The sequence below is a fragment of the Crinia signifera genome, chromosome 1, assembly GCF_055691185.1.
Source record: "Crinia signifera chromosome 1, ASM5569118v1, whole genome shotgun sequence".
NCBI lineage: Eukaryota > Metazoa > Chordata > Amphibia > Anura > Myobatrachidae > Crinia > Crinia signifera.
Window position 1 is genome coordinate 450,179,826 of NC_139217.1, and position 72,089 is coordinate 450,251,914.

At 43.4% G+C, this 72,089-nt stretch overlaps 1 protein-coding gene across 1 annotated transcript; it reads left to right on the forward strand.

The window, feature by feature from the left end:
- Positions 1 to 21,961: 21,961 nt before the first annotated feature.
- On the forward strand, positions 21,962 to 54,701 carry GDNF (glial cell derived neurotrophic factor). The gene is made up of 3 exons (XM_083154573.1): positions 21,962 to 22,657; positions 34,547 to 34,777; positions 52,098 to 54,701. The coding sequence occupies exons 2-3, from the start codon at positions 34,573 to 34,575 to the stop codon at positions 52,574 to 52,576; spliced, it is 684 nt and encodes a 227-aa protein (XP_083010699.1). The 5' UTR covers positions 21,962 to 22,657; positions 34,547 to 34,572; the 3' UTR covers positions 52,577 to 54,701.
- The last annotated feature ends 17,388 nt before the right edge of the window (positions 54,702 to 72,089 follow it).

Below are 72,089 nucleotides of genomic sequence, written 5' to 3' on the forward strand. Positions count from 1 at the left end.
AACGTGATATTAAACATTCAAAACATTTAAACATTCAAAACACAGCACACAATGTAGTTATTGGGTGAAACACACATTAATTTAGTCCACAACTGCAAAAAGGGGACCACTGCTGCTTTGTGCGCTCTGTTGTAATGTCTGTGCGCATGCTTGGCGAGTTGTGTGCACGCGCACACGCGCACAGCTTAGAGGGAACACTGCTGCTGTGTCCAGCAGTGGTGTCCTGTGCTGTGCTGCTGTGTAAGTGCAGCGGTGCTGCCCTGTGTTGCTATAAAAGTCCAGCGGTGCTGTCATATAAGTCCAGAGGTGCTGCCATATAAGTCCAGCGGTGCTGCCATATAAGTCCAGCGGGGATGTCCTGTGCTGTGCTGCTATATAAGTGCAGGGGTACTGCCCGGTGCTGCCATATAAGTCCAACTTCCCTATACAACATAAGGGAGGGCCCAAGGACAAATCCATCTTGCGCCTCTTTTTTTTCTTAGAAACTTTCCCTGCATCCTTGCTGTATCTAACCCCCCCCCCCCCCTCCCCTTGCTGTCTTTATCCCCATCTCTGTCCTTGCATCCCCATCAGACCTTCTCCCTGAATTTTGGCTTAATTTGCGTGCCAAAATGTGAATTTTGACTCAGTCTATGTGGCATAAAGTGACTTTTGGCTCAATTCATGTGCCATAATGTGACTTTTGGCTCATTCTGTGTGGCATAATATGTAAAAGGCAATTATAAGGGGGTCTACTATTATGTTGCATAATGTGTATAAGGGGTATATGGTGTGGTACATTAACTAAAGGACATGACCCCTTTTGAGTGGCCACACCCTCTTTTCTTCTTTTATAGCCTTCGTTTTTCCATATCCCACGTCAAACTTTCCCCTTGACCACTGTATATACATACATTGTATATACATACATACATACATACATACAGTAACATACATAGACATTCACATACCTCCCAACTGTGGCCACAGGAGAAGGGGGACACTGCGTAATTTTGGACCCATGGCCTAGCGGCAAGGGGGCATGGCCTATACTCGTGATGCTCTCCCGAGGACTTGTGCCCATTTTTGCCACTGTTGTGGCATAGCCAGCGGCTCTGCGAGCTGCTGGGCATGCTCTCAGCCCCCTGGCTGCAGGAATAGAAACTGTGCACATATGCATTCTATTCACGAGTGACGGGGTGGACTCCCAACTGCCCCCCACCTCGGGACACATAGGTGTTGGGGTGTATGAATGTGTGGGGGGGGGCAGATGGGAGTCCACTCTGTCACCTGTGAAAAGAAGCTATGCGCATGCACACATTGTCTATTCCTGCAGCCAGGGTGGCTGGGAGCATGCACCGGCCCCGGGTGTGATAGTGTAATGGGGGGGGGGGCAAGAGGGGGTGTAGTGACTGGAGTGAGAGAGGTGATGGGGCAAGTTGAGAGGGGGGAGGTCTCCTTTTACCAGCATCAGTGAGCCTCCATCTCCTGGCTGGGTGCTGCTGCTCCTCCTCTCCCCGGCCATGCGCTGCTGCTGCTCCTTTCCGGCCAGGCGCCGCTCCTCCCCATCTAGTTGGCCGGGCGCAAGTTTTCCGCAAAGCCTCAGCCGGGCGCCGCTGCTTCCTCCCTAGCTGGCAGGGCGCTGCTGCTCCTCTACAGGGATGGCACCACAGCTCCTCTCCATCTAGCTGGCCGGGCGCCGCTGCTGCTCTATATCTCCGGCCCCGACATGATTCCACAGCTGCGGCTTTGCATAACCCTGCAATCATATATATGCAGCCAAGCCAGCGTGATTTCCCTGTGCAAGCCTGTGAAAATTTCAGAGCCCTGCTATTCCGTTACATGATGTCAGCACCGGACCCTTTTTGACCATCTGCAACGGTAATAGAAGTTAGTTCTGACTGACTTATTACCGATTGGGAGAGAAATAATTTGTCAAGCAACTTGCGTACGGCCAGTGATCAAAAAAAAAGTAGGCGAATTTTATACCGGGATAGCATCACGCGTGCGTACTATGAGACGTATACATGCGCAGTCTATCGATTATCACCCGGCCTGCGATCAGGTCTGAATAACCCCCAGATTGTCCTTTTTGGCACACTGTATACCACAGACAGTGAATAAACGATTATACTAGGCCTATATGATTCACTTGTAAGTGCTGGAACACATCTCCGTTACCTGTGAGCTTAGAACGTACATATTTCCCCACAGTCAGGACCTGTATAAGTCTCTGGGAGCCCTGTTTGCATCCCAGATCCTGTTCTGCGAGCGACTTCCAACGGTGTCACGCTGGGTTTACCCATTTCCGGCATCCCCTTCAAGTTTGATTAATGACACAGCATTTACTAATCAAACAAATTATCATTACCGCAGAGTATCACTTACTTAAGCAAACAATGGCCTCTCAATGGAGAATTCAACACGGTCATCAATTGAATGAACTAAAGTCCTGTGTTCTCATCTTCATTGTCTGCACAGGAAATAAAAACGGCATAATATAGAAATATATATACAAGCGGCTATTGTTTTATCTCGACAATGGAGAATTGTTGTGTGAGCCCTTGTGCTCTGACAATACCGTAATTAATCATTAATTACTTTAATAAGATCATTAAAATAAAAAATAAAATAAGAAAGGCATTTAGGGCCTTATTCAGGTCTCTTCCCCAGGGTGCCTGTAATCGCAGCCTAGCAAACAGGTAAACCCCTCCCACCGGCCAAACACCCGCCCTCTCCGATGCCGTCGTTAGCATGCCAGGGGATGTGTACGCGAACACATCCCCATGCATGCGGATGAAAGGAGGAGAAATCATTCGATGGTCGCTATAAATGTTGGCTACAAGGGCGAGATGTATCAAACGGAAAATGCGGTAAAACCCCGGTTTTTCTGCATTTTCCAATGTATCAAAAATCATACCACAAGCCTATGGGCTTCTTTTCGCCGCCCGCCGCCCGCCGACGCAAGCCCGCTGCCTCGCCGACCCTCCCTCTGGCTTACCTTCCTGAAGGGTCCTCCTGGACCCCGGAAGGTAAACCCCTCCTCCCCCTAGTGAAGCAGCCGGACATCCTTCCGGCTGCAGGGGGGAGGAGGAGGCGCCTGGGACAGCCTGCTTAGCTTTCCCCGGCGTGAGGGGAGAGCCAAGCAGCAGGGAGGTGACGGAGACCCCCCGCACACCAGAGAACAGGTATCGCGGGGGGGCTCCGTCACCGCATCGCGATGCCAGCCGTATATGTTAGTACATATGCGCTGGCATCGCGGCGGGGGGGGCGCGAAGGGCGGCAATGTATTTTAATACATCTCGCCCTAAATCACTTCTGTTGCCAATGCAACTTCTCAAGTGGGAAAATGCTGTGTAGCACAGGCAGGGGCGGATCTAGGAGAAAACGACAGGGGGGCACCATGATAGGGGAGGGGGGGGGTGATAGTGGTGCCAGTGTGCCCAGTCAGAGAGTTAGAGGAGGAGAGCAGAGAGATGGTGGGAATGGGATTATAAATAGGCCCTGGCCTTTTAAGTACACAGGCCCACCTTGGCATAAAACACGAAGGAAGCAGTTGTGTGCGCGCCATAGGCGCGTATGGTTTAAAAAAGGGGTCGTGGCCTCGTGAAAAGGGGGCGTGTCCTCAAGTGTAGTGTACCACACCAGATACCACTTCTACACATTATGCAACAAAATAGCATACGCAATTATAGGAAATGAGCCCAAGGGAATGAGCCCAAATTGGTGTAATGTACCACACCATATACCACTTCTACACATTGTTCTACACAAAATTCACATAATGCCACATGGATTGAGCCAAAATTCACATAATGCCACATGGATTGAGCCAAAATTCACATAATGCCACACAGATTACATGAAAATTCATAACATGCTCAACAAAGAGGGACAATGCGCGCCGTAGGCACTGCAAAAATTTGCACCATGATTCCCATTACACGTTAAGCCACGGACCATAATTTTCATTACGTATTATGCCAAACACCATAATGCCTATTACAAATTATGCTACATAAGTGCTGCTTACCTACATGCTTGCCAGGGGTTCCATGCTTGTTGCCAGGGGTTCCATGCTTGTTGCCATGTGGGATTCCATGCTTGTTGCCATGTGGGATTCCATGCTTGTTGCCATGTGGGATGTCTAGCTAATGTCTTTTATTAAGGGGACAGTGACACAGTGGTAATCGCCCCTGAGACTGCATGCAGCTCCTAAGCACACAGCCAGCTTCTGTCATTACCGAATGAGCCCCATAGAAGGGCGCCATCTTCAGGCTGGAGAACGTAAAGAGGGAGGCTGCTACTTCTGCCTTCATTACTGCACTTAAAACTGCAACTGCCTTATCCTATGGGCTGAAGATGGCGGCGCATGCATATGCTGCGGCTGAGCACAGCACAGAATACCGGAGGCTGGGAAGCTATGGTGCAGGCAGACTGCTATTCGTACTGGGGTTATTTTTGGGCAGCTTACCTGGAGAGTGTGTGGTGTATGGGAGGCTGGAGTTGCTTGGCCTTTGGAGTGCCGCCCGCCCTGGCCTGGACCCGGTTCTCCTCTGTTCCCGCCTGGATCCTTCTGTTCGCCGCCTTGTGGTCCGTCCTCCCTCCGCCCGTGGCCTGGATGTTCGCCCGGATGTCTCCCGTGGTCTGGCCCCCCCTCGCCCATCGCTGGATGGTGGTGGTCGGGGTGGATGTGTTCAGCCGCGGAGCCACGGAGATGCTTCGCGGCCACTTGATGATCTGGCGTCCCCTAGCCTGCGCGTCAGCGGCCCTGAGACTGGCGCACAGCCGATGATGCGGATGACGCGGAGTGTAGCCTCGGCAGCGGGTCTCCATGATGGAGTGGGGAACGCTGCCCCTACATCAGCAACCAACGCTAAGACGGCTGATCTCCATGATGGAATGGGGATCGCTGCTCCTGTGCCTAAAGCTGGAGGAGGCCCCGCTTGTTCTTCTGGTGATGGGCCAGCCCAGATGCCGGAGAATCGTGCAAGAGGAATGCCTGGAGGTATTGGAGGCACTGGGGACTCAGGAGGGTCGGGCTATTCACGACGGGGCCAGGAGTTTCGTGGGGACAGGGGGACTGGTCTCCAGTGGAGGATTCATTCCCCAGGTTGGGTCCGCAGACCAAGGAGAGATCGGAAGCAGAAAAGGGGGAAGAGGGCAGGTATTAGGGTACGGCTTAGTTTGTGCCCCTTACGACCGGCTCTACCCAGCCTATACACAGCAAATGTCAGATCGCTACCAAACAAACTGGATGAAATCCATGTGAGACTGGCCAGGCAGCAGCTTATTAGATCTTGCTCGCTTATAATTTTAACCGAGACCTGGCTAAGTGACTCTGTTCTGGACTCTGCTGTTCAGCTCCCAGATAGGTCACTGTTTAGAGCTGATAGGACGAGTAGTTCTGGGAAAACCAAGGGAGGTGGACTATGTGTATATGTTAATGATAAATGGTGTACTGATGCTAGCTTAATTAATCTATGCTGCTTACCCGATATAGAATATATGATTGTTAAATGTCGACCATTTTATCTACCGAGGGAATTTTCTATAGTAATCATTGTTGCTGTATATATCCCCCCGCAGGCACATGTGGAGTCTGCATTAGATAACCTTCATTCAGTTATTGTGAATTTGGAAACTAAATTTGCCAACGGTATATTCTTGATCACAGGAGATTTTAATCAGGCGCGGCTGAAGTCTGTTCTGCCTCGTTTTTTTCAATATGTAAAAAGCCCTACTCGTGGAGAGAATGTCCTCGACCATGTTTATTGTAATGTTAAAAATGCCTACCGCTCCTTTAAGGAGGCAAATATTGGCCATTCTGACCATGTGTCACTACTTTTAATCCCCATATACGTCTCCTGTGCTAAACGTGGTAAAGTGTCCAAATCCATTGTAACTACTTGGCCTGAGGGTGCCCTGGACAGGCTCCAGGACAGGTTGGAATTTACCGATTGGAATCTGTTTATTGAAGAGTCTGTTGACATGAACAATTTAGTCGATGTTGATAACCTGACATCTATGGTGTTAGGATATTTAAACTGCTGCATTGATAGCGTGACTGTTAAGAAGCAGGTGCGCTCTTTTCCAAACGATAAACCTTGGATAAATGGTGAGGTTCACTCCCTGTTGGCAGTGAGGGATAAGGCCTTTAAATCAGGTGATTTACTTGCTTTTAGGGCTGCCCGGCTGAATTTGAAAAAGAGGATTGTGAAGGCTAAAAAGTTGTATTCAACTAAATTAGAGCATATGGTTTCCCAGAGCAATGATGCAAAGTGTCTTTGGAGGGGGGTTCAGAATATTGTTGATTATAAGGCGAATAAAAAACCTAGCGTGGATACATCACTGGTAGAAGATCTGAATATTTTTTATGCCCGCTTTGACAAATCAATTTCATTTTCCCCTCCTTCTACAAGCCAGTGGGACACAGGGGCCTACCTTGAGGTAGATGAGGAGTCAGTAAGGAAATGTTTTCTCTGCACTAAGGTTGGGAAGGCTGCTGGTGCAGATGGCATACAAGGCAAGGTTTTGAAAAAGTGCGCTGCCCAGCTTGCAGGAATTTTCACATTTATTTTTAATTTATCCCTTAGAGCTTGTTATGTGCCCAAATGTTTTAAATTTACGACCATTGTACCTGTCTCTAAGAAAGGAAAAACCGAAAGTCTTAATGACTTTCGACCAATTGCCTTGACGTCATTGATTATGAAAAGTTTTGAGAGATTGGTTCTTGCTCACGTTAAGGAGTGCATTCCCCCTGGCTTCGACTCTTTTCAGTTTGCTTACAAAGCAAATAGATCTACAGATGATGCAATGCTCATGTTAGTTCATGAGCTTTCTGCCCACCTAGAATCCAAGGGTTCGTCTGCCCAGATTTTGTTTGTCGATTATAGTTCGGCGTTTAACACCGTGCCGCCATTATTATTAGTAAAAAAACTTTCTAGTATAGGTCTGAGTGGGTCCATCTGTGGTTGGATCCTGGATTTCCTGTCTGATAGGCCTCAGGTTGTCAAGATAGGTGACCAGGTCTCCACTACACTTGTAGTTAATACTGGAGTCCCTCAAGGGTGCGTTTTGAGTCCTTTATTGTATTCATTATTTACGTTTGATTGTTTCTCCAGCTCAGATTCTGTCCGTCTTATTAAATTTGCAGACGACATCGCCATTGTGGGTCTTATCACCAATGACGATGAGTCGGCTTATAGATCAGAAGTTTCGAAATTAGAGTCCTGGAGCGGTGGGAATTGTTTGGTCCTTAACGTGAGCAAGACAAAAGAAATGATTTTAGATTTTAGGAGGTACAAAAAGACTGTGTGTTGTCCGTTGGTTTTAAATGGTCAACCGGTGGAGATTGTTGATACTTTCAAGTTTTTGGGTATCAATATTGCTAATGACCTTTCATGGAATACCCATATTAACATCATTATTAAGAAGGCCAACCAGCGCATGTATTTCCTGAGGAAACTGCGACTGGCTGGTCTGAGTGAGAAGACCCTGATTAATTTTTATTCTTGTGTAATTGAGAGTATCCTCACTTATGGGTTATTGGCCTGGTTCGGTCCCTGCTCGGTTACGGATCGAAAGTCCCTTCAGAGGGTTGTGTCAACTGCGGGTAAGGCAGTGGGTGTCGTTCTGCCGAACCTGCATGACATCTTTCTGAGTCGACTTTCTTTAAAGACAAAATGTATTCTGAGTGATTTTACCCACCCATATAATGTTTTTTTCCCCTTACTACCATCTCATAGGCGTTATCGATCAGTTTTATGTAAGACAAAGAGATTTAGAGAGAGCTTTTTTCCAATAGCTGTACGGATTTTAAATAATTGTAAATCCTAGGGTTGAATAATGTAGGCATGTACGATTTGGCTGTCTGTTATCACTGTCTTTTTATGCTTTTGTTGTATATATGTGTTGTATGCTTTTTTATTTTCGTTTAATGTTCACTGCATGTGGCCATTTTATGACAAATAAAGATTCTGATTCTGATCCTGACATTTATTAAAAAAACCTTGAAAGGTGGAAGTATCCCTTCCTGGAGCCAATTAGAAATGTGTACTAATTGAGCTGCAAAGTAATAAGTGCATATATCCGAGAGGCATTGCCTCCATCTATCTTAGATTTAACAAAAACCCTTATAGCCGCTCTTGGAGTTCCACCTCCCTATATAAATGAGGACATAATGCTATTAATAGATGAGAACACCTTTTTGGGTATATATATGGGTGAATGCTGTAATAAATACAGATACTTAGGTTGAATAATCATCTTAATTAAGTTAATTCGACCAACCACTGATAATGGTAGTTTCTTCCATACATGTATCCTGGATTTAAACTTCTGCGTTACCGGGTCAATATTTTGAGAAACAGAGTCATTTGATTTGGGAGTGATCCAAACTCCTAGGAATTTAAATCTAAGAGTCCATTGTAAAGGACATAGCGAATCTATTTCCTTTGGAATAATTCCAGATATTGGAAGAATATTAGATTTAGACCAATTTATAGTCAGTCCTGAATATACCCCGAAGGAATCGATTCTCCTTAACATGGAAGGTAATGTTGCTTCTGCATCTTGAAGAAATATGATTATATCATCTGCATATAAGGATATAGTACCTAAAGTATCACCCATTGACAACCCCTTAATATTGGGGGTTTGTGAATATAACTAGCAAGTGGTTCAATTGCAAGAGCGAATAGGACAGGGGAAAGGGGACACCCCTGTCATGTTCCTCTTTTCAAAGGGAAGGGTTCAGATGTATGGCCGTTGACCCAGAGGTGGAACTACCATTGGTGTAGCAGGTGCATTGCATCGGGGCCCCTGAGGACTAAGGGGCCCACTACTGCCTAGACCAGCAGCTTGTACCTCTGTCACCCACTGTTGTGGGGCCCAAATTGTACTTTTGCACCTGGGCCCACCACTCACAAGTTCCGCCACTGCGTTGACCAGGAATCTTGCAGCTGGGGCTGAATATATCCAACACCTTCTACAGATAATCCCATTCCACGGAATCAAAGGCTTTGGTGGCATCTAAGGACACTGCCCTCGAACCAGCACTTTCCACACTCTGTAGATGACAAAACAGCCTCCTCAAGTTTTGTGTTGTGCATCTTCCTTGAATAAAACCCATCTGGTCTCTAGTGATACATCGGCCTGGACTTGGCCTATTAACTCGGTGACCCTGGTTTTGGATTTGGCAATAGCGTGAAGTATTTGTTGGATGGATTGCGTAGTACCCACACCGTTAGGATCCTCAGAAGAGGTAGAAGGAGGGGATAAGGATGATGACGTATCCTGCTGTGTCGATGTATTTATCTGTGAATTTCTGGCATATTTTGCCAGACGTTGAGTTGCACTAGATGGCTGTCCTGATTTCCCCAGATCTGTAGTTAATTGAAGAAATATTACACAGTTCAAGTTATATGGGTAACGGCTGTGTCAGTGTCCAGTTTACGCTCGTGCAAGATGATTATTAAGTATGCGCCAGTATATATCAGCCTAGGGCCAATATCATCTCAACGGCTGCTGCAATGCCACTGCTGCCAGGACAAATAGGACAATGGCACTAGGCAAGGTTTACACAGAGGGCCACCTGAAGGGGCACTTTACCCCAAGCAGGGAACCAGCGTCTTTTTGCTGAATCCACTTGTCAGAGGTTGTTTGGCAGTCAGGTAGGCAAGGGTACAACCCATTTTTTCAGGCCAGGATGGTATCAGTGTCTCACTTATATTGCCCTCAGGACTGCAGGAGAAGCATCCTCTCAGCGAGCTTCACTTCCCATTCAGCCAAGACCTGTCCAGGACCACTGCAGGAAATTGCCTATAAGGCCACCGCCAGCCAGAGACGAAGCAGGTGTCCCGCGTGCCGGGAATCGCCGGCTAGCATCCAGCAGAGACCGTACCTCTTCAGCGGGTCAGGAGGGTGCGGACATCAGCAGCCTGCGGCTGAGGGCAGAAGCTGACAGGACAGGAGCAGATGCCATCAGCCATCTGTGCCGGAGCACATGATGCACCTTTGGGCCAGGACGAGACCTGCCAACCAACGCAAGAGAAGACCTCGTGAGACCTCGTGGTCTCCGCTCCTCCACCTCAGCCCAGCAGCGCACACTCCAGCGGGGGGTTTTACTGAGAGACAGGAGACACATGCGGGGTAGAGTTTACCTCCATTATACGGTATTTAGGATGGGAGCGGGAGCTACAGGAGCATGCAACCTACTCCATCCTACGCCATGCCACTTCCCCCATCTGTGTACTTAGTTTAATCACAAATAGTATATAAATTAAACCAATCCCAGTGTAGTCTACAAATCCATAGCAAAATTAAGTTTTAACTGATCATCTCTCCATCGCCACCTGGTGGAAATATATGGATTTTTTAGCATTCTGTGGAAAATGGTTTATTCAGACCTGATAGCTGCTAATTTGCAATCAATTAAACGCCGCCCTGCAAGGGCAAAATCCTAGGCAGGAGAAGGAAGGAATAGGGACATTGGGGAATACTAGGAAAGACAGGAAAGAAATAGGGACAGTAGGGCATTGGGTGATACTAGGAAGGACAGGAAAGAAATAGGGACAGTAGGGCATTGGGTAATACTAGGGAGGACAGGAAAGGAATAGGGACAGAAGGACATTGGATAATACTGGGGAGGACAGGGAAGGAATAGGGACAGTAGGACATTGGATAATACTGGGGAGGACAGGGAAGGAATAGGGACAGTAGGGCATTGGATAATATTAAGGAGAACAGGGAAGGAATAGGGACAGTAGGACATTGGATAATACTAGGGAGGGCAGGGAAGGAATAGGGACAGTAGGGCATTGGGTAATACTAGGGAGGACAGGAAAGGAATAGGGACAGTAGGACATTGGATAATACTGGGGAGGACAGGGAAGGAATAGGGACAGTAGGGCATTGGGTAATACTAGGGAGGACAGGGAAGGAAAAGGGACAGTAGGACATTGGATAATACTAGGGAGGACAGGAAAGGAATAGGGACAGTAGGACATTGGGTAATACTAGGAAGGACAGGGAAGGAATAGGGACAGTAGGGCATTGGGTAATACTAGGGAGGACAGGAAAGAAATAGGGACAGTAGGACATTGGAAAATACTAGGGAGGGTAGGGAATAAATAGGGACAGTAGGGCATTGGATAATACTAGGGAGGACAGGGAAGGATTAGGGACAGTAGCGCATTGGATAATACTAGGGAGGACAGGGAAGGAATAGGGACAGTAGGGCATTGGGTAATACTAGGAAGGACAGGGAAGGAATAGGGACAGTAGGGCATTGGGTAATACTAGGAAGGACAGAGAAGGAATAGGGACAGTAGGGCATTGGATAATACTGAGAAGGAATAGGGACAGTAGGGCATTGGGTAATACTAGGGAGGACAGGAAAGGAATAGGGACAGTAGGACATTGGAAAATACTAGGGAGGACATGGAAGGAATAGGGACAGTAGGGCATTGGATAATACTAGGGAGGACAGGGAAGGATTAGGGACAGTAGGACATTGGATAATACTGGGGAGAACAGGGAAGGAATAGGGACAGTAGGGCATTGGATAATACTGGGTAGGACAGGGAAGGAATAGGGACAGTAGGGCATTGGGTAATACTAGGGAGGACAGGGAAGGAATAGGGACAGTAGGGCATTGGGTAATACTAGGGAGGACAGGGAAGGAATAGGGACAGTAGGGCATTGGATAATACTGGGGAGGACAGGGAAGGAATAGGGACAGTAGGGCATTGGATAATACTAGGGAGGACAGGGACGGAAGGAAAGAAGAAGAAAAAAGGGTTTGTATTGGATGCACTCCTTATAGTTGATCAGGCAATTTTTTCTGAATTCCTTTTAACTTAAAAAAGTGGGAGCTCCTTTTATCTTTATTTGGTATATGTTGGATAAGGAGACGGCCACATATAGCGAAAATGAGGGGTTAAAAAATACACATTACCACACAAACATTAATAGTGTTTATGAAAGAAAGGTTGGTGATTTTAAAGATTTAAAATGTAGGTAGAGAGGACTGTAGAATATTGGTGCTTAGATACATACAGGGGTATATTCCCCACCAGGGTGTATTTCTGACAATCTTATGATATCACACTTATAATCTTCACCAATTTACACTTTAGATAATTGCCTTTAATTGGCTTTCAATAGTGTAAAAGGCTCACTTTTGTGGGATAGACGATATTAATGAAATATACAATGTTTGATATTCAATTAAAGACACTAGATACATTAATTGTGTTTATTTGTACCACAATGGCACTGTGCCCAAAGGTTGAGACATAAATATCTCTTGTATAGTATCTCAAGAGATAGACAGGTAAGGATTAGGGACAGTAGGGCATTGGGTAATATTAGGGAATACAGGGAAAGAATAGGGACAGTAGGGCATTGGGTAATACTAGGGAGGACAGGTAAGGGTTAGGGACAGTAGGGCATTGGATAATACTAAGGAGGACAGGGAAGGAATAGGGACAGTAGGGCATTGGGTAATAATAGGGAGGACATGGAAGGAATAGGGACAGTAGGGCGATGGGTAATATTAGGGAGGACAGGGAAGGAATAGGGACAGTAGGGCATTGGGTAATACTGGGGAGGACAGGGAAGGATTAGGGACAGTAGGGCATTGGGTAATACTGGGGAGGACAGTGAAGGATTAGGGACAGTAGGGCATTGGGTAATACTAGGGAGGACATGGAAGGAATAGGGACAGTAGGGCATTGGGTAATACTGAGGAGGACAGGGAAGGATTAGGGACAGTAGGGCATTGGATAATACTAAGGAGGACAGGGAAGGAATAGGGACAGTAGGGCATTGGATAATACTGGGGAGGACAGGGAAGGAATAGGGACAGTAGGGCATTGGGTAATACTAGGGAGGGCAGGAAAGGAATAAGGACAGTAGGGCATCGGGTAATACTAAGGAGGACAGGGAAGGAATAGGGACAGTAGGGCATTGGGTAATACTGGGGAGGACAGGGAAGGATTAGGGACAGTAGGGCATTGGGTAATACTAGGGAGGACAGGGAAGAAATAGGGACAGTAGGGCATTGGGCAATACTGGGGAGGACAGGGAAGGATTAGTGATAGTAGGGCATTGGATAATACTAGGGAGGACAGGTAAGGATTAGGGACAGTAGGGCATTGGGTAATACTAGGGAGGACAGGTAAGGATTATGGACAGTAGGGCATTGGATAATACTAGGGAGGACAGGTAAGGATTAGGGACAGTAGGGCATTGGATAATACTAGGGAGGACAGGTAAGGATTAGGGACAGTAGGGCATTGGGTAATACTAGGGAGGGCTGGAAAGGAATAGGGACAGTAGGGCATTGGGTAATAATAGGGAAGACAGGGAAGGAATAGGGACAGTAGGGCATTGGGTAATACTGGGGAGGACATGGAAGGAATAGGGACAGTAGGGCATTGGATAATACTAGGGAGGGCTGGAAAGGAATAGGGACAGTAGGACATTGGGTAATACTAGGGAGGACAGGGAAGGAATAGGGATAGTAGGACATTGGGTAATACTGGGGAGGACAGGGAAGGATTAGGGACAGTAGGGCATTGGGTAATACTAGGGAGGACAGGGAAGGAATAGGGACAGTAGGGCATTGGGTAATACTGGGGAGGACAGGGAAGGATTAGGGACAGTAGGGCATTGGATAATACTAAGGAGGACAGGGAAGGAATAGGGACAGTAGGGCATTGGATAATACTGGGGAGGACATGGAAGGAATAGGGACAGTAGGGCATTGGATAATACTAGGGAGGGCTGGAAAGGAATAGGGACAGTAGGGCATTGGGTAATACTAGGGAGGACAGGGAAGGAATAGGGATAGTAGGACATTGGGTAATACTGGGGAGGACAGGGAAGGATTAGGGACAGTAGGGCATTGGGTAATACTAGGGAGGACAGGGAAGGAATAGGGACAGTAGGGCATTGGGTAATACTGGGGAGGACAGGGAAGGATTAGGGACAGTAGGGCATTGGATAATACTAAGGAGGACAGGGAAGGAATAGGGACAGTAGGGCATTGGATAATACTGGGGAGGACATGGAAGGAATAGGGACAGTAGGGCATTGGATAATACTAGGGAGGGCTGGAAAGGAATAGGGACAGTAGGGCATTGGGTAATACTAAGGAGGACAGGGAAGGAATAGGGACAGTAGGACATTGGGTAATACTAGGGAGGACAGGGAAGGAATAGGGACAGTAGGACATTGGGTAATACTAGGGAGGACATGGAAGGAATAGGACAGTGGTCGAGGAACTCTGTCCTCATTACCCCACACAGTGCATGTTTTGCTGGTAACCCAGCAGGTGCACAGGTGTACTAATTACTCACAGACACATTTTATAAGGTCCGCAGGTGGAGTTAATTATTTCACTTATGATTCTGTGAGTAGACCTGCAAAATATGCACTGCATGGGGTAATGAGGACCGAGTTCCCTAAACACTGGAATAGGAACAGTAGGGCATTGGATAATACTGGGGAGGACAGGGAAGGAATAGGGACAGTAGGGCATTGGGTAATACTAGGGAAGACAGGAAAGGAATAGGGACAGTAGGACATTGGGTAATACTAGGGAGGACAGGGAAGGAATAGGGACAGTAGGGCATTGGATAATACTGGGGAGGACAGGGAAGGAATAGGGACAGTAGGGCATTGAATAATATTAGGGAGGACAGGGAAGGAATAGGGACAGTAGGGCATTGGGAAATAATAGGGAGGACAGGGAAGGAATAGGGACAGTAGGGCATTTGGTAATACTAGGGAGGGCAGGAAAGGAATAGGGACAGTAGGACATTGGATAATACTAGGGAGGACAGGGAAGGAATAGGGACAGTAGGGCATTGGATAATACTAGGGAGGACAGGGAAGGAATAGGGACAGTAGGGCATTGGATAATACTAGGGAGGACAGGGAAGGAATAGGGACAGTAGGACATTGGATAATACTGGGGAGGACAGGAAAGGAATAGGGACAGTAGGACATTGGATAATACTAGGGAGGACAGGGAAGGAATAGGGACAGTAGGGCATTGGATAATACTAGGGAGGGCATGGAAGGAATAGGGACAGTAGGGCATTGGGTAATACTGGGGAGGACAGGGAAGGAATAGGGACAGTAGGACATTGGATAATATTAGGGAGGACAGGGAAGGAATAGGGACAGTAGGGCATTGGATAATACTAGGGAGGACAGGGAAGGAATAGGGACAGTAGGACATTGGATAATACTGGGGAGGACAGGAAAGGAATAGGGACAGTAGGACATTGGATAATACTAGGGAGGACAGGGAAGGAATAGGGACAGTAGGGCATTGGATAATACTAGGGAGGGCTGGAAAGGAATAGGGACAGTAGGACATTGGGTAATACTAAGGAGGACAGGGAAGGAATAGGGACAGTAGGACATTGGGTAATACTAGGGAGGACAGGGAAGGAATAGGGATAGTAGGACATTGGGTAATACTAGGGAGGACATGGAAGGAATAGGACAGTGGTCGAGGAACTCTGTCCTCATTACCCCACACAGTGCATGTTTTGCTGGTAACCCAGCAGGTGCACATGTGTACTAATTACTCACAGACACATTTTATAAGGTCCGCAGGTGGAGTTAATTATTTCACTTATGATTCTGTGAGTAGACCTGCAAAATATGCACTGCGTGGGGTAATGAGGACCGAGTTCCCTGACCACTGGAATAGGGACAGTAGGGCATTGGGTAATACTGGGGAGAACAGGGAAGGAATAGGGGCAGTAGGGCATTGGGTAATACTAGGGAGGGCAGGAAAGGAATCGGGACAGTAGGGCATTGGGTAATACTAGGGAGGACAGGGAAGGAATAGGGACAGTAGGACATTGGATAATACTGGGGAGGACAGGAAAGGAATAGGGACAGTAGGACATTGGATAATACTAGGGAGGACAGGGAAGGAATAGGGACAGTAGGGCATTGGATAATACTGGGGAGGACAGGGAAGAAATAGGGACAGTAGGGCATTGAATAATATTAGGGAGGACAGGGAAGGAATAGGGACAGTAGGGCATTTGGTAATACTAGGGAGGGCAGGAAAGGAATAGGGACAGTAGGACATTGGATAATTCTAGGGAGGACAGGGAAGGAATAGGGACAGTAGGGCATTGGATAATACTGGGGAGGACAGGGAAGGAATAGGAACAGTAGGGCATTGGGTAATACTGGGGAGGACAGGGAAGGAATAGGGACAGTAGGACATTGAATAATACTAGGGAGGACAGGGAAGGAATAGGGGCAGTAGGGCATTGGGTAATACTAGGGAGGACAGGGAAGGAATAGGGACAGTAGGACATTGGGTAATACTGGGGAGGACAGGGAAGGAATAGGGACAGTAGGGCATTGGGTAATACTAGGGAGGACAGGCAATGATGTCAATATCTGTCTGTCAGCCATCCAGTTCCCCAACAGAGGATAGCAGCCAGTTCTATCTCGCTGTGCTGCTGCTATGTGCATTTATCAGGGCAATTACAAATTCAGCCACAGTCTGGGTCCGGGGACCATGAAAATTCCACATGTTGAGAACCAGCAATATGACAATTTTAGTTGGCAAGTCTTGGATATTCTTTGGGAGCAGCATGGACAAAAGCTTGAGCTGTACCGTAATTGGTAACCATCAACAGAAAACCTACAAATGGTCTGAACTATCGATGGGCAGCTATAGGTGTGCAAAGCCCATTTTATTAGTGGGTGCACTTTCAAAGGGGTGTGTCTAGCACACCTATTGGGCGTGTCTAGCATTGCCCATTGGGCACAGCATTTGGGGGTGCCTGTGCACCCCTAACACTTAATGTGCACACACCTATGTGGGCAGCACAAATGCTGCCATGTGACTGTGATGGGCCAACCACAGTGAGTGGGGGTATAGGACAGTTGACTGGAGGATGGTTCCAAGTGGTGGGGCAGGGGAGAGACCAGTAAATGCATCACCATCAGAACTCAGCTATTGATAATGGTGAAACATCGGAATGTTCATATCAATGTAAATCCGTCCACCAACAGAAGCAAGCCATCGAAAGAATGAGCCTTTTCAGATCTGTAAAAATTTGTTCTCAAAATGGTCAAAACCATGTGCACTGCAGGTGGGGCAGAGGGAACATGTATAGAGAGAGTTAGATGTGTGTGACTTATTTTGTTTCTGTGCAGGGAAAATACTGGCTGCAGTTTTTCTACACTGCAATTTATATTTCAGTTTCAACACACCCCACCCAAATGTAACTCTCTCTGCACATGTTACATTTGCCCCACCTGCAGTGCACATGGTTTTGCCCATTATGAGAACAAATTTGTACTGCAATCAGATCTGAATAAGGCCCTATGGGGCAGGTGTATTAAGCCTGAAGAATAGATAAACTGGAGATAAAGTTAAAGGAGATAAAGCACCAGCCAATGAACTGTGGGGTAGATTTATTAAGCTCGGTGAAGTGATAAACTGTCTGGTTTTTATCACCTGCCAATCAGCCCTTACCTGTCATTTTTCAAACCAAGCCTGTAGCTTCACAGGTGGGAGCTGATTGGTCGGTGATAAAAACCAGACAGTTTATCACTTCTCCGAGCTTAATTAATCTGCCCCTGTGTTTGAAAATGACAGTTGGGAGTTGATTGGCTGGTGCTTTTTCTCCTTTCACTTTATCTCCAGTTTAGCGCTTATCCAGGCTTAATACATCTGCCCTTATGTTTGATAAACATTGGTTGTCGATGCCCACTAAAGATTGGGTAATGCCCACGTCTATTGGTTGCGATTTGTCTTCTATTGAGGACATTTTTATTAGGAATTGTAGGCGAAAAAGAAATAGCATCGTTCAGTATTGTTCTCATCCTTATTATCATATCGTCTCCTTTTTACCATCTAAAAAACGGCTAAGGTGTATCAGGTCAAGGACATCTCAAATAAAGAATAGCTTTTTCCCAGCGGCAATTGTCGATTTTAACCAAAATTGTTAAATTGCATTTCTTTGTGACCTAGACTGTAATTTCGTTGTTTTACAATTTTGTTGTTTTACAATGACAATAAACTATTATCGGTACTTGTTTAGTTTCACGGCGGCAGCACGAGCCCACTCTAGCTATGAATCTTGGCAGCTCGCCAGCTGCCTTACTTCTGTAATGTACTTTATCAGCGTCCTACGCTGACTCCTCCAAGGCAGCGCAGCGCTGCTACTCCTAGCTCCTGTGAAGCCTAGTGAGTGCCTCTCACACAGCGCTTGTGCCCGCATGATATCCTCTCTCCTGTGGAGAGGGGATTAGGTGGGCGCCGGCGGAGAGGCGCTCCATCTTTGTGATATGTAGAAGCGTCTCAGACGCTCCAGCAATGAGACTCCTGAGTCTGAGCAGTGCGTGCCTATCCTGTCCAAAGAGGTACATCTGTCAGAACAGACTTAGGTCTACAGTCATTAGGTCGACCCCGGAAGGTCGACTGTCCCCAAGGTCGACAGGGTTAAAGTTCGACATGGCTCAAGGTCGACATGACAGTCATTAGGTCGAGTTTTCACTGTTTTTTTACCCGAATGTCGACACAGTCGACATGGACACAGTTGGAGTTAAACCGCAGCCCCTCGCATCGCTCGCTTCGCTCACAATGGTCCGGGCACGGTGCCTCGCTGCGCTCGGCACACTATTTTATTCTCCCACCACGCCCTAGTGGATGGTAGGGCATGAAATACCGCCTGTCGCCACATGTCGGCTCAAAAAACAGTGAAAAACTCATGTCGACCTAATGACTGTCGACCTAAAACCATGTCGACCTTGGCCCATGTCGACCTTAAGTCATGTCGACCTTGAGCCATGTCGACATTTAACCCTTTCGATCTTGGGGACAGTCGACCTTCCGGGGTCGACCAAATGACTGTCGACCTAAGTTTGGTCTGACAGATGACCGTTTTCCCCAAAGAGAGGGTGCAGACGCAATTGTGTATCATGCACAATGAAGGAGGCATTTGCCAGTGCTCCATGTTATATACTGGAGTTGATTTTATATAGTGTGGCGAGCGCAGCGATCCCCAGCGAGGGGACGCGGGATACATGTGAAGATATCCACGTAGCAATAGCTACTCCGAGGTAAGAGGCAGGAGGGTATCACTGCATTGCTGCTGAGGCGTCCGAGGCGCTCCTACGTATCGCACAGATGGAGCGCCTCTTCATTCAAACAGTCGCTACGCTGATAGCGCAGCTTAAGGCAGTTTGGCAAGCTGCCAATATTCATAGCTTCAGCGTCCTCGTGCTGCCACCGTGAAACTAAACAAGTACCGTATTATCTTATCTATCTTAGATGGACATCGGAAGTCACCATCAAATGATGGCTGGCATTCGCCTTTGAATCTTTTGATTAATGGCGGAGCTTGTGCTTTGTGGGCGCTGGTGCAAAAATATCATTTAGGCCCCTATCGTCTACCCCAATTCAATATGCAACACAGCAGTGGGTGACAGGGAAAGGCAGAGGGTGACAGGAAGAGGCAGGGGGATGCAGAGTGTGACAGGGAGAAAGAGTGGGTGACAGGGAGAGGCAGACGGTGACAGTGTAAGGCAGAGGGAGGCAGAGTGTGACAGGGAGAAAGAGTGGGTGACAGGAAGAGGCAGAGGGTGACAGTGTAAGGAAGGGAGAGGCAGAGTGTGACAGAGACAATAAGTGGGGCACAGGGAGAGGCAGAGGGTGACAGTGTAAGGCAGGGGGAGGCAGAGTGTGACAGGGAGAGAGTGACAGGGGAAGACAGTAGGTGATAGGTACAAGCACAGTGTCCTGCATGGTGCAGAGAACAAGGGGCATGTACCATGGTGGCTGTAGGAACACAGTGGCCTCTGCTCTGTCTGTGACAAGCCTCCAACCCCTTGGCGTTGCTCAGTTTGGCACTCGGTCAGACATACTCTGACAGTGACAGTTACACCGGGTGTGAGCTGCCTTTAAGTCGCAGACAGAAATGAATCAGAAACAATGTACAGCTGTCTGATAATTAGATGCAGCATGTGACTGTGATCATCAGCGCTGATAGGTGGCAGCCCCTGTCAGTCTGGAACACAAGGTCAGCCCCGCCTCTCTAAGGTAAGGGCCAGGTCCCTGGGGCAGTGGGAACCACCCTGCACTGGGCCATTCATCCAACAGTGCACCAAAAGGTCTGCAAGAGGGCCAAGGGATAACTCATTGTTTGGTTTGGATAGGAGTGGGCCCCTTATTCCTCAGGGGCCCAGGTGCAATGCACCGGCTGCACCAATGGTAGTTCCACCTCTGCTTTCAATGCAATGGTAAGTGACCGTCACATGAAAACAATTTGATAGGGAAAAAGATCATATGATTTGTGCATTTGCAAACATCTGCAGGGTGGGCGGCTAGGGAAGGGCCTGGGGGCGGGTCCATAATGGGTCTGGGTCATGGCTGTAACCATCAAATGGTAAAACCACCTTATTGCAACCAAAAACATTGATGGTTCTGAAACAACGCTATGTCCATCGCTAATGTGGTTATGGTATAGATTATAGGCAAGGTATAGGACGACCACTAGTGGTCAACACTTAACAATGACCGACATACCCTTGGTTGACATGGACATGCTCGACATGAATACGGTCGATGTGAGTTTTTAAGGTTTTGGTGTCTATGTCGACCTATGTTGACATGGACACCGTGTAAGGGCCATTACAAACTTTGCTATGGAGCCTATGGATATCTAGTTACGCCCCTGTGTGGACCTAGACATTGCCGACCAACGAACCCCCCAATGCCCCCCCCCCCCCCAATCAGAGTAACCTGGCTGCAGGATGACAGCAGATCTGTTTACAGGTGGATGTTCTGTGATGTCATAATACTACAGAATAACAGTGGGAGGGGCAATCATCCCCACCATGCAATTCACATTTCCCAAGAGCCCCTTCTTCTTTTATTTGACTATTCCAACAAGCCAATCTCAGGAACCTGACAGCCTCTATCTCGTCTACGCAACCCTCAGTAATGCATCTGCCAATCACTTCACATACTGATTGGCAGATGGATCTGTCAGTCACAGTAACTCCAGGCACAGCCTCTATTAAGTGCCATATACCAGCACACAACAAACATCATAGATCCCACACATACTGTACATAAATGTCATCAAATGGTTCCAATTACTCAATAATGCAACCCAACAGCCAATGAGGCAGCTCTGCAAACAGAAGGAATGACATACAGTAGCATTGTGACACCTAGTAATAATACTGTATATAATAATATCATTATTACCCATCAATCATTAATATTGCAGCTGGTTTGGATGTGACTGGACACCTGTTGGTCAGTCTGTGCCAGCAGAGCATGAGTTAATAGCAGAGAGCAGCAGACCCCTTATCTGCCAGTGCAGTGTGCAGTGTGTAGGCTGCTCATCTGTGCACACCGGCTGATTTGCATCGTGTCACATTACTACTGTCGGAAATATGTACCATTGGTTCAGCAGGCAGCATGGGAGCTGTCACAGAGAATCAGGCACTCTATGGAAATAAGCCCCAGTCCCTAACATGGGCACAAATCACTCACAGCCCGGCACAAGTAACCCTTAAGTTCCCTCTGAATTACTATGGGACAATAATTATCTGCCTGGGAAATAACATTAATTATGACCTGGACAGAAGAACTACTGTGATATCAATCAGGGTGTCCCCCCAAATACCAGTCAAACACCACCCCCACCCCCCCCCACCCCCCCCCCCCCCCCCCCCCCCACACACACACACACACCACCAGGCCACCTCCTCCACCCCCCTGATGCATCCAGAGTAAAATAAATGATTTTAGAACATTGACTTCACCAGTGAGATATTCAGAAACTCTGGAGAAGGTCCTGGATGCGTTGAAGTGGTAGAGCCAATGGGAGGAGACCCCCCTGCAGCACGTCACGCACAGGGAGCCTATAAATCCATCCCCATCGCTATTCCACTTGGCAAATATTCCCTTTCATGTGGACTTCTCCACATCTGCCCTGCAGCCAGCACTGCTTCCACTCTCAGCTCAGCAAGTGCTCCCAGCACAGGCAGGACAGCAGCAGGGGGACTCTCACTTTGTAGGATTGCAGAAGTGATCATCAGTCTCTCTCCACACATGCCAATTGGATCTTTATCTTGTGCAATGTACCCATATCTGTGCCAGGAGAAAGTCTACTTGCTTTTGCAGCAATCTCCAGCCCTGGTGATTTCTCCTTAGTGACCTGCCTGGGGTGTTACCTACCCTCCCCTCAGCTGTGATCTCCCTGGGACCAGCAGCTGCTGTTACAGGAGCCCCCATGTCTTCATCTGACTCGCAGCAGTTGTTGATGGTTTGTGGTTATTGGATTCCTCACAAGGATTTTAGCCTCCAGATCCACACCATGCAGAATTTTTGCTGCTGCCTCTGTTTCTCTGGTTGATCCATTTGGAGGGGATAAGGAGAGGACACGGTGTTGCAGCCGGTTCCCTTTTCTCATTTTTGCAGGGCTGAAGATCAGTCCGACTCACCTGCCCACCACTGTGGTCAGATCTTTGCCCCCCAACCCCCTAGCCCAGGAGGACACTTCTTCTAGGACAAGTTGTTAGCACACCTGGACTCCCAGCCAGTCACTTCTCATTCCCCACGGTCCGGATTCATGTCCATCTCAGGGCTGGAGAGGCCACACAAACGGTAGGTGTCCCTAGGAGGCTCCGGGCTGCACCTGGGCGCCCTCTTATACCGTTCCACCACTAACATGCAACAATGTAACAAGGTTCCAAACACTAACATGTAACTAAGTTCTAACACTAACATGCAACAATGTAACAAGGTTCTAACACTAACATGCAACAATGTAACAAGGTTCCATCCTCTAACATGCAACAATGTAACAAGGCTCCAACACTAACATGCAACACTGTAACAAGGTGACTGACACAAATAACATGACACATGTAGCAAACACTAATATGAAAATATTAGTAAATAATGTAAAAACGTTCCAAACACCACTAACATGCAACAATGTTCCAAACATTAACATGACGTGTAACAACGTTCCATATGCAAAAATGTAACAAGGTTCGTGACACAAATAACATGACACGATGTCACAAGGTTCCAAACACTAACATGAAGTGTAACAACTTCTATGCAACAATGTAACAAGGTTCCAAACACAACTAACATGCAACAAGGTTCCAAACACTAACATGCAGTGTAACATCATTTTTAATTATTGACTATTTATGTATTTATTTACTATTCTTATTTATTTAAATATCTACATTGATATAGAGCCGTTAGTTTATTTGTTTTTTGCAAAAATAATCCAACAACGGTTCAAAATGAAAACGACAAATCATTTCATCTAGTCATCTAGGGGGACGTTGTAAATATATACAGGAAAGTGTATGTGTATGTACAACCTGGGGCACTAGAAGTTGCAGCATGCACACTGAATGAGATCTGTAGTTCTCTCTGTAGCAGCTGGAGAATGATTTAGCTCTGTGGTCCCCCCACATTGAGGTAGAAGTGCCTCCAGTAACAAGTCACTTCTAGCTGTACCCCTGTCTGTCACCAGGAACGGTGCTGGGCTTTGCCTCGGGCTCCTCTCCCTATGACGCCCCAAGTGGGTGAGATTGTTGTGTATGTGTGGTCTGTGTGTGTAGTTGGTGCATTGCTGTTCTCTACAATGACAAACATACGCCCGATTTAACAAAAGCACATCCTCCTGTTTGATGCAACACAAGAAGGCAGGTTGGGTTGATCCCCCTGTGGTCCTGCAATCTATTATATATATTATACACTCTTCCAAAGCTTAGAACTTATGTTTAATCAAATGTATACTTTAAGAGTCTACATTGTCATAGCTGCAATATTCTGTAGACTATATATTGTCACTAAATGTATCACTTTGGAATCCTCGCTTTAAAACACACATTATTGCAGAGAGTTTTATTTCTCATGCATTGTTGGCTTTCTATATATAAATATACACTGTATAGATATGAGCCCCCGTTGTGTGTCCTCTAAAATTTGCAGCGATGCCTTAAAACTTGATCAGGCTTGTGACACCCAAGTTATTGTTTTAATGCACATTTCTTAATACACTTGGTTAATGCTACTGAATGTAACTTGCCAGTCAGTTGGAATTAGCGTGACAACATATTCCGCGTCTATTGATCACATATGACTGCGAGCTGGGAACCGCACTCATAAAAATGCTTCTCGCGTCCATGTGCGTCCTGTAGACATGTCAAAGTGTACTCTAGCGGCCTCTAGTGGCAGGTGGCGGAATGACACCCCTCTATTAACCTGTACGACAACATCAATGTCTTGCAAAATAAGAAAAATGATAAAAAAAAGATACATTGTAGCTAGGCTGCAATATATTGTATTTTTTCAAATGCAGCCTTTAAAGTCACGGTATATGTGGAAGTCATTAATATGCACTATTTAGTGCTGACATGTTTGACAGTGCTGTAAAATTCTTAATATTTATTATGTATTATTAGTAGTATTTAGTATGTATTCGTAGTTAGTGACTAGTTAGCCTATATGATTAATTCCGTTCTGCCTGATGTATGTATGTATGTATGTATGTATGTATGCATATAGACTGTAAGCTTCACTGGGGATGGAGAGGGATGTGAACGACTAAATATTCACTGTAAAGCGCCGTGGTATATGTGTGCGCTATACAAATAAATAAATAAATATAAATAAATAAATAATGCCTTTATTTATTGGCTTCATTATAGACATTGCATCCAAGGCAATATAGTTACTAAATTTAATGTGGGTGAGATTTATCAAAAAAGAGATAAAGTACCAACCAAACAGCTTCTCTCATTTTCTCAAAAACATCCTGCAAAATGACAGAAGCTGATTGGTTGGTATTATATTTCTTTCCACTTTATCTCTCTCTAAGTTTCGGTAAATCTTCTCCCTGGCTATTTATCCCCTAACACCGGTTCCCAGACTTTCTTGAGTAACGGAGCCCAAGGGTATCAGCATTGTGTTTTGTTTTTTTAAGTTTATTATTAACCCTTCGAGTGCCGAGCGAATTTGTCAAATAGGTGTGAAAATTACCAAGCAAACATTTGTATTCATCATAATGACCTGTAATGTTACCTTTATATAGCCAATAAAATCTTTTTTTTTTTTTTTGCATGACATTTTTAATTTGAATTTATATAACCAATGTGAATGACGCCGGCATTTTTAGCAGATATTTTGCACATCTCTCACAGAGATTTTGGCACTCAAAGGGTTAATTATGTGTTTAAAAAAAATGAAATACGTTGTGCTTACCTGTCACCCCTAGGTTCAGCTGTGTGTTGGTGATGGTCACAGTTGTATTGTAATTGTTCTCATATTTTATGACTGGCAGCCACTGGCTTTTCCTATCACTTTGACTATAATTTGTTTTTGGCCTGGACCACTAACCCAAGGCACCATGCAAGTAGGGATGCCAATCCCAGGCATATTTTCAATCCCAGAATTCAGGATTGAAAAATGCCCAATCCCAGGATTCCCGGGATCCTGGGATTGGCGTCCCTAATAAACAAAACAAAATACCCCACCATTACCTTTATGGCAGGGTGTGGGCGGGAGCAGCCAGGATCTGTGCGGGCACCGGTTAGCTGGGAACTGGACCGCCGACCAGGGAGCTGGAGGCGCGTCTGGGAGCATGCAGTGCACCTGTGGGCGGGCAGAGCGGCTGTGCGGCCTGCGCAGCGTGACCTCTGACAGTTGCACTGCATAGTGCTGCAGGCCGGGCATCGGGACCAGCCGGGCAGCATTTGGCATTAAATTACGCATGCGCAGTGTAATCTAGAAATCCCGGGATTGGAAGCTCTAATCCTGGGATTGAAATCCTAGACTTTTGGGGGCCAAATCCCGGGATCCCACCGATCCCGATTCCAGGACTAGCCACCCTACATGCAAGTTTCTCGTTGCACCCTTGGGAACCCCTATCCTAACCCCCAGCAGTTTTACATCAGAGATTAGAGTATAGTTAGAGGATGCCAACAGTAAATTGTTCTACATAACAAGTGACCAATGTTTAGCATTTTGTTGTGCTCTCTTCTGTTACACAACGCGTTTCGTCCTCTTGGTTATCCTCACATAAAATAAGCAGCCAAAGAAAATAGTTCTTGATTTCAGCCTAAAATGCACAAAAGATAAGGGTCCTGTCAATGAAGCGCCGTAAGTGGTTTTCATTACAGTGTTGTATTTCAAAACAGAAAATATACACACCCAGTCCCCGCCCTGACCCCTATTCATCCGCCTATTGTTATCTTCTATGAATAAACAGACACTGGTTTGGATTCAGAACAAGCCTCAGTCGTGGTGTAAACCATTCTGGGGCGTGTTCCAGATCAGCCTTACCGGGTGACGAATAAATGTGAAAACAATTTATTTATTTTAGCATCCCCCCCCCCCCAATAAAAAAATAACAAAACTTTTGCGTTCAATATAAAACCAAAGCACATACAATACTATCCAATCATTTTTAATCCCTTCATTTAAATTGGCTTTGAAGTAGGAAATGGAAACAGCCTTGCGCACGGTACAGTTTAGCAGGAACACATTGCCATGGCGTGTCTAATGTAAAACACTTGTGGGATGGGAAGACTTCAACTGTACTTTAAAAGAGTCTTCACAAACTTTTCTACATTGTGCGGCACTGAGCAGTTTGATGTCCATGTATCAGACTGTATGAGTTGATTAAAAGCATCAGATATAAATATCAAATTATAATATAATTGCCGCTATTATTATTATTATTATTAATAACATTGTTGTTTTTGTTGTTGTTTATATTTCATTTCTCTTCTGTTACAATTTCTCATTGTCCAGATATAGCGCATCTGTCTCTCTTATTTAGACCCCCCCATAAGCAGGTCCGATTAGGCCTATTTTCAGCCGATTCTGATGGATCTGGCCGTCGGATCGGATTAATACCGGCCAATTCGGATGTGTTTTGACATCTGTTCGATGCGGGGCCCTGTTCAAACCGGATCGGATCCAGAGATAATATGTGCTGCACATACGATCTCCGGATTCGGCCCCCTCCCGGCATCAGTGATTGGGGGGTGATCGGATGGACATTGCAGCAGTGTATGACCACCTTTAGAGAGCCTGTGCTTAGCTTGTAGTGGTAATCCCACATGTAGCCATCGATGTAAAGTATGTGTGCCATGTGTGTGATTTTGTGGTGCGTAGGATGGTGATAATATATTGTCACTGAGGTTTGTGTGTTGTTGCCATTTATGAGTAATTGCATTATTGATCATTTTACGGCAGATTTATTAAGCCTGATGACGTGAAAAAGTGGTCGGTGATAACGCACCAGCCAATCAGCTCCTAACTGTCAAGCAACCGGTTTAGTTTTCAAAAATGACAATTAGGAGCTAATTGTCTGCTGCGTTATCACAGACCACTTTATTCCTTCATCAGGCTTCACACATCTGCCCCTACAGTATATCTTATATTGCTAGTAATGCAAAAGGAGTTTTCCGGCTTGTTGAGTTATTCCTCGTTGTGTTACATATAGACAGTTGTTAGATGTGTATCGCACATGTAGGCTTACACAGTTGTTGCTCTTTCTACAGAAACCAGCTCCTCGTTGTCATTTTTCAAACACATCCTGTAAAATGACAGTTAGGAACCGACTGACTGGTACTTTTTCTCTCTTTGTTTTATGTCTCTTTGATACACCTACTTACTATAGTTTTGTGGTACAACTTTGTCTAGAATGTGGTCCTGCTGTCAACATGAACGTCACCATATTAATGTTCTGTTGGATCATTGTTGCATAACTATGAATGCCAATATTTAATAAGTGTTTAGATGGCCACTTCCTGTTACAGCTGTTATATTATTAGTAGTAGTAAACATAGAAACATAGAATGTGACGGCAGATAAGAACCACTTGGCCCATCTAGTCTGCCCCTTTTTTAAACATCTTACCTCAAACCATATTTGATCCTTATTTTTTTGTAAGGATATCACTATGCCTATCCCAAGCATGTTTAAATTGTACTACTGTGTTTGCCTCTACCAACTCTGATGGGAGGCTATTCCACTTATCTACTACTCTTTCTGTGAAGTAATTCTTCCTCAGATTTCCCCTGAATCTTCCTCCCTCTAGTGTCAGTGCATGTCCTCGTGTTCTGTTGCTCCCCTTCCTGTGAAGAATGTCTCCCACCTGTACCTTGTAAAAACCCTTGATATATTTGAAAGTTTCTATCATGTCCCCCCTTTCTAGTAGTAGTAGTAGTAGTAACTCCAGCCTACAAGTTCTGGGATACAGGATTAAGGATCATTAGTGTAGTTGAAAAGAAAACATTTTGGCAGCCATTTTGTTTTCTAGCTGTAAAAGGTTCCACTGTTTCCAAGATAATTGATTGGCTGTGTGACCTGAATATTTGTCCAGCCCACAAAATGGCTGCCTACACTGACTGGTATGTTTGACTGTCCGTAATGGGTAACAGCACATCGCGGCCTCTCTTGTCAAATTTATCATTCGTTTCGTCTTGGATGCCCAACTTTATGCCCATCTAGAATGCACCTTATGTCTTTATATTATGCCCAGTCTAGTTTCTCTCGTCCAGTATATTTTTCTATCCCTGTAAATAAAAATAGTAGCAGCATGGTGAATATTGAGGTCATTCCTCATGTGTTGGAAAGGTATCTAACTAGTTTAAACACTCCTCTGAGCGCTGTTTAATTTCTCTATCTGTGACATGCTCTGCTTAGATTAACTCCACATCTCCGGTTACAAACCGCAAGCCGAGGCATTCTGTATAAGTGTCTATAATGCCAACAGGATGGGAGATGGGTGACACTGTGAGACGTGAAACCTGTGCATACAGTACCTCCTGATGGTGGCCACAGAGGGACACTTAAGATTGGTCATAAAAAGAAATCCACAGACATGCACTCAGCTCAGCAGACACAATTATTATTGGTATTATTAACATTATGATTTGTTTATACATATATACACAGTCTGTAGTACCTCACAAAGTACACAAACAGTAAGTGACTTACAGCCGCGGGGGCGTAAGTTCATACCAGGCGCCCGGAGGTGAAATAGAAGGTGAGGTGGTGCTCTGCCCTCCCAGTGGTTTCAGCTTGCACAAGTGCTAATGTCCCAGTGACTTGCCAGCGGCACATCTGGGAGAATACAGATTTCGTATTGCAAGTGTGGCTGCAAATAATAATAAAAAGAGCCCTGATGGGGGTTTTACCCAAGCTTTGGGAGATCAAATTGTGAGAGATAAAATACCAGCCAATCCGCTTCTACTGTATGTTCCATTTTACAGGATGTTGGATGACCAGAATGGATTGGTTATGTTATTATCTTTCTAAGTTTTATCTTTCCCCAAGCTTTGATACTCCCCCCCCCTCCTAAAAGTTTTATTATAATTAGCGAATTTTCTTAGAACAACTTCTGCACTCCTTTCTTTTGTCATATAAGACAAAACAGCAGCGCTGTAGACCACCATATACACACACACTTTGATTTGTTAAAACACATTCCAAGACCCTTCAGATCAAGGGAGTTTCAAAGGGGGTTTGTGAACTTAGACAGCAGTCATCAGTGACTGTAGCAAATTACTATAAAATAAGTGGAAATAGATCTGTTCTAGATCATCAGCCCCCTCGTTCTTCCTTTCTTGGTGCCCCTCTGACAGCTGGAGCCAGGTGGCCAGTGCCTCCAATGTCCCTGGGAGTTGCGCTACTTATCAGCAGTCATAAAACCCAAATAAGCAGTGGGGAAACCAATCCGAAAGGTATTATACTATTGTATACAGTGGGGAGCTGATGATGGTGTAAGTGAGGAAAGGAAGAGTACATAAGGGCAGAGGGCCCTGCTCTTGCCACCTTACAGTCTAATAAAATCCTATATTTCACCTACCACCCCACATAGAAATAACACATGATAACTCATCTTTGGCACTTTCCAATTACATCCTCCCAAAATGTAAATTTGAGAATCTGTTACCCCCAAGGGCGTAGCTACCATAGGTGCAAGGTGTGCAGTTGCTATGGGGCCCATAGCTGAAGTGGGGCCATCTTTACTGTCAATTTAATATGTCTTACATACATTTATCACCTAAATAGGGGGCCCTACAAACTTTTGCTATGGGGCCTACGAATATCTAGTTACGCCCCTGGTTACCCCTGCTTCCAACTTGCAGGACTAAAGACATTTTTCCATGAGAACAGGAGGATGGGATGAAGCTATCAGCTTCAGATGCTCTGAATGTAATAGAAGATGGTCGTAATTTGCAAGCTAGCCCACCAAAGTTTTAATTCCATGTGTCTATAGAGGTCAGTGGAGAGGCATGGAGACAGTTCTGAGATAGTGGTGGGAGAGTTCTCCCAAATTGTTGGTCCTTGGGGTAGTAGGAGGGGGGCAGTGGAGATATTAGGTAGAATCTCCATTATAGATGTAGCTAAGCTTTAAGACAGCATTTTTCAACCACTGTACCACGGCACCTTAGTGTGCCTTGAGCTATTCTCAAGTGTGCCACCAGATCTAGAGATGTGTCCAGTTTACAGCCGCCACCAGCTCAATTGTTATTCACTGTTCTCTTGTTTAGATGTGAGGGCCAATGTATTTAATATTCGTTACCTGTGAGGACAAGTGTGATTATTTTTTCATACGGGGTGAATGGCTTTTTTTTTTTTTTTGCTGTGGGGGCCAATGTGTTTTCCCCTGTGGTGTGCTTTGGCATTTTACAATCTTGTTTGTTGGACCACGAGATGGGAAAGGTTGAAAATCGCTCCTTTAAGTAAATATTTATGCAGTAATCCATAAGGGGGGGAAATAAAGGAATGAGGGACAGTGGGAAGGAAGGAATAAAGGAAGGTACTGTAGGTCTCCATGTTGGGATGAAAGCCTTTTCAAGGGGGCTTCACAGAGAGCAATGAAAGAAAGGGTTAATGCCGCAGGACTGATTGTCTATTTTTGCTTTGCATATACTTGGCTCTAGTGTTTCCCACACAGAGTATTTTCGTAGTGTAAACTTTGCTTTTACTACATTCTGGACATGCAATCACTTGGTGAGAGGTTCTTTTCTAGAGGTTCCCAACACTGGAAGCTGCTCCCAGAGCAGCACAAAGGTAAATCCCAAACAGGCAAAGATAACTTTGCTAAAGTATAGTATAATATTATTATTATTATTATTATTATTATAATAATAATAATAATTATTATTATTATTATTTTTATTATTACATTATTATATATTATATTATATATTGTACTATATTTTCTTCTATGCCACCAGAAAAGGTGTTTTGCAGATAAATAATATCATTTACAAAGTGCACAAAGCAATGTGGGTATTGTGAGTAAATAGGTATACCTGCCAGTTATACTGACTGGCTCTCAGACTCTCATGCGATGGCAGAGGATGGAAAAGGGGAGGATGTAACATTGAAGACAGAGCTCAGAGAGGCATTCCAAAGCTCCTCAGCTCATTACATGATATGCCAGGTGACATAATTTTACATGCTAGTTCCATGATACAGTGGAAACTATAAATGCAGACAACAGCAGGGGAGACGGATCAAAGAAAAAAATGGTAGTGATTTAACACTACCACTCCAGGCGCTAATGATGATGTAAAAGATTATATATAATATTTCCTTAATAATTTCCAAAAGCAGCAATCGGTATGGTGTTAGTAAAGGACTCCCTATTTAAGATAAATGGACAAAAAGGAAAAACTGTAACCACTGCGCTGATACAATACATATATATATTTATATCTTTTTAGCGTTTATAAGTGCTCGGCACCTATAGAGACTCAGAAGCCTGTGCTTTCTGCAAATTCAAGTTATTAACCGTCTGAGTGCCAGTTTGACAAAATTGGTGTTAAAATTGCCACGCAATAATTTTAGTCATCATAATGACCAGTAATGTTTACCTTATATAGGAAATATAATCTTTTTTTATACAACATTTTTTATTTGAATTTATATAACAAATGTAAGTGACGCTGATATTTTGCACATCTATCAAAGAGATGTTGGCACTCATAGGGTTAAAAGAGTGCATGTATACATTTATATTTTTATATATATATATATATATATATATATATATATATATATATATATATGCCTGTGCCTGTGAAGATAATAATGCTGTGTCCCCTTTAAATTATCCTGCAATTGTAGGAATAGATAATGTGGTACAAAACGCAGATTGTGATTAAATAGATAAAATCCTGTATGATGCTTGTTATGCATTCAGGTGGCTGTAATTGGTTGTTTAGTTGTGGCAAAACATCAGCCGACCAATCACAATGAATCACGATTGTGCTCTTTGACAATGTGACAGCTGGCGTACCTGCTGGGTGACCTGGAACATATGACCTGCTAGGTGGTCTGTAAACTGTGACAGTTATATGCACTATGCGGGGATATTGGTGCGAAGGGTGTGAAAGGGGTAAAATGTTCCGCCCAGACAACCTTTGCCAGGCTGAAACCAGGCACATCAACTAGTTTATTTTAAACAAGTACCTGTCATTTCTTCAGGAAATTACTGTTTTAGCACTGAAAACTGGTGTGAGGACTGTTCCGTGTGTATTGTAGCGCAGTAGCCGTGTGTATTGTAGCGCAGTAGCCGTGTGTATTGTAGCGCAGTAGCCGTGTGTATTGTAGCGCAGTAGTTTTTGGTTGTAGTCAGGATAAAAATTGTCTTTGATAAGGGGACTATCCCATATGCAGGTTAGGTATACTCAGCCCAAGTAGCATACAGTATATAGGGGCAGATGTATTAAGCTTGGTGAATTGATAATGTGGTGACAAAGAGGGTGGTAATAATGCAGAAGCCAGTCGTCTCCTAACTCTCATTTTTCAAACCCAGCCTGTAACTTGACAGTGAGTAGCTGATTGGCTGCTGCATTATCTCCTTCTACTTTATCACTTCACTAGGCACTGAAGGGCATATCAGGCATGGGATTCTCAGATTCCCTCATACCAGCTCTCACTTTACCCTGAAGTTCAAGAACAGTTTAGGAAGCTTTGCTCATCTCTATTCCAGACATACACAGTCTCCCTAAAAAAGGGAAGGGGGAGGTTAGGCTGTGGGAATGGGGAGGTTAGGCCAGGGCCAGATTAAAGTAGGGGCAAAAGGGGACAGTACCCCTGGGCCCCCCTCTTGCTAGGGGCCCCCTGTGGTTTGCATTTATTGGGAGTGGGGTAGTGCTGCAGCTTCACCTATCTGCCAATGTGACAATGATTAATGGTACTGAGCATGGGGTGCCAAGGCACACTGACTGCACAAGTGTGCAGTGCATTACTGGGAGTTGACCAAGTCCCATGACACTTTGCACAAGAAGGCAGAGGCTGAGAGGTTTGTGCTGAGCTCTGATTGGTGGAGCTCATTACATGCTTCTCAGGTCCATGTAGGACAGCAGCAGCAGACTAGTCATGGGAGGGTTTTTAATCAGAGGCAGCAGTGGGACTGTGAGGTCTCCTACAGTCCTACAGAGTAAGATGCAGAGGGACAAACACAGGCTTTTCATGTGGTATGTATGTGTGTGTGTGTGTGTGTGTGTGTGTGTGTGTGTGTGTGTGTGTGTGTGTGTGTGTGTGTGTATATATATATATATATACTGTATATATATATATATATATATATATATCTCCTTCCCTTGCAGTTACCCATTGACCAAGTTTATACTGCATTTACTCTGTGTTTTGACAGTGTAATATTCTCCCATGCAGTTTGCGGCCAGTAATGACAAGTGCAAGGGGACCCCCTGTCTAAAGTGCCCCGGGCCCCCAGAAGGCTTAATCTGGCACTGGGTTAGGCTGTGGGAATGGGGAGGTTAGGCTGTGGGAAGGGGGAGGTTATGGTTAGGCCATGGGAGGGGAGGTTGGGCTGTGGGAGGGGGAGGTTAGGGTTAGGCTGTCGGAGGGAAGGTTAGGCTGTGGGAGAGGGAGATAAGGCTATGAAGTGCGTACAGCCACCCGCGGGCAAAGCAGAGCAGATATCCCTAGCCAGTGCCTCACCAGCCAAAAGCAAGTGATTTTGTCTGGAACAAACCATGTTGCTATGTAAGGGGGGGGGATTTATTTATATAGTTTCTCTGCAGGGTAAATACTGGCTGCTTTTGCATGTAGCCCAAAGATGTTAGACAGCATTATTTTTACACTACAATATAGATTTCAGTTTGAACACCCAAATCTAACTCTCTCTTCACGTTACATCTGCCCCTCCTGCAGCATGGTTTTGCCCATTTTTGTGCTTTGTTCCTATTCAGACAAAGCTGAATCCGGCCCATAGATATCTCCCACATGTACAGTTTGAGATAGTAGACCTATGAATAAATGTTTTACATGTTAAACCTGCCTCTCAGCAATCTGGTGCCTGGTTTCCATCCCCGAATGACCCCCCTGAGAAGACTGCTCTGTAGCGGATGTTGTAGGGAACATTTATAACAAGAGAAAGATGAAATAAGCTTTAATGAAATGCATGTTTTTTTTTTCCCCAAAAATATTTTGCAAGGATTTACAATTGCTTCTTCTCTTGTCTCCCGCAAGGTCCCTTTCTTGGAAGTCTTTCTAAGATGAAGTTATGGGCTATCCTGGCTGTCTGCATTTTGCTGTTCAGCTCTGTCTCCACCACCCCGTTGCCGTCACACTGGGTAGCTGGTAAGAAGAGATCTAGTCAGGAATCGTGGTTGCAGGACGGGAACGCAGCTTTGGGGATGTATGAAGTAGATCCGGAACCTCCAACTGCCCTACCGGGGCAGGCAGATGAGCACAAGTTGTGTAAGTATATGTGCATGGTGTCTGCCTTTGGATCCTACACAGCTCCATAAACGTCCATGTGTTCTGCACATGGGTGGGCGGAGCCACCTGGAATTCAATGTTATGCTCAATTCCAGACCCTCCACCGTGCAGCAATTTATAACGGAGGGCCAGTTAGACTAAGCAATTTTCTTAGTTCCAACTGTCATATTTTAGATACGGTAGATAACTAGTCATAGGGGAAACCGGGGGTAAGTGCACTGCTGTGGGGTCGGGGATGTAACTCAGAGGAAGTCACCATTCCACAGCCACTGCACAAGGTGCTCTCTTTGTAGATCTATCCAACATTAAGCATTTCATGCATCTTGCATCAGAGTTTCCCAAACGCCACCATTATACTCCAGGTTATAAAGTTGGGGGGGGGGGGGGGAGTTTGATGCCAGAAGGCTTGTCTGCCCATCTGGGGGGCCTGGTGTGCCAACTGATTTTCGGGAGACTTCTAGGAGATCTGGGAGAATAGGAAAAAATGACTGGTTCTCAATCATGGATAATGTTAGAACCTGGACTGTAAAGGCCTTGGGGAACATTGTCTAAATGTCTCAGATCACTCAAATGCAATAGCCATGGGTCCTCAAACTGCGGCCCTCCAGATGTTGTGAAACTACAAATCCCAGCATGCCTTGCCACAGTTTTAACACTCTCTTATAGCAAAACTGTGGCAAGGCATGCTGGGATTTGTAGTTTCACAACATCTGGAGGGCCGCAGTTTGAGGACCCATGCAATAGACTGATCACAGATTCAGCAGCATAGGGATTCTCAGCTGCCCCGGAGGACAAAGGTTATCTAATGCCCTCAGTGGCCAGGATATAGGTTATCTAATGCCCTCAGTGGCTAGGATATAGGTTATCTTATCCCCTCAGTGGCCAGGGTATAGATGAAAGATGAAATAATCTTTAATGAAATGCATGTTTTTTTTCCCCCAAAAAATATTTTGCAAGGATTTACAATTGCTTCTTCTCTTGTCTCAGTGGCCAGGGTATAGGTTATCTTATCCCCTCAGTGACCAGGGTATAGGTTATCTAATCCCCTCAGTGGCCAGGATATAGGTTATATTATCATCACAGTGACCAGGGTATAGGTTATCTAATCCCCTCAGTGGCCAGGGTATAGGTTATATTATCACCTCAGTGGCCAGGATATAGCTTATATTATCCCCCCAGTGGCCAGGGAATAGGTTATCTAATGCCCTCAGTGATCAGGATATAGGTTATCTTATCCCCTCAGTGGCTAGGGTATATGTTATCTAATGCCCTCAGTGACCAGGGTATAGGTTCTCTAATCCCCTCAGTGGCCAGGGTATAGGTTATCTAATCCCCTCAGTGGCCAGGGTATAGGTTATTTTATCCCCTAGTGGCCAGCGTATAGGTTATCTAATCCCTCATTGACCAGGGTATAGGTTATCTTATCCCCTCAGTGGCCAGGGTATAGGTTATCTAATCCCCTCAGTTGCCAGGGTATAGGTTATCTTATCCCCTCAATGGCCAGGGTATAGGTAATCTAATCCCCTCAGTTGCCAGGGTATAGGTTATCTTATCCCCTCAGTGACCAGGGTATAGGTTATCTAATCCCCTCAGTGGCCAGGGTATAGGTTATCTAATGCCCTCAGTGACCAGGGTATAGGTTATCTTATCCCCTCAGTGGCCAGGGTATAGGTTATCTAATCCCTCAGTGGCTAGGGTATATGTTATCTAATGCCCTCAGTGACCAGGGTATAGGTTCTCTAATCCCCTCAGTGGCCAGGGTATAGGTTATCTAATCCCCTCAGTGGCCAGGGTATAGGTTATTTTATCCCCTAGTGGCCAGCGTATAGGTTATCTAATCCCTCATTGACCAGGGTATAGGTTATCTTATCCCCTCAGTGGCCAGGGTATAGGTTATCTAATCCCCTCAGTGGCCAGGGTATAGGTTATCTAATCCCCTCAGTGCCCAGGGTATAGGTTATCTAATGCCCTCAGTGACCAGGATATAGGTTATCTAATGCCCTCAGTGGCCAGGGTATAGGTTATCTTATCCCCTCAGTGGCCAGGGTATAGGTTATCTAATGCCCTCAGTGGCCAGGGTATAGGTTATGTTATCCCCTCAGTGGCCAGGGTATAGGTTATCTAATCCCCTCAGTGACCAGGGTATAGGTTATCTAATCCCCTCAGTGACCAGGGTATAGGTTATCTAATCCCCTCAGTGACCACAGTATAGTTTATATTATCCCCTCAGTGGTCATGGTATAGGTTATCTAAAGCCCTCATTGACCAGGGTATAGGTTATCTAATCCCCTCAGTGACCACAGTATAGTTTATATTATCCCCTCAGTGGTCATGGTATAGGTTATCTAAAGCCCTCATTGACCAGGGTATAGGTTATCTAATCCCCTCAGTGGCCAGGATATAGGTTATCTAATGCCCTCAGTGGCCAGGGTATAGGTTATCTTATCCCCTCAGTGGCCAGTTGTGTGCACAAAGGGTGAAATAATTTAGATCCAAACAAGTTTGAGGTGCGTTTATTGGTTTAATGTGATGCATTCACCAAACTTCAATCATTTGGGGGGGGGGGCCTAATTTCCCAGGGATGCGGGTTGTTAGATCAACAGTGTCTGGGTCGTAAGTGAAATGGTCCATAGTCAAAAGGTCTATGTCGACGTAGGTTGACACGGATACCGTAGTATTGAACCTGCTGCACGTATGATCAGTCGGCTTTGCTTGCATACGGGCGCTCGTTCGGTCGCTCTTTCGTCCCGCATACGAGCAGGTCGTATGCAGGCCATTCTGATGTATTGCCCCCTTTACTCTGGTGCAGATCAGGCAATGAAAGCAACAATCTGATTGGATGACACAATGAATGTGTATGTGTCATCATTTGTTTGAACGATATTTTTTTAGAGCCTCAATCCGTTTGTGTGTGATTAAGTGGATGTGAATAAGGATGGACAGAACCCTGGTTATTTAATATTCCAGGGACAGGTGATACTGCCAGTGTTAGTTTCAGCTGAACTCTATAGCTACAGGAGGGGAATCTTGTGTCTGTTCTCACACTAGCAATCAGTGTTTAGAGCCAGAGAAAGGGCCCTTTATTAATCACAGAGAAAAGGTTATAACCCCGGCACCTTTCATGTCATATTCCCTAACTCGGCACAAATAGCAGTGTCAGAGTCAGTGCTGCCCTGCGTTAGCCTCTGGCTGCGCAGTATTATATAGGAGCTCTTTGATGCTCCTCTTGGTACAGATACTGTATACTGTCTGCTTATGTGTACACGCATGTTACTATAGCCATGTATGTATGTTTATTTATATCAGGGTTGCCTACCTGACCCTCTCCTTCAGGGAGAAAATGCTCTGTTCCGGGACTTCCCTGGTAATGTATGATTGCCATCACCTGTGGTGAGCTAGGTAATTGATAATAAAGGTGTTACACCACAGGTGATGGCAATCCTACATTACCAGGGAAGTCCAGGAACAGAGCATTTTCTCCCTGAAGGAGAGGGTCAGGTAGGCAACCCTGATATATATGCAACAAATGTTTTTCAAAGCATTTTCCTGGATTGTAAAAGTTTGAGTTAGTTTGAGCGGGGTCATGATTGAGTCGGTTAGTTAAACGGTATTTGTATAATGCTTTTCCTTATTCATACTGTAGTGTAAAATACAGACGTTTATGCTTGAATAGGCATTTGGTGTACTTTGAGCACGGTGGCACAGCGGTTAGCTTTAGAACATCTGTGTAGTGTTTATATGTTCTCCAGTGTTTGCATGGGTTTACTCCAACATGGTCCGGCCTCCAGGGTTGGGCTGATCCACAATGGGAAATCCCCTGGTAGACCCCTTTTCAAGCTTAGTACATCTGGCCCTAAGGGTTCAAAAGAGATAAAATGGAGAGTGATAAACCACCAGCCAATCAGCTCCTACCTGCCATGTCACAGTCTGTATTTGACAAATGACAGGTAGGAGCTCATTGGTTGGTGGTTTATCACTCTCCATTTCATCACTTTTCATGGCTTAGTACATCTCACCCTTTGAGAGAAATAAAACCAGGGCTGGCGACGGGGGGGGGGTCAATGGGTTCACCCGTGTGTACAGGCTCTGACCTTGTGAGCGGCTCCAGGGTTCTGAGAGACTCCGGGATTGTAAGCATGGCTGCAGCAGTGAAGCACCTAGCAATGGTTTATGGTGCTTTGTGGAGGAGAACTTACTCGGATCCCCCTCCAGTGACCCCCCTGTCCCTGGTCACTTTTTCAGCTTCCCATGCTACTGTCTTTAATTACATTATTGCATTGCTTAGTGAATATTAATTATCTGTGTTTATTTGTAATAATAAAATAACACATTCATTATGTAATGTAATAGAAATACGCTGCTCAAGGATGGCTGGGTAGGGGGAACCCCAGAGATATCGGTGTGCCGGGACCCAACATTTCTGTTGCTGGCTTTACCCAAATCAACCAATCAGCTTCTGTCATTTATATAGGAAATTAAGGTTAGTGGTTGCTTTAGGCAATTTCTCCACTAAATGTCTCTTCAAGGCTTGATACATCATCTTCCCTACGGACTGTAAGCTCCAGCGGGACATATATTCTCTGTACAGTAACCGGTTGAATAGTGTATACTGTCAGACAGATAATTGGCCACCAGACGTCCTTATGGCCCAACACAACTGGGCATGAGGGCACACATATTATTGGCATCAGACATGCCCACAGTTCCCTGTAAATTGAGTGGCTGTATGTTTCATTGACTGGCTGTAATCTACATGAATACGGACTAGATAGAGAGGGACTGCTGATCTAATCCCAGCTGATATAAGGCCTCCCTAGTGGTAGCCGCAGTAGGCCCGGTAGTAGCAGCGCCTTGGGTGCGAGTCCGTGATTTGTAAACCACAGGCTTCCCTAGACATCTGCGGAGCTTACAGCTGCCGGCCAGATGTTTCATTCCCCACGGTTACAGCACTCCCACTGAGCTCTGAAGTTTATGTTCTATGTTGGATGAACTTCCCAACCTGTTAATGATAGCAAAAATGCAAACGATACAAAAGGAATATAATATTGTATTCACTGTGAGCACAAAAAATAAGCACAGTTCAGTTTCGGACAAAAAAAATAATACAAATGTATTATAAATTCTTTACATAGTGGAGAGGCAGTGTATTCAGCCATTCACATCAGTTACTGCACCAGTGGAGCTTACAATCTATTTCCCCTATCACGAATACACCAGGGTTTATTTATTATCAGAAGCCAGTTAATAAGGACCTTAGCAATTTGTATTTCTTCTACAGGATATTTGCATCTGCCTACTGTCCTGTTTTGATTCCACTATTCTGATTTTCTATAACCGCAAAAGATATAGTTGCAGCATTACCGGAATTGGTCATGGTGTAGGTAAATCTGGACTTTTCTTTGCACGGAGACATGGTCAAATTTTACCGTTAGGTGGGATGTGTTTCCCTAAGTAACCAGTGCTAGCAGATTTGCTCTCCTGTGTCGAGTGGTGGATTCATACATGGGGAGAGAGCATGATGTCACAGCAGCTCAAGTGACTGCAGTCTCATTTTCCTACCTGCATCAGATATCATAAAGGTAAAAGAGGAAGTTCAGCTCTCGTTAATGAAGTTGGGAGCTAACATTGTTTCAACTTGCACTATAAAGTGCTCTCTTAGAAGGGAGTTTGCATCTCTTCAGCCATTGTTCAGCCTGATGCAGCAAGTCAGGCCACAGTACACCATACCGTACCTCCCAACAGGAACCATTCCAGGAGGCACACAATGCTCTGCTCCTGGACTTCCTAGCCAGTGGCAGTTGCAGAGGTGGGACTGCACCACTGTCCAAATTCAAATAGAAGAGTCACACCTGCCAGTGAGTCTCGGACTGTGGTGTTTGGGGTGGCAGTTGGTGGAGCTTGCCTATATGAAGCCCTGCAACTCTGCAACTGTCACTGGCATAAAAGTCCAGGAACAGAGCATTTTATCACTCCTGGAATGGGTTATGTTTGGAGGTGTGTCATACTCATAGTGTAGACGGGATCTTCTGGTACACATGAAAGGTGACTAAAGTTTTGGCTTTGTTTTGTTGGCTTGAGGTTGTAATCTGCACATTCTGCTTTCCATCACCAGTCTATGGAATTCCATTGCGCACTGTATTTCAATTTATATTTTTGGATTATTCTTAGTGTATATAAAGGGGATGAAACAAAACTAAATGTGCTACAATGTATAGTGGCCCAATTCACAAATGACTGCCCCACAATATACAGCCGAGCCAACCTTCCAACAGGGTAAAATCATAAAATGGGGATCCCAATGCCACCCATGCCTCACTCAAACTCCAAATTTAACACAGCAATATGGGTGTGGTTTGTCCAAAATGGGTGTAAGTTTTGGGCAGCAGGTTTTTTTCATTCGTAAAACCAGGACTATTTGAATCATGGTTTGTCCGTGAGCAAATTTTTTATTTTACTGCTTTGCAGCAACCTTTATATAAGACCCAATTCCCATTTGCACTCATACTGCAGGCCACGTGTTAATGACATTTTGGGCCTGATTCGGACTTGATCGCTAAGCTGCATATACTCACAGCCTAGCGAACAGGACAGCATCACCCCGCCCCCAAACGTCACATGATGTCAGCTGCATGCCCCGAGCGGGCATCGGCCCATCTGCGTTCCCACGGGGACGCCCATAATGTGAAACTCGCAGAAGCTGTTCACTCCCGGCTAGAGAAGGACACTGTTCCTTTTATTGTAAAATAGCCTATTGTGCAAACACAGGAATGTGGCTTATTACGGCAGCAGGAACTGGACAGCAGATGTAGGAGCAGCAAGCGGCTGACGTGGTACATAACGCCTCTGTCCTGGGACAGGGAAGCACTCCCACCGCTGATATGCTTCCCACTGTGTGGAACGCATGATGTCACTTCCAGGTAAACCCGGAAGTGCGGTGCCGCGATGTAGAGCGGCGCCGATTGCCAGATGTTATAGCGATCTGCGGCGTCCAGCATGCTATAGCAGTCCACCGGACTGTAATATATATATTATTGAGGCATGAGGTCAGGGATGGCGCCACCACTAGGTAGGTCTAGGCATTTGCCTAGGGCGTCGGCCACACTGGAGGGCGGTAATGAGCCGCCGAGGAGAGGTACCATAGAGTATTGCCCGCACCACTTGGAAATGGACCTGTAAGTGTGAGTATGAGCTTGGAGTTCTCCATAATGAGTCAAAGAGTCAATGAGGCCAAAGAGTAAAGCGGGACCATGTGATTTGCCGCCAGTGCCCCTCCGCTCTCATAGAGCCGGTTTCAAATGTTTTTTTTGCGCCGGCAGCCACTAGAGGGCACCCAATGAAGCTATTCAAATGTAGCTCAGTTCAGGAACATATGGCTGCCGGCGCTGACTTTTCAGGGAGCGCAAATGGGACTTTTTCGCACAATAAAAGCAGTGCAGATTCAATATCGGCCCGCGATCTCCTGTCACTTTAGACAGAAGATCGGGCGCGATGAAACATTTGAATCCGCATCTAGTGGCCACATGACATGAATAATATATACAGCGGTGCCCCACTACTAGGCTTGTCAGGGCAGCCTTTGCCACACAGCAAAGCATCACATTGGCATCTATTGAAAGGTATTATTTAAACTGTAATTATAACATCCAGTGGTGGCTCCAGAGGCACGGCTCCAGCACAGTTCAAATAGGGGAGCCACACCCACTGTCAGTTTGGAATGGCAGTTGGTGGCTCCTCTATTTGAATTGCCCCCCATGCGGAACCGCTTCATATCACAGTCACAACAACCGGTCCTTGATCTATAGTGCCCATGAGATTCACACGATAGCTATGAGCAGTGCTGGCATTAATAGGATGTTGGCAGGTGCATGCTGTCTCCCCTTCCACCATTCAACAGTAACGGCTGAGCTCCTGTAATCCTAGTACATATGTGGAGATATGTTTACCGAGTCTTACTCCGTTTATACCACCATCATTAGTGAAATGATCAGTATTTGAATTCAACAAAATCCCGGAATTTAAAGAGAACATATTTAAAGAAGTTCTTATATCCCCTAAAAGGGCTGATTCAGCATGGCGCGCAATTTGTGTGAATCTCGCCGAAGCCATTCGCTCTCCACCTTTCTCCAAGACTTAATACATCTCCCCCAGGCATTTAAATGCTGAGATTTATGAGACTTTGACTTCTGCATAAATAAAATATACATTGCGTTTATTCCAGTGCCGGCACTGACGGCGTTAATAGGGCAAATTTATTATTCCAACAATTACAGACAAAACATTTTCTTCCATGCATTCTTCACATACTACATTTTACGTCCAGATCACACATGGTATTGGGAAACCAGGGACATGTTTCTGATTTAGACCGTGTTTATGGGTTTAAGAAAAAAAAAACAGACTTGTATCATGGTCTCAGAAATGAGTTTGTTTTATGAATACGTCTCAGTAGTGTTTACCAACTTCAAAGACTTGATCATATATTTACCTTGTGATAGTAGTCTCGGCTGCATGGAGATAGAACTAATTTGTCTGCGAATTACTCTATTTAATAAGGCAGCATTATTAGCTGTGTAGTATAGTACAGGTTGAGTATCCCTTATCCGAAATATTGTACTCGGGACCGCGAGCATTTTGGATAAGGGATTTTTTTTTTACGGATTTTTGAATATTTTATTTTCATACTTACTTGGTCTCCTGGTGGTACACCGATGTCCCCCGACGTCCACGGTGTCCCCCGGCGGCCTGCGGGATCCTCTTCAGCGGCATCTCCGATCCCAGGAGTCCAAAGCGCAAGTGCGCGGGCGCCAGTGATGTCACCGGCACACCCGCGCAGTTGCACAGTGCACCCCTGGGACCGGGGATGCCGCTGAAGAGGATCCCGGAGACCGCCGTGGACATCGGGAGATGCGGTAAGTATGGAAAAAAAGGGGCAGGGGGGGGAAATAAACACAAAAAAACACAAAAATATTCTGAAGAACCACGTTTTTCTGAATATTTTGGTTTTTGGAATACAGGGATAAGGGAGATCCGACCTGTATATAATAAAGAGGCATTTCTAGTTTTTGCTTATAAAGAATTATTTGTTGTATATTTTAGTGAAGATGAAAAAGAGTCTTTGGAACGTATGTGGCTTTTGTACTGCCGACATTACAAAGGATGTTCCCAATAGGGTTACACCCTTTTGCCATTGCCTTTAAACAGTGTATCATTGAAACCCTCCAATAATGATTATGGGCTGGCAATCATCTTCATACCTACCAACTATACGTTCACTGAGATCGCAACCTCCACGCGCCATAGGCCTGTAGGATCCAGGAAGGGGTGTGGCCTGAGGCCTATGTTTGGGAATTTTGGGGTGGTGTCCAATGCTTAGTCAGAAGCTTGGTACCTCCCTACTCTGGTATCTGTCTAGTGATCACCAGCTGCGTTGCAGAGTGGCGGGTATTCAAAAGTTCTCCCTCGCCCGTGGGACATTGTCCCGTGGGCATCCCACGGGCAGGATAGGGGGACAGTGTCGGAATAGTGGTAGAAGCGGAACAGTTAGGCGGTATGCATCTTTTTACAGATACCCATTTGCATGTTGGTGTTTTAGGGAAACCATAGAACAAGTTCTACTACAAGTCTCCCAGGACGTGGTGCTATCAGGACATACAATATACGGTTTCTGAACTCCCTCTAATCTCCGCCGACTCGTATGATGTTACATGTTGTCTGCCGCAGACAGATTTACTGGGCATGCACACGTCTCGGCTTCAATACTCTGATATGTGTCTAAAATCATTTGCACCTGCTAAGGATCTCATTTTATGGGTTCTTTCTGTTAGACTATAAAATGACCCGAATGGCCGGACCAAACAACTGTCATTACCTGAGTCACCGCAGTTCCAACAACATTCGTTCCCTGCATCTTTTAGGACGATGAAATGCAGCCAGTTGTTTTTAACGTTAAATGGTTCATTTCATAAAAAAGTTTTTTTTTAAAAAACATTTATTTGATTTGCAATTACATTTAGCTGTTTGAGCATTACTTTATGTTGCGATTATTTCACCTCTACTCGGAAATCCCGCAGGGGAGGTCTGAGATACAATATGGGGATGTAACAAGATTTGCATATTCACAGGCCGCAATCACTGTGAAACATTGCGTTTTACTACATCGCGCAGCATCAACAAAGCAATGCAATTTGCAGAGAAGGATGCCTTCAAGGCCGAGTTCATCAGAAAATGAAGCTGGACAAGTGAGGCCTTCGTTGTTGTCCATATGGGGGCCTGGGACACTGGTGAGAGTCCAGCCAATCAGGAAGTTCCCCACTCTCCCAGTGGTCCAATCCAACCCTACTTCTAGCTATCCTTGTATATTCTTTTGTTGGTAAACAATAGCTAGAATCTGGTTGCTATTAGAAATGTGTCCTGTCCTCTTTAGAAGGTTTGATACATCTTCCCCATAATCTTTAATTCTGCTGCATCTCTGAACATAGAGCATCTCAAACTGAAAAGTAAAAAAAATCATAAAAAAAAAAGCAAAGGTTTATTTTTTATTTTTTTCAATTGGATCTGTACAATGTAGTTGGTCATGTGCCAGCCCCGATGTGAAGACTCAGGGGGGGTGTATCAAGGCTTTGAAAGAGACAAAGTGAAGTAGTTTCCCAAAGCAACCAGTCAACGTTTGTCATTTCAATGACTGTTCAAAATAAATGGCCGTTAGGGGGTAATTTACCAAGATGGAAGTCGTTGCTATGGGCAACCAATCAGAATTGACTTCTTATTTATTTAGCACCCTCTAGATCGGTGGTTCTCAGCCTCCACACAGAATCACAGGTGAAATAATTAGCTCCACCTGTGAACTTTTAAAATGTGTCAGTGAATAATGAGTGCACCTGTGTACCTGTGAGGTGAGCTGGAAAACGTGAACTGTTGGGGGGTCCTTGAGGCCCGCGATTGAGAACCACTCCCATCTTAGTAAATGTCCCCCTTAGAAGCTCATTGGTTGGTTTCGGCAACTTTTTCATAACATCTACCTCCATGGCTTGATAAATCTCCCCATAGCCTTTCACTTGGTCCAACCATCATATGCTCATTAATTACACAGGGCTAACCGTAATACAGTTCTGATTGCTTCTCTGTCTGTGGAAGACTTTCTGTGTATGGCGGAGTCCACAGTCTCTCCCACTAGCTCCCTGAACCTGGATTTCTTTAGAACCGAGCACTGAATTGCGTTGCAGAACCGACAGTTTGGAATCCTGTAGAACATACCTCACTCAGCAGCATTCAGTATAAACTTGCCACATTGTATACCAGCGACATCCGATATCGTGGTATTCAGAGTTATTCTGGGCTTTAGGCTTTCAGTGAACATATCTACGCTCCTCCGACAGGTGACGGGCTGCTGTTTTATGACAGTGCTGCTCAGTCCCCAGCTCTTGTCAGGGACCAAAGGCCTGAATGATACACCCCCAGCTGGGAGAGAAGCACAGTCTGCTGCAAGCAGATTCAGGGCAGCAAAATATTCTTCTTGGGAGCGACGGTTCCAACGCGGGCCTGAAAGGGTTAATCGAGCAAACAGGACTGACAGGAATGTCAATAGGCGGAGGGAATAACATGATCCACATTTGTATGCTGGCTGTACATACAGAAGCTCCCAGGGACATCGGAGATGACTATTACAGTATTTGAACTACCTGCAGGGGTTTTGACTTGCAAACTTTGGTGTCTGGTGATTGCACTTGTTCATCCAGACTGTGATCTGCTCAGATTGTTTCTTTTAAGTCGGAGAATCTATGTTGACAGCAGGGCGTCTATGTATAGATGGGCTAAGAACCTGCACAGATTGTCTTTGATGCCAGTGCACCAACTGTACAAGCTGCAGGCGTCTATACCCAAGGGCATACTGTAAGCCATGGTCTGCCCTTTGCACTGATTAGGCCTTTGCATATATCACACTTGGCATAGGCTGCAGTGCACCTGTCCTATCGCTTCCGTCATTCAAAGGCATAGTCAAAATGCATTGTTATAGTTCCTGAGGGCTAATTAAGCCAAAATATTTAATTTACCCACTAATTGTACAGCATACCAATACACTCTTTCTGAATTTTTAGTACGTTATTGAACCTTGTATTACATCTCCAGAAATTAGGTTGTGGCAGGTTATAAGGAGAACTTGTTACCACTTTTCCTTGGTTTGTTTCTTAAGGTTGCTATCCTGCATTTTTAAGTCTGTAGTGTCACTGATTACCATGGCAACCACTGTCGCATTGCACTTGTTGCAGTGAACAGAGAGGCTTTAGACATGCAATATTCACTTTGGCCCTCATTCTAATTGATTCGCCCCACTGCGAATTTGCGCATATGCAAATATACGCATATGCAGGTCTTTATTGTGGGTACCGTAGGAGATTATGCAAGTCTCCTGCACTCACAGCAGGGCAGGGGAGAATACAGGAGGTGTGCTGGGGGTGGCCGCATGCGAAGAGGGACGGCTTCCTGCCTTCCATGGGCAGGCAGTTGACATCCCCGGATGCAGTGACCATCGAATAATTTCGAGGTCCCACGCACGAATGAATGGATGTTTATGCAAAACATTAATTTGCAGGCCTGTGGGGACATTAAAAAGAGCCAATTGGCATTAATAAATGTAAATTGCAAATGGACAAAGATAGGTTGATACACATCACTAAACATGATTACATTATCTAAAAACAAAAGTACATTTTTGGGGTGCAAAATTCACCATTATTATTTTCATACCAATTAAGAGAAATTAATAAGGTTACTAGATATGTGTAAAGCACAAAAATACCTTTATTTAAATACTGTATCTATGGATAAGCAAGAGAGATAGCAAAAGGCCACCAGATGGACCCTTCCAAATTTTTAGACACCTAATAAGTCTGGCCTATCTTGCTGTGGAGAGGCCTTGGCATGTCCCTCTGAGCTCTATCTCAACCTCCTTCCCTCCTGCTCTCATGTGACACGCTGAGAGCACCGAACCTTTGCTTATGAACGTCAATCAGATTTTTCACCCTACGGAGAGATTTTGAAAAGGGCATAATTATTTGTAAGAGAACCGCTAAGAAAAATACACATGATTAATAGGTACTTAAAGTTCTATTTGAAGAAAAAAAAACAATAACAGTTTATCTAATATAGGGATCAGTTATCATTACGGTAGAATACACAAACCATTAATTGTGAATGCTGGATTGACCGTGACCACAAATAAATAAATAAAGTGTTAGTCATGACCTTTTCAACATCCCAAATAGAAGCCATATTATGCAACGGACATTAATGTTTAAACATGTGTCAAATTTTTATCTATTTTTTTTTTTTCTTTCTCCGGCAAAGAAAATTAAAAATGAGTGAGAAATCTGACTGTAGCAGAGATGGACCAATGGGGATAAAAGTCTTCTCAGTGATGAGACTGTCCAGGTCGCAGACTGAGACGAGGCTAGTGGATAGGTTGTAGTCAAGGCACCAAGTGTTCAGTCTACAGCCTCCAACTGTGTAAACACAGCCCTGCGGAAAACCATGTCCAGATGGATTAATGATATACAGGGCAAATGTATCTTTCACTCCAAGTATAGGGCTGATACAAGTGCTCACCAATGATTTTAAGGCAAGTATATACAGTATGTATATATATATATATATATATATATATATATATATATATATATATATGCAAATGGGGGTTTGACCCTGAAAGCGCTTCCAATTTTGCAAAGCGACTACCTCCACAAAATCTCCCCTGCTAGTGGGAGATGAAGACAGACAACCAGAAAGTGAAATGTGGAGGGCGCTACTGAAATTTCCACCACCTTGTCAAGTGCTCGATTTAGGCAGATAGACAATTAAACATTCTTAATGACTATTTATTAAAAAAATGGATAAAATATTGGCAATATTCGATCTTTGAAACCGCATATGATAGACCCAACGCGTTTCGTCTCCGAAGAGACTTCTTCAGGGGTACACAAGAATGGGCGGTATGCTAAGGTCTAAGACCAATATCAGACTTTCTTTGTTTTAAAATAATCGGAGAAATCCGATGACGTAGAGCTTTTTTGAAGGCCCTTATAAAAGAGGCAGGGCACTTCTGAAGAGGTGGAGGATATAGCACCAGAATAGGGTATGATCCGTGTGAATCCTCCAGTGCCTAATCAGATGTGTGATTAGGCACTGGAGGATTCACACGGATCATACCCTATTCTGGTGCTATATCCTCCACCTCTTCAGAAGTGCCCTGCCTCTTTTATAAGGGCCTTCAAAAAAGCTCTACGTCATCGGATTTCTCCGATTATTTTAAAACAAAGAAAGTCTGATATTGGTCTTAGACCTTAGCATACCGCCCATTCTTGTGTACCCCTGAAGAAGTCTCTTCGGAGACGAAACGCGTTGGGTCTATCATATGCGGTTTCAAAGATCGAATATTGCCAATATTTTATCCATTTTTTTAATAAATAGTCATTAAGAATGTTTAATTGTCTATCTGCCTAAATCGAGCACTTGACAAGGTGGTGGAAATTTCAGTAGCGCCCTCCACATTTCACTTTCTGATATATATATATATATATATATATATATATATATATATATATATACTGTATGTATGTATTGCCCCATCACGACATTTCAAAGTCGCTTGGACCTTTTCATCAGGATAAAGGCGGTTATTCTGGTTGATTTGCAAGGCTGCGAATTTGCGGCCTTTGCGAGTCCATCAAACCCCACCTTGTGAATGGTTGGCTGTTGCCACCCATTCGCAAGAGCAATTTGCACGCTGGGCATGCGAATGGATGTTACACAGTAACATCCAATCGCAGTCCAGGGGGATCCGCCGACCATCGGAAGATGTGGAAGGTGCACGCATATGTAAGGTTGCTCTGGGCAACCTTACATATGCGTACACGCGGTGAAGGAAATGGGCAAGCGGCTGACATCCGGCTGCCCGCAACCGTGTCACAGCCTCATTAGCATGAGAATGCCCAGCGTTATCATGGGGGTAGATGCATTAAACCTGGAAGACAGATAAGGTGCCAACCAAAGTAGGAGTCCACAAGGGCACAGGGGACACCTCTTCATCTTGGGAGCAGGTTCCAGACTGTGCGTTTATCCATACATGTGAGCCCCAGTCCGACACTGGTGCCAACCAATCAGCTTTAAACACAGCCGTTAAAGTGACAGAAGCTGATTGGTTGTTACTTTATCTCTCCTACACAGATGCAGCATAGATAAGTGACATTTTTCTCCCCCCCTGCCAAAAAAAATTCTGCCACAGGACCCATTTATTACATATGCACAGGAACGGGGACCCGCTCATTCAATATGCACTGCACTGGGTCCCCTCTCATTAGATATGTACAGGGCGGGACCAGCTCAGTGCTCACTGCTGCCTGGATCGCCTGTCAGTTCAGCCAACAGCGCCTACCACAGACCCCACTGGTGCCGCTCCCCCAAGCCGCCGCAGGGTCTGCCACATATATAGCTATGCCACTGGCATAGATGATTACACGTTCTAACCAGACAATTACCTTCCACCATTTTTGGGTTGCATACACTTTTACTAATCAAAGGTATTACAGTGTAATATGAGTGTTGTATTGTGTTATATTGTGTTTGTCATTGTATAAGCAGACCACTCTGATATGTTGTAATAAACTTTTTCAAAGCTGTGGAAATATTTGTTAATTGAGGTGAATGGGGCTGTCTGCATATAGGAGACTTTCATTGTTTCTGGTTGGGTTACAGGTCTGATGTAGAACCAATCTTATCTCCTTCCAGACTCTCCAAAACCCCATCTTCTCCCACTGTAGAGCTCTGCATGATCCTTGACTCTACCTTCTGCTACAGTCCCCATACCTAATCTCTCTACCAAGCCTGCCACTTCTATCTTGGAAACCACCAGATTAGACTCTTTCTCATCCTTGATGCTATAAAAAGCCTCATCCTCTCTCTTATTGACTACTGTAACTTTCTCCAGTCAGATTCCTTCACACCTATCTCCCTTACTTCAATCCATCCTCAATTCCACAACAAGACTGATTTACTTCTCCCTCTTCACCACATCTGCTGCTCACCAGAATCCAACTCAAACTTCTCACATTCATTTAAAAGGTCTTCTTCCAACTCCTCCCCTACATCTTTGGGCTCATATTACCCCACGCGTGCTCCTGCATTCTTTGCTCTGACAAGGAGTACCTTCCCAGAAATTTTAGCTATCTATGGAAAACACTACCATACCTAATATGATTGTACACCAGATTCCACATGTTTAAGCACTAATTAGAAACACACCAGTTCATCTAAGCCACCTGTTTTATCTCAGGAACATAGTAGCTTCCCATTAGACTATAAGCTTCAATAATCAGGGCCACCTTCTCCCGTGTGCCCTTATGTCTACTACAGTACTGTATATACATTACCACTTACTGTATGTGCAGTATTTATGATGATCTTGGAATAATGTTTCTTCTATGTTCTGTATATTTGGTATGCCAGTATTTCACCTGGTGGTCTCATTCTTAAAATGAAGATGTATTACTGTATAATGTATGGCTCTACAAAAATATAACATTATGCTACAGTATGTGAGTGTCCTAACTGGTATACTGCAGTATATTTATTTCAGAATTCAATATAAAATGTAATAACTTATTTCTTCAGATCTTTACTGAAATGATAAACATGAACCTTTTTGACCATCAAGGTCAATGTGTATTGAGAAAACTTAGAAACATAGAAATGGCAGATAAGAAAAACTTGGCCCATCAAATCTGCCCCTTGTTTTACCTTTTGTCTTGAACCCTATTTAATCCTCAATTCTTTGTAGGGTCATTCTTATGTCAAGCCCAAGCATGTTTAAATTGTTGTACTGTTAGCCTATACCACCTCTGATGTGAGACTATGCTACTTATTCACAACCCTTTATGTAAAGTCATTTCTCCTTCAGTTTTCTTTGAACCTATTCTTCCTGCACAAGCTCCACATGAAGGATTGAGCAATATAATCATTATCAGATAAATATTTTTTAATTTGTAATGCTTTGAGTGGTCTATGTACTAAGCTTGGCAGATAAAGTACAGGACAATCAGATACTAACTGCCATGTAACTGTCTAGGTTTGAAAAAAATTAAAGTTGGAGCTTGTTGGTTAATACTTCATCTCTCCCTCCCTCTATCTCTCTCAGGCTTAGCACATAGACCACTGTGGCATGTATACATAGTTTTTACTTTACAGTTGAATGTGGTATGATATTTTAATTTAATTTTCTTTTTTTCCCCCCCCATGTACAAAAATGCAGCTGAAATACCTGATGACTATCCAGACAAGTTCGATGATGTTTTGGAATTTATTCAAGACACCATAAAAAGACTTCGAAGGTCATCCAACAAGCAAACTCTCTCCAGGCGAGACAGAGGGAGACACGTTGCAGCAACAGGCACTCAGAATTCCAGTAAAAAAAACAGCAAGGACAAAAAACGGAAAAACAAAGGATGTGTCCTTCGGGAGATACACTTGAATGTGACGGACTTGGGATTAGGCTATGAAGCCAAGGAGGAACTTAAGTTTAGGTACTGCAGTGGGTCCTGCAATAACCCAGAGACTACGTACGACCAAATTCTAAAAAACTTGACCATCAAGAAAAAGTTGGTTAATGACAAAGTGAAACAAGCATGTTGTAGGCCAATTTCATTTGATGACGATGTTTCATTCTTGGACGACAATCTAGTTTACCACACCTTGAAACAACATTCCGCAAAGAAATGTGGCTGTATATGATTTTTTTTATGTGGATGGCCATGAGGCAGTGTGCATCGCATTCCTGAAATAAGGCAAAGGAAGGGATCAAGGTTCCCGTTGCAGTCTCCCGAGGACAGAAATGGAGAAGAGGACCAAGGATGGTTGGGCATAGAGCTGTTATTGCAACTTGTTGGGGCACTTGTCCACCAAGCGCAAGAGTTATTTAAAAAAAAAATACTTCTGCAAGAGTAATATCAACAGCCGAAGCCAGACAATGCTCTTGTAGGGAGGATGTATTTTCACCAATATATATATCAATATATATATGACTCACCAGCAGTGTTGAGTGGAAAGGTCAATTACCAGCTTTTAAACACAGGCATTTATACATCGTGCATGTCAGGTTTTTATTTCTGTATATTTTTGTTCAACAAAAACAAGTGTATTACATAATCCATTAGCTCTGTATTTTGGGTTTAATTCAAATATTTGCTACTATATTACACGTTACTTCAGCTCACCATAGACGTGTAATAGCAAACAATCTTCTAAGTAATTCTAAGAACAGTCTATGAGTAACTGTAAACCATAATATAACTTCCATCTAAATGCATCTTTAGTAATAAGAGTGGTTTTTGACCTGGATTAATGGACATGAGCTAAAGTGGAACTCAAGTATGCTTATTTAGTAGCATGGCTGTTTGTTACCCAGATCAACCAATCAGAGCATAACTTCTGTTAGTTCATGCATGCAGACATTCTGTTGCTCAATCTGGTAGATTTTAAACCATATTGGCCACCATTTTCTCTTGGCCAAGAATGAGCATCAATCCCTACAAATATCCGGTTCCGGTCAATATCATGTCTTTCTGGTAAAATATGCTGCATGAAAGTTTGCTTGGGCCTCACCCAGCAACCTGATGTGGAAATCAGCTGATCAGCCCATTTGCCATGACTGCTGAACAGCTGGATCTGTCAACTTTGTCCATAGAGATGTGAGATCCCATGGGACAATGGCGTGACTACTCTGTTGTGGAACAGAAAGGCGTGGTCTTTAAGTTCTTCAAGATCTTTGCATGCACTGTACTAATCAGAGCTAAACTGTGCTTTGGAATTGGAAAGATTCTACAAATTCCTTATATAATACAAACCTAACAGAGTTCCACTTTAGGCTTTTTTTATATAATAATATATAAAACAGTATGTGGAAAAATTGTGACCATGCACTGCCATATCTAGTTCATTTGAGTCTTTGAGTAGCCAACAGTCTCCTGTAGGAGACTCGGATACCTTTGTATTTTCCCGGTACTCAGGGAAATCCTTGACCACTCGCCTTTTGCATGTTATGGCTAACCTAATCCAAACGATTGCATCTAGTGAACTCAAATGTGGCCAAAATATATTGTGAGTGTCCGGCCTGCTAGAGGTTCCACGAGGGCTTATATAAAAACCACTGATAAGAATTAGCTCAGTGATTCTCAAACTCAGTCCTCGGGACTGTTTATGTTTTTCAGTTCACCTGTGGATTTAAAAAATGTGTCAGTTGGTGATACACAGGACTCCTGCCGGGTGACCTCAAAAACGTGATATGTGTGGGTTCCTTGAAGACCAGGTTTGAGAACCATTGATATTAGCTCAGCACAAAACATATAAATGTATTTTGGGGTTTACAGTAGAATTTTTTTCTTTCTTTGCAGTACATTGGTAATTGGTCCCCGAGACCAATCAGACTACTCGATGCCATGCATCTACTCAGATACATGAATATAAAAGATATTTATTGAGAATTAAGTTATTGCTATTTATTACAGTCCAGTTATGAATGTTTCTTTTTTTTTCCTATTTATTACAATTTCTCTTTGATGGTGCCAAAGCGATGCATTGCTCCCACTCATAAGAGATGGGTGCAAGCACATGTATGTTTGGTAGTTGTAGAATCGCACACTTTACCCTTTGTTTTCTTGGCTTGATGTGGACTTGTGGACCTGCTAGGAGGGCAGTTTATGTCTTGGATGTTTTTGTTTTATTTAAAAGAAGTAAAAATTTGGTACTTATGAGTTATCCGGGCGCCCGATTTCTAAATCGGGTCGGATCGGGCACATCGCATCGCATCGCATACGACCATCGGATGCGATGCGATGCGATGACCCGATTTTTCCATAGGAATCAATGTTAAAATGGACTGAGTCCATTTTAACATGGAATTCAATGGGAAAAAGGGGTCCTTTTCATACCCCTACTATCCAAGTGGGCATGGAGTTGGATATAAACCTGTGGCGAGCGTAGCGAGCCACCGAGCCCGAAGCGTGGCGAGCGTAGCGAGCCCCGCGAGGGGACATAGAATACCATCGCATCGCATCGCATCTGATTGTATGCCTTAACTTAAGGCATACAATCAAAAAATCGGGCACCCAGATAACTCATAAGTACCAAAAATGTTGTTGTTTTTTTGTACATGAGCGTTATACTAATATCCAAATGCAGCGGAACTGATTAGAGAGCCTGATAAAAGGAAAACATTCAACGTGCTTCTTAAAATATATTGTTTCGAAATTTGTATTATGGGACTGGGCAAACTAACATTTATGTCACTGCATTTGTGAGTTCAGTTGAGCTGCTCTCCCCCAGTCTGGGGACTAAATGTATCTGTTGGTCTCAACAGAATATCATCAGTCTAGCAGTTGCTTGTTGTCAAATTCTCTCCCTGTGAGCTAGCAATTCTAAATTCAGCAATCCCACACCAATCACAAATGGTCACACTGAACTTAAAAACATTTGAGCAGAGTTTTTTTTTGTTATGAACAGAAACCAAATATAATCATCCACAACGAGTTGTCTTGATGTGAATAACCGGCACAGAAATAAGGTTTATTCCCATGTCTTCTGGGAATTTCTTTAGGAATTTCGAACAGGTCTCTTATATTTGCCTTTGGAGGCATGGCTGCATGGTGATTAGTACTGCTTTGGCTTTGATTCCAACCAGATTTATCCCTTCAATGAGTTTCTAAGATTGTGCAATGCTAAGAAATATGCTGGCGCTATATAAATAACCGAAAATGGATTCTGTGTTTGTATATTGGTCGCAAATTGCTGTGTGTATGGATTCTGAATTCGACTAGTGAGGTTTTCCCATATTCTGTAGTGACTGGAGAGATGACTATACATGTGCTTTTTAAGCCCCCTTGGAAGCCCCCAATATATTTCTGCAACCTCGAGTCAACCAATTCCTATACTCATTATACATGGCTGCTGTGATTTGATGCTAACAGAGAGGATACAATTAAAACAAAATATGTCTAAAATATTTTGAAGCAAAATTTGGGGAATTTTAAAATAAATCTCACACTGCCCTCCTATTATCTTTACTTAAAGTTCCCTTTCCAAACAAGATGAGTATTTGATAGATGCATACTGAAATAGTAAATTCTTGGCGCAACTGAAGATAACGCTATCAATGAACATGTTTTAGCCAATGAAATTCTAGCTTTACTTTGTCTGTTACATCTTTACATTATTTCCCTGTTTCTCTATTATAATAGACAATTTGTTAATGGTTCTTCGACCTGGCTTGCATCACTAATGATATCTAGTAAAGCAAAAGATAATAATATTATTATTCTTTAGCTAATTCTTCTGCTGGCTTTGCAGATGTTGTGCAGTCCTGATTTCTGTCTAACATTTTATGTGGTTCATATTTCATTGTCTTCCCTTTAAAGAGCTGGTGGCGCCTTCCGTTGTGTTTCAAACTTTCCTCACTATGGTCCCCTGTCATTAAATGGTTTCTTACCCTTAGTTAGGTTTTGACTGTATATGAAACAAACGGCCATGTAAACTTATTTGCATACTATAAACATTGATCCATAGGCACAATTAGGTCTTCGAACCACACAGAGTTACAGTATAATGATTCTGCAGTTGGCGTAGGGCAAAAAGGAAACTCAGGACTTGGCCTTATCCCGACCTTTTTGGTTTGATAATTATCCATGAGTTTCCTCATTTAAAAGTTCTCCAACTGTTCACCAATACTGTTTTAGGATCCAATCCTCCAATGTCTAATACTCACTCACCATGGAATGATTTTTCCAGTGTGCGCAGTCTGTGCGTAGTCCAGGACTTACTTGTCGGCTGTGATATAAACAGGCTGATTGGGGCTGAAGCTGAAGTCACACCCCCTGGGTTTTCCTGACACTCCCCGAAAACACCCAGTTACCACCCACAAACAGCAACTTCCTGTCAATCACCTTGCAATCAGCCAGTAAAAAAAAAAAGTAGCAGGCTTTTATCACAGGATGTCCTTACGAATTCAACTAAGGGCCGTACACATGTGCAGTCTATCCATATACGCCCGGCCTGCACATTAGGCCCAATATCCAAGATCAATTAATTTTCTGTCCATTCAACATGGACAGAAAGTTATGTATGCCCTATATACATTACCCAGAAAATTTAAAATTTCACCCATGAATGAGATAATAAAAAACAGTTGTAATGACTGGCACAATGCTGACAATAATTGAAAACCTTGTTTTGCCTATTACATTATCGGCGCCTAAATCTACTAGCTAAATCACCCGGAATCGCAAAAGCGCAGACATCAAAGCTTGTGGAGTTATAGCGCAGTTGCCAGCAATGTTCCCTCTAATTTTACGAAGGCTGTGTGCGGCAAAATATTTTGGCTGTGCAACTTTGGAAGGAATTTTTTATTTTTGTGCGTCACTTATATATAACTAGAAAATGACGTTCAGCATTTGTGTTAACTTTACTTCAAAATGATATTAAACATTCAAAACCCAGCACATGATGTAGTTAATGGGTGAAACACACATTAATTTAGTCCACAACTGCAAAAAGGGGACCACTGCTGCTTTGTGCGCTCTGTTGTAATGTCTGTGCGCACGCTTGTCGAGTTGTGTGCGCGCGCACGAGCGCACAGCTTAGAGGGAACACTGGTTGCCAGCGGTTGTAAAAGAAGCATAAGAAAAATTATAAATGCGCTTTACCTTCACTGTTTGCTTTATTTGAATCCCCTGGCAGAATGAACATCAGTGTCACAATTATTAATAAGCCATCATCTACAATAAAAAAAAAAAAATATTAAGCTTAAATTTAAACTTAAATTTTTTTTTAAACTTAAATTTACTTTAAATTCACAAAAAATTGTGTACTATATGATAACCCATTGCCATTTTGTTACTTGTCCTTTAAAGAAGCATTCAGGAATAAATCAGACGCAGATGTGAAGAATACTTTACAGCTGTACGAAGAACAATGCACAAATTGTACGAAACTATTAAACAAAAAACAAAAAAGCTTGGGATTGTGGTGAGACTTCCACCAGGAGCTCATAATTAAATAATTAATTTACACGTTACAATTAAGGGTACATTTACTACAGTATGTGTCATTTTTGAAAGCCACAGCATATTTGGCTGTTAGATTTAAAGGGGCAATAATATTAAATGCAATACATGGCAAGTTTTGTATTTAATTCTATTGCCCCTTTAAATCCAGCCGCTGAAAAAGAGGCGGAGGTTTTGGGAAAACGCACAGAGTACATTTTTCCCTGAGGCTTAGATGTTATCTAGTCAACTTTTTTGTATTTCTTGAACTGAGGTCCAGCAAGTCATTTGTTTTGTGTTTTATGTTCTGAGAAAATATAAAGGGTAAAGTTTGTGATTGTCTTATATTTCCTTCCAAAAAGTTATGAAGCTATCTGCTTATTCGAAAGTTTCAATTTCACCTATGAGTTATGTCTCAGTCATTTGTTTTACTCAACCAAAGTTCTCTACAAACTTTATTTTTGTACAATATTCATTTTTTTAACTTTTTACAAAATAAAACTCATTTCTACCATCCTTTGTGTTCAGTTTTCTTGTCTGTTGCAAATTATTATTACAGTAAAGTGGTATGGAACATACAGAGGAACGTGGACAACCAGTAGTATGGATGTGTAAAGATCAGGGCCCAGAGAGGAGGCAGGGGTGTGTCAGAAGCACCCACTTTTATTGGTAGGAGGCTCATTTTGGTTTAGCTTCCATGGAAACAAAGAAATCACCCAAGTGTATCCATGATCCTGCTCCACAAAGTTACTGACCCCCAAAGGAGGGGGTAGTACCCTTAGGCTCTGGGGACCACCCAGGATTTCCACTGTACACCTGTTCAAGAAAAGTCGGGAGGTGTGTATTTAAGGCAGAACTTGATTGGATGACAGGGTACCCATAAGAACACCCTACTGTACCTACAGATTACCAAGTATCGTCAATTAACATCCAGTGCAGAATATTTATAATAGCATTTGTTTCAATATGTATCCTACAAGGACACAGGAAGTAACACATTTATGCTCTATCCCCTATCCTAAATAGAAACACATGTTGAGAAAACACTCCTGGAGGACCTAAAATGCAGTGTGTAGTGCCGGCAAATCTAACATTAGAAATGTTATTGTTTATGTAGAGAGCATGGACAAATGTCAACATATCTGAATACGGCTTAGACTGGTACACATACTTGTCCATGCCGGCGGTAGCCTCAGAAGTGGTGAGGGTGCAAACCTGATTACATTGTGTTTAATTATTGTAATTTGAATCTGTTGTTGGATAACTCCAGACAGAGCTCTTCTTGGACAGATATCTACAGGCTGGATGCACATAAGAAGAAGCTGAGGAGTCCAAGCCTGATCATAAGATCAAAGAGAATATGTGTTAAGGGAGGTACCAAAAGTTATTTCAGATATCTGATTATTTAGTACCTGAAAAGGCAGCAGGCCAAACTTTTACAAGAAACCAGGGTAGGGGGAACTGGCATAGACAGGGTAGGGAGTGCTAGCCGAGCCAAGGAAGGTAGCACTGGCATAACCATACCAGGACAGTTAAACCTGGTGTACCCAGGATAACGAACACTACTGTAGCCAGGGAATGGAGAACTGGCAGGGAGATTTACCGTATCTAAGGCAGGAAGCACTGTCAGGGCTATGCCAAGTTAGGAAGATCTGGTATAGCCCGTGTAGGGAGCCCTAGTGAGGCCAGGGTATGTAGAACTGGTGGAGACAGGATAGGGAGAACTCAGAGGCAGTACTACCATTGGTGCAGCAGGTGCATTGGGGCCCACTGCTACCCAAGCCAGCAATGAGTTATTGTGACTTGGAGTTGGGAGTAGGATCGGGGAGACTAAATTCTATTTTTGCACTTGGCAAGAACTGGTGCAGGTATGGACAACATTGATTAGGTAAACGCATTCTGTAACCAGTATTCCAAAGCCGAAAATGAGAACATAGTAAAGTTAGAACTTAATGCTGATAGTAAACTCTACTGACATAAAATATTCACCTCGTAGGGACGCTTATTGAATATCAATTTGCATCTTTACAATTTTCATTAATTAGAGAATCTTTATTTTATTTTCTAATTTTCTGTTCTTTTGATTCTGAAGTTCATCAAATATTACGTCCAACCGTGTAATGAGAAACCCTAAGAGGTTAATCCTATTAAATAAAAGACTACAATATGCCCTTGCCGCAGTGTTTAAACGGCTTCAAAGGCACCTGGTTTTGAACCCGTTGAAGGTTGGTTTCAGTCCAAATTAGAAAATTGCTTGTTGCCCCATACTTTTGTCCAAACTCCGGTTGCCATAAAGTGCTACCGCTACGGTAGCTACCATGATTTGCATCTGTGAATTCATCAAAGCTAATAGGATCGACCCCATAGTAATGTAAATTGTTATGCAGGGAACACACTCTCTTAATGGGTATCACACCGATTGAGAAAGCTTCCTAAGTGAAACGTACGTCTCGGTGTCCTAGGTCCCCGCTGTGTACAAGCGGGACCCTGCACGCTTCACACATATCTATTTGGCTACTACTACTGCCCTGACAGCGCGACACTTCGGACAGCGTGTGCACCTTCCAAACGCTGATACAGCTGTTTGAATCACATCACCGGCGGCTCTGTCCACTCACCGCCGCCGCACACAGTGGATGCTGACCGCTGTGAGGACTACCTCTTGGACGGGGCACCGTATTGCTGACAAGATCTCTGCAGCAATCTCGGCACACACCGCCTGCCTCACTGATCTCGGAGAGGCACATCGGAGTCCACACCTGTGCCTGCAGACGCTGTGGAGAACACAAACAGCGCGCAGCTGCTTACTTCTTACTCCTATACTAAGACTGTCCATTCACTACTATTGTGACAACTTACAGACCTACTATTACGGATTATCTTTTTCTTCACCTCTACCGACTAATTGCAGCCAGCAGTATCTAAGTATACACACTGGGGGATTTTGCCATCGGATAGACAGACTTCCCAGCACTGCACCCGGGAACCGGTATCCGTGAGTTATTAACAGCCCTCAGGGCAATACTGTTAGTTATTAACAGCCCTCAGGGCAATACTGTTACTACCTGCTATTTAATGGCTAGAATTACAGGGTTATGGTATTACAACCCCCTGCCTATACCAATAGACATCATATATTGATTTACCTAGGCACTAATTTGTGAACCTGTATTGTATGGAGGATTTCTCTCTACAATTACCTTATCCTATCACTCTGCCTACACCAGTTTATGCTATATCTAAATGTATTGGTTTATCTTAGGCTTCAAACTGTGACTCTATATTTTATAGGGGATTCTTTCCTCCATATATATTTTCACCCTGTTACACACGTGGGACTTGTTCCCTCCATTCAAAATTTCAGTATTGAATATAGTGTATTTGGTTAAGGCCGACACATAGTGTGTGCCGACACAAGACTACAGACCAGGACTGCATTATAAATTATAAAATTTCAGCATTGAATATAGTGTATTTGGTTAAGGTCGACACATAGTGTGTGCCGACACAAGACTACGGACCAGGACTGCATTGTAAATTATAGTGTATACTTCATCATATATATCCATCTGACTGGGAGTTGTATCAATTTTCGTTAGCCCCTTTTTTTCTTGGGCTCACGGCCTATTAGAGCAATATATTCAGTCCTATGTGAAGTACAGACTGTGCACTTTTCTGCAATCTCCCCCTTTCTTTACTACCTTTGCACGGTATAGCAGCGACCCACAAGGAATAATACCTAAGTGCACCCTGTGCTTCCTTCTGCAATTCACCACCCAGATATACCGCTCAACCATTGTTCACTACGTCCACATGCGTATACACTGGACAGTAGCGTACACCTGGGATTATAGTGAAATTGCTCTTCTTTACTGGCACCTCCCATAGTCGGGGTTCTCTCATCCCCAGGGGACCCATTACCTGACTCTGCGCTGTCATTGTATAACAGGGCCAGGTTGGTCACCCCTGGAGACAGCAGAAACCCTCTTTTTGTCCTAACTCCTGTACCTGTGACGCTCGCAGAGTCCGCTCAACTGTGCAGTAGTTCGGTTGCCACCAGATGCACAGGCAGCAGCCACCCGGCGAGCATTTTTTCAACCCAGGTACTTCATCACTATTCTCAACTTCTCTTTGATCTTGCAGTCCTATTAGAGTGAGATTATACACATGCTTCGACCGTTAGAAAGTAGTTAAGAAAATAATTAGTTGTACTGCTAGACAGTGTGCCACTTGCTACTAATTAATTAGATATGTGTTTATGATAACCTAATATGGTTAATTGAAGATGTGCTCTGTTTGAAATAATCCTTTACTAGGAATACGCTGACACTACAGCCATATTGAACAGAGGCCTTTAGCCCATTTTCAGACTTAGATATCATATTTTCACGACCTTTTCTCAATCTTTCTATTCATGTTATCTGTATGTCCTTGTCTCATGTTCGTCTCTTGATCCATTAACAGGATCAATTTTAGTATTAATAAAGTTGATATTTTAGACTGATACGTTCATATTACAGAAGGTAGTGCCCCACCCGGGAGTTTCTTTCCTGATATTCTCTCTTGAATATCAACCCGTTTTCAATAAGCCTCTGTGTTGACAGGCCACACCCCCTCTTAGGCTGGCCACACCCTAAGCATTGGGCCCACACACACAGACAGTCCAATTGCTTACTTATTGTTTTTATCACACCTCCTGGTATATAACGATCCCCCTCTCCCCTAGGGAGAATCTTTTGTTTTAATCAATAGAATGATAAGGAACCACACTGAAGCTAGCATGTAACTTTCACATATTCTACACTGAGATAGTTACATTAAAGTCAAGCAAGAAAGATTGTGCCCCCCTCATCCCCCTCCATTGCACTCCAGGGATCAGCAGAGTGTTTGTAAATTCTGAAAATATGTGGCACTTGAGGGATCACTGGATATAGAAAGATATATTCCAAAGGAATCTCCAGGTCTTCTGCCAGCTATTGACGTCCATATAAACATACATGAGATAGGACAGAGGCGTTTGTATCTCATGCCTTGTGTCTAAGTCACTGCTGGGAGAGCTTGAGAATATTTATTCAGTCTCTGGACTAACAGCGACCCAGTCCTGAGTGAGGGATCTGTCTTTGGCCTTTACTTCTGCTCGCTACGTGGGCACGGGTCCATTTTTAGAAAAAAAATCCCTTTTAATGTACTAGAGTATTTCTATATGGCAACATCTGCCAAAAAGCTGGCGGCGCAACTGTCAGCAATACAATCATCAAAACTAAAATGATAAAAAAAAATCCTTTGACTTTGTCAATATCATCAGGAATACGCCGTAATGTGTTATACAATCAGATTTCCTTATGCAAATTCTCTCTTCTTCCAGAACACATCTGACCAAAAGGGAATTGGTGGAACATAGGAGACGCATGGCATACATTAACAGAATTATTTGTACAATATTCCTTTAGATTTGCTTTGTTGAGAGAACAAAAAATAAATATATATATATATATAATTCTCTACACTTGCTTGTTTTAGGGAGCAGATAACCCAAGATGTGTTTTATGTTTTTATTATTATTATTATTATTATTATTATATTTTATTGAAAGTTTTTCAGTTGTTATTGAAGGGGGGGGGTACAGAACAAAGAAAGGGAGGGGGGACAGAAAAGGGCAGTTAACATAGATTCTGTGTGTTTACAAACAGGAAATTGGCTTCTTAGAAACAAACAATAATAATTGCAAAAACGACTAAATTGGAGGGGGTCGCCAACATAGTCACGCCAAAGAGACCAGCAAACCAGTGGGAAGGTGGGAAGGAGGCTGAACACGAGTATGGTAAATATTTTGTTTCCATAGTGTAGTTCATTTTTTAATAACTTTCATCTGGTCATCTGCATCTCCTGAAATGAAAGCCTGCAATTATATGCTAAGTGTGTCAGAGACATCACTAAGCTTCATTCTGAGGAATTTTATTGTACATTCCAAACCTGTCGCTTCTGTGTTCGAAGACTGGTGTATCTATTACTCTGTAGTGACCGCTCTGAGTAGTATTTCACCATTCCTTTCAATTGTCTTCTGTCAATAGTTATTATAGAAGTTGAGACCCCCAACAATGAATTTTAAAATGATCCCTTTAAGATGGGGGCGTGGTAAGGAAAATCGACCGTATTTGGATAGACAGTCATTTGATTGATCCTAGATGGTCATCATGCAATAGACCGACACACAAAAGGTTGACAAGAATTGAAAGCGGTTTTTTTAGAGTTTTTTATGCCGATGTATACCCTTGCAGGCTCGCTTCATTTGCCATGCTTCGGGCTGTGCTCAGCAAAGGTTACTATTCTAATTTATAGTCCAAGTAGACGGTGAACAAAGCAAAACTTTAAAAAATATGTGAATAACCTGAAAAAACATGTGTAAATCAAATGTGTGTTGACAATTTTAAAGTCAACATTTTGAACCTGTCGACATTTTGTACCTCTTAAGCACTGTCTACCTTTTCCCTGTTGGTCTTTTGACCAAATGAGGTCAACCTATTCACTGTCTATCTATACAATGAAACCCTAAAATGGTAGGGATCCCTTTAAAATGCAGTGAATATGCAAATATTCTTGATTTGTGGTGCTGCGAAATGAGGCTGTCACTATGCCCCCCCCCCCCCCCCGAGTTGTCCCTCCAACGTCCAGCTAAGATAACCCAGTGATCTTGCTGACCCTTTGACTGTTGGATTAGTGCAGGAGCCACCATTTTTGGATTCAGGATCCTGGGAACAGAGCAAGCAAGGCCAGCAAGTAGGGGACCAGTGGTGAGGAATACTGACCAGCACGAAGGGAGCCCAGCAATCAGGGGACCGGCAGTGAAGCACCACAGCCAGCATGGTGGGAGCCCAAAAGGGCTAACAAAATATTTTTTTTATCTGACTCGCCACATGACCTGTCAGCCAGAAATATTTAAGGATTAGGAATATTTCAGGTTTCAAAATAAATAAATATGGGAGACTCAACCTGTATTTGTGCCAATGATTTAGTTCCCATCTACAGTATAATGATATGCAAATACATAAAAAAAATAGCAGGCCCAAAAAAAATATTTTGGAAGAAAAAGTATGTTAAAATCATAAAATTAAGACAGGAATTTAAGAGAAAAATAAAATAAATGTTATTGTAAAAAAATAGATAACCATAAAATGTGCAGGAACTAATTATAAAATTAGCAAGGTAAAATTGAATGTAGTTTTATATATAGAAGATTATATAGACACTATATTGCAGATAAATTAATTAACTTTTTAATTACTTAACATTATTATACAGTAATTAAATAGTCAAATTATTTAAAAATCACTGGAAAACTCCTTTAGGGATTAAAAAAAAAATAAGTAAAAAAAATGAAAAAATGGAATGCTACAACCTCCAAGAGTAATCATAAATGTGAATGATAAACCAGATGGATTACACTTATATAATTGGTTTCAAACATACAGGAAAAAGTTCGACTTCACAATTTTAGCTTTCATAATTTTTATATAATTATAATTTTTTGTCATTTTCTGCTGTAATTAAATAAATATTTGTATTGTATTATACACAAATTTCTAGTACTATATTTAAACCAAATCATTATTTTGATTTTTAATTATGTATTGTGCTTAATGAGACATAAATAATTATTGAAATAACTAACTATATTTTAACTAGACTACTGCTTTAAGAAGAACAGACACTGATATGACCTCAGCAATTGAACAGGTGTATAAGGAATTGGAGTGTGTTGATGAATTTAAGCTTCTTGGCCAATTTCAATATTATTATTTCAATATTATTACTATACATACAATATCACCTCCTCAAATCTTTATTTCTTCCGCTACACAATTCCAGTTGTATTTCTTACTTTATATTTTCTTGCCTTTTTGGAGATTTTTAGCAGCACTGTACAGTATTCCATGAAAGTGGGCAAAAAGGAATTATGAGCTGTCAGTAAATAAACATGCATAAAGAAGAGGAAAGATTTCGGAGGGTAGGAAATATAGTGGATGAGGGGCAGGCAGCTAGGGAATCTCAGTTGGCATCCACACTAGTAACACAAAGGGCCAATTACTGACACATGTAAATGAGAACACCCCAGACAAATAATTCTATTTTAATGCCTGCATTGCAATTGTAAAATTGACAAATAAAATAGTATTAAAAAATAAAAAATACTGATAGTGAAATTCAGCAATAAGTACAATTTGATATTATAAATAGATATGTAACTTCAAATACATTTGTGGCCCAAAAAACCTCAGAATTTCCTTTAAACATAGGTTGACGTTGCTACTGGATCATATTATCATATTATGATCCAGTAGCAGCATTACCAGCTGATAAATATCAATCACAAGTAGCCAGGTCGTGGTTGACGGACACCTCTTTATTGGCAGATACAAACATGATTTTCAAGTACCATCATAAGACCCTCAAAATTTTAAAGTCATCTATCCTACAAGAGGTCCATTTGAAGTCCATCCACAGAGCTTATATTTCACAGCATCAACATAGTTTATTTGTAGAAGATGAAGATGGCTCGTGCCCCAAAAATACATGCATTATGATAAATACGACCTACTTAGACATGCTAATCCCTCTTCACCTACACGATCTGTCTCCACTTGGGGACCATTTATATACAGCCGACCTCTTACCCAGAGGGCTGAGATCTGTCGTCTACTAGAAATCCCCGTAGAAGCGACTTGCTTAGAGACCCCCAAACTCAACTCTATTACTTTAGATACGACTTAGCTGCAAGTCCCCCCCCCCCACCCTGTCCTTCCCCGCATACCTTTTATCTTAGTTCCACCACATAAAAATTAAAAAAGTTCAGGTTTAGGGACGTACGTCCAGTATGGACCGAAAGTCTTTCTATGTTTAACCCGTTGGACACAGTCCCCAGACTGCTTATTGTAGCTCACTTTTGGTTAACCATTGGGATATGCTCGCTGATGTTTCTAAGTTATAAGTTCACATGTATGTCTCCTCTGTCTCCATGCTTGGGGCATGTGCGAGCGATGTTTTTGTTATACTGTACGTCTCTGCTCCTTAATAAACAGAGTTTAAAAAAAAAAAACATAGGTTGACGTTAACAACAGTATTTTGTCTCCACGATTCCTTCTCTGCTAATATCGGTTTTGATTCAAAATGTAATACTGTATTTGTTTTTAAGTGAAAAACAATGGCATTGGCAAAAGACTTTGGTAGCATAGCCTTTGCTCAGAATTACTAACCACTAACTATACTTCTCTACTGGCAGTGTGGTCCGTTACTCCTATCTGATATTTTTGGGTATCTGGGTTGTTGTTGTTTTTTTTTTGGGGGGGGGGGTTTGTTGGACATATGATCTGGACTCTTGAGTAGCTGCTACTGCGCAAACATCTTAACTGGAACTCTTCTTGAGGCTTTTTGCAGTGTGTATGTGGTCATTATCCATCTAAGAAACCTGGTCTTCAATAGAATCCAAGATGCTATTTGGCCAATAGCTAGGCTAGCCAAACCAGTCCTTGAGATCTACCAACAGTTCACTGGCTGGAGTTTGTGATACCACACAGCACTACCCTTGCATGTTTACAAAACTACAAATAAAATACATAACTTTGAATTAAGTAATTGAAAGATGATTTTCAGAGGAAAAGTTTCCACCTAAAATGATAAACAGAAAAACCCCTTTTCCAAATAATGCGATTGACACCATGGGGTATTTCAACAGAAATGCATCATTGTGTAACATTTTGATAAAAGGGTTGGTTTAATTAGTACAAAAACTCACAGTGGTATATAGGAACAAGAATATCTTCACAAATCCACGGAAGGACTGCTACCACAACATCTGACCAATCCTAGACCTCTATGGAAAAGCAGGGCTCCAGGTACCAGTATTTGAAGTCCTCTGGGTCCAGGGGTGATACAGGTGTGATCGTCCTGCCAGGAAACAACAGGTAATTCACACCACACAATGCATTTTTCACTGATTGTCCTTCCTCAGAAGTGTGGTGCGAAATGAACAAAGGTCTCTTTTTATCCCCCAAAACAATCATTGTCCTTAATGCTCATTGGTTAAGTAATCAACAGTGGGATATAATCGCACTCCCACTGGTGTCCCATGTGCACAGAACACCGCCGGAAGTTCTGGGCCATCACAGGAAGTTCCGGATTGCCCCACTTCCGCCAGAAGTTACGCACATGCCGGAGTCTGAAACCGGAAGTATACGTAATTAAATTCTATGTTTCCTAAAAATAATCTTTTCAAAGGAAAGAACATTTGGTGTACAGCTAAACCTGTATTGGGGCTGCCTTGCTGTATGCAGAACCGGTTGCCTTGAATATGTACTAGATAGATAGATAGATAGATAGATAGATAGATAGATAGATAGCTTTATCTACAGTATCTATCTACTTATCTTTCTTTCTTTCTTTATATATATATATATATAATATATCTATCATATATATATATCGAAAGTGGCAGCCTAGATAGGCCAAGTGGTTCTTATCTGTCGTCAAATTCAATGTTTCTATGTTTTATGATTGTAAGAGTATTTCATAAGAGTTACACATTTAGTGATGACATGTACAAACTATTTTTTAGAAATGCCAATATAAGGACAATGTTTTGCTTTTAGAACTGACTTTCCACAATTGTTTTCTTATCTTCTGCATTAAACTGTCAAGTCCCATAAATAGAGGGGTGTCACACTGTACATGCACTTTATAAATGACACGCAGTTTAATAATCTGAAGCAGAGATTTTCAGGCTGTTAGAGGCATTTACAATTTTTTTGAACCTTTGTCTTAAGGACAAACCATATCTCTCTTGAATTTTATATTTCATAATATCTACATTTTCATTTTGTGTCCTGGTTTAAATCATTCAAATACTTGCAATTACAATTATTAATAACTATTTTATTTGTTTAGGTTATTCTGTATGTTGTTGCTGTTTGTGCATGGACAGCTTAATTGTAGCTTATTACCAAATAAGAAATGAATCAATTGCAGGATTCAGAGACAGAAATAGGGGGCAGGTGAGGGGGGAAAAAATGGGGAAAAAAAAGAAATATTCTAAAAACCACAGTTTACGGATACGGTAATATTCAACCTGTATTACTATAATTATTATTATTTTTTATGAAGCTCTCTACAGGGGTTACAATTGTTTTTTTTTCTTTTTCATGTGATATTAAATTCTTCCCCGTCTTTTAAAAGTTGACCGTTTTTTTGAACATCTTATTATTATTTCACAGTCATTTTCAATGGGCTTCCTATTCAAATGTTTGGTGATAAGTATCACGCTTTTTAATAGTCGTCTAAACTTGGTCATTTTCTCCTCTTTTTATTCACCAATTTGAACCCCCCTCCCCCATAGAGTGTATGCACACTGGCAAAATGGGTATGGGTCATTGGGTCGTCCACAGGGCTTAGGTCACAAGCATTAGGTCGATAATGGGAAAGTCAACAGTCAAAAGATCAACATTGGTTTTTCATTTTTTTTTATCCCAAATGTCCCCACAGTCAACATGGACACCGAAGTCCATGCCATGCTTCGGTCTTGACACACTATTATATTCTCCCTCCACACTCTAGTGGATGGTAGGGCATAAAATACCACCTGTCAGCACATGTCGGTAAAAACATGAAAAACCTCATGTCAACATTTTGACTGTCAACCTTCCCATTGTTGACCTAATGCTTGTGTCGACCTATTCCATGTGTCATCCTAAGCTCTGTCGACCTTCAGTGGTCAACCTAATGCAAGTCGACCTTAATAATGTCGACCTAATGACCTTATACCGGCAAAAAAAAATCAAGTCCTTCACACACAAGTCTCACAAGCGTGTGTGTGTATGACAGACAGATCACCCTGCTGGGTCAGCGGCAGTAGGCTCCGACTCCATGCACAGCAGCTCATCTTCTCTCCTGTGGGCGGCAGGCTGCAGCACATGTCCTCCGCTCTTCATCTTCCACGGCGGCTCCCTGAACGTGGCACCCACCTGCTAACGTATCTGCTTTTCAGAATCACGGTGCAGGACACATCAGGGTGTAGTCAGGCAATGGCTACATGAATTAAATGGTATCTGCTTAATAGGGGGTGAGTGCTGTTATAACGGAGACAGACTTGTTGGTAAACTTCCGGGCATATAATTAGGAGCGGCCTATGGGAAGCAGTGGGGAAATGGCAGATAAAAAAAATAAAAAAAAAACCTACCTTACACCCAGAAAACCTTGTAAGAACAAAAGACATTGTTTCCCCCAGCTCACTGAAAAGTATTAGTAACCAATCTTGAACACTACATGATAATAGAATTCAGAGATATTGGTTACATATACCTGCGCAGGTGTATGCTATGCCCCCAAGTCACGTCAAGGCTTTTCTGTATATTGGGGGTCCCTAGCACTATATCTAGGTGCAGGGTGCGGCACCCCAAAAACTATCATAAGCTAGAAAGCCCAGTGCGGCATGCCAGTGAGATACTATAGTGTTAATAATTAGTGATAGTAGCCAAATCTATATATATATATAAAGAGAGAGAGATATAAAATAAAAAAATGAAATGTAATTAAAATAGTAGAGAAATAGTGTTAGTGAGTGAAAGAAAATGTGCTAAGTGTTAATAGAATGTAAGGGCATGCCGCACTAAAGCCACCCAGCTCAACCAGTCCAGGGGCACCGCACCCCACACCACCGTTACCCTAAATTGGGTCAACGATTAACCAGCAAGGAGCCACATGATAATGGCTCCTTACTTGATATATCTGAACTACCTTGGAGCAACCCCAGACTACTCCATGTGGCATATCAGGACCCACATCTCCTCCTAATATATCTTCTGCCTCTAACAACACACATAGGGATAGTGGTAGATGCTCAATTAGTTCAGTAATACCATTCAGGTGCATTCAAGGGAGGGGTTAATACTGAGTAAGTAAACCAAGACATTGTTTCCCCCAGCTCACTGAATGGTATTAGTAACCAATCTTGAACACAACATGATAATAGAATTCAGAGATATTGGTTACATATACCTGTGCATGTGTATGATATGCCCCAGAAAATCTCGTAAGCCTCTGTTCAACAGGGGTAACACTTTTTATGCAGGACACTGGTCTGCACGTCCTCTCCTACAAGATGCAGTACTGCAGCTATATAGACTAGCAGGGCGGGGCTAAGCATGGTGGGTGGAGTTAAACAGAGTGGAGCAAAATAGGGAATAAAAAAAGGGGAATAAAATGGAGTGCAAATAAAATATATGCAATCTGTGGTATAAAAAAGGGATAAAATGGGTGTGAGATTAAAAAAAGGGGAATAAATGGGCGTAATAATTAAGACCAACTACAACAGATTAGACGTCTAAAGAAAAAACACACCCGACCATCACTTCAAAAGATGTCAGTTGCAAGGTGTGAAAACATTGATGCCCAAAAGTAAACATTTGAATATCCCCCACTGATTGTACTGCAGGTAGATGCAATATTATGGTTTTAATCTCTCCCATACTCAAACACTCAGTGACCATCTTCATCCACATACTCATCTCCATCTTTGGCCACCAGCCCCTAGTAGTAGGTTGATCACGTTTCTCACTACTTACATCTAAGCTATAATGTGTATTGAATTGTGCTCTTTTTACCTGTATTATATTTTTGTTCTCCCTCCACTGTTCCTTTGTACAGCGCTATCAAACACTTGTGGCGCCTTATAAATAAAATATAATGATGGCACCGCAAATGGCTGCCTGGGAACTGTGCCACTCAGCCATATGTACCCCTGTGTCTCCCTTGTCTCGCACACTGCATAGCAACCTAAAACTGTATTGACCCTGCTTATACTGTTACCTACCTGGCTGTTTGCAATCACCAGTGGCGTCGCTGATGGCTGCCTAGGCACTGTGCAGCTCGGCGGGTAGGTGTTCCCTGTGCGATAACTGTACTGTCTCTGCTTAATTTGTTACCTACCGGGCTGTTGCATTGACCAGTGGTGCCGCTGATGGCTGCCTAGGCGCTGTGCAGCTCAGTTAATATATGTTCCCTGCATCTACAATCCCCAGGGCATATCGAGCGTATACCTGTATGTGTTATGTATATCTGTACTGTCACTGTTTAACTGTTACCTAAACGGCTGCTGCACAGCAATCCAAATCAAATTCCTATTATACGCAAGTATACCTGGCCAATAAAGCTGATTCTGATAATAA

Excerpts from the sequence above, each read along its gene's own strand:
- GDNF (XM_083154573.1), top strand. The coding sequence starts at position 34,573 with ATGAAGTTATGGGCTATCCTGGCTGTCTGCATTTTGCTGTTCAGCTCT. Across the intron at positions 34,778-52,097 it reads GGCAGATGAGCACAAGTTGT|CTGAAATACCTGATGACTAT; the intron begins GTAAGTATATGT and ends ACAAAAATGCAG.